The sequence below is a fragment of the Lycorma delicatula genome, chromosome 1 (assembly GCF_047948215.1).
Source record: "Lycorma delicatula isolate Av1 chromosome 1, ASM4794821v1, whole genome shotgun sequence".
NCBI classification, from domain to species: Eukaryota; Metazoa; Arthropoda; class Insecta; order Hemiptera; family Fulgoridae; genus Lycorma; species Lycorma delicatula.
The window spans coordinates 109,488,056-109,560,144 of record NC_134455.1 but is presented as its reverse complement, the minus strand read 5'-3'; the positions used below and the strand labels follow the sequence as shown (position 1 = coordinate 109,560,144).

The 72,089-nt window shown below is 32.1% G+C and overlaps 2 non-coding genes across 2 annotated transcripts; one reads left to right on the top strand and one right to left on the bottom strand.

The window, feature by feature from the left end:
• Positions 1-40,230: 40,230 nt before the first annotated feature.
• Positions 40,231-40,302, top strand: TRNAC-GCA (transfer RNA cysteine (anticodon GCA)). The gene has a single exon. It is a non-coding gene; the product is annotated as a tRNA-Cys (tRNA).
• Positions 40,303-54,417: 14,115 nt separating this feature from the next.
• On the bottom strand, positions 54,418-54,489 carry TRNAC-GCA (transfer RNA cysteine (anticodon GCA)). The gene has a single exon. It is a non-coding gene; the product is annotated as a tRNA-Cys (tRNA).
• Positions 54,490-72,089: the final 17,600 nt, after the last annotated feature.

Genomic DNA, 72,089 nt, shown 5'->3' with positions numbered 1-72,089 from the left:
AATGGTTTTCAATGTAACAATATCACACAAACTCTCTCTCTCTCTCCCTTCCTTTTTATTTATATAAAATATGAAATTATTTGTACCATTAAATATTTTCTTAGCCTCTAATGAAAAAAAAAATATTAGCTGAACAATTTATATTTAATTAAATACTTCCAAATACCACAAAGTTCTGAAAATATTCTAGGATTTCTTTAAGGAAGCCTCAGCCGCCTCTTCTCAGGTGGCTTATCTACTGTATCTCAAGTAATTGCAGATTATATAAATATATAATTGAGTTGGTCGATTCAAAAACTTAAACATTCATGGAAAATGATAAAATTATATTCCAAGAAATTAAGGCTAGTGTCTACTCTCTGATAAGAGAAGAATTTTTTTGTGGTTTTTCTACTTGCAAACTGTTCCTTTATCACCATTTACATTTCCTGTATTTTTATATTTGATCCCTTTCTTTTGGGTGGTTTTCTAAGGATTTTTTTTCATCCAATGAATATTTACTAAGGATGTAAGGACATATTTCAATTACTGTATTTACGTGGTTTCCAGAAGGCGTATTCGTGTTAGGCTGAAAGGCGCTAGCACCAATACGATTTCAGGGGACGGACTGAAGGGGAATCAAGCCGGGAGAATGAAGCTCTTATGCGCCTGCTTTCCCACGATCAGCCCCTGTCACTGGCAATATAGGACCGTAACGCAAATAAAAATACCATCCGTAAATAAAACACGTAATCTATAACCGCCAATAAGTAAATAATGACCCACCCGGTAAAAGAAAAATACAGTAGCAAGGGACTTTCGTTCAGGTTCTGTGATTAGTAAGGAGATAAAAAACTCTCCTGCTATCCTTGCTTTCCGTTCCATAAATATATTTTATTTTACTGTACTACCATTTTCAACAGGAAAAAAATTCAGTTAAGAAGGTCCATATTATTTTTTCAATTCCAACCTTCTTCAATATATAGGTATTTCTTAACATTAACCAGTCATTGACCGGTTAAAGAAAAATTATCTCTTCGTCATTTAAAAATAAATGTATTTGTTATTGAGGAATTAACACTATCTCTTAACTATAAAGGCATTCAGAATTCTACAGCTAAATTTTTGTATTTTTCGAGTAACTTAAATCATCAAGAAGTATATATACTACTGCAGTGTTTCTCAACGTTTTCTTTTTAGCTCCTCGACCACCAAAAAATAAAAAAAAATATCTAAAAAGAATATTTCGCGACCTCCCCAATCCCAACCCGATGAAGCCTAGTTAAAACTATTTAGCTGCGTTGATAGCGATGGGTATGAACACACATGTGAAATGTACAAACATGAGCAATTCACAGGTTCCAACTTGATATATACGTACGCCTTGTAATTTAGCCTGCTCGCATAATATTCGCTGTAAGAGCGTCATGTTCGAATATGCAATATGATACGTTTGAACACGTCGTGCTCTCAGCAGTATAAAAGAGTGGTAAGGAATTGCAGAACGTCAATTTAGTTTCAAATGCAAAGCGTGCGTCTGATACCTTTATTTAAGTTTGTAAAAGGTAGTTTCATTGAAAATAATTATAACTGAGATTTTAGTTTTTAATGTGCGGTCAAACGGTGTAAATGTTTTTTATTCATTTAGATTTTTATCCAAAATGGATAAATTTGTGAAAAAACAAATCTACATCCAGTGAATCGATTGGTAAAAATACAATTGTTCAGTGACAGTTATTTAAATGATAGCTTTACCTCATTGAATGGAAGTCACAGCGCGTTCTTTGCTTTCAAGTACTCTACGATGAAAGCATGAAGTTATCAAAATAATTTTACACTTGGAAACTAAAAATCCGGATCATAAAAGCAAACTTTGGAATTTTTCGAACGAAAATTTCATACTTTGAGGGATCAACAAGCTTCTATTTGTAAATAAAGTCATACTGACAAAACTAAACTTGAAGCGTCTTATCTTGTAACAGTAAGTGAAGTTAAGATGTTAAAATACCATACAATTGCAGAAAACCTCATATTACTTGCTGCAATTAATATGACCAGTGTTTTAATAGGTATGGAAGAAGCAAAAAAATTGAAAAGAATTCCGCTTTTTAACGACACAGAGTCAAGACGAATCGACGACATGGCTACCGATGTTCGCTATCAAATAATTCAGCAAGAGATCAGGAGTTCAAGTGAATTTTGTTGTATTCAATTTGATGAATCAACAGATGTGGCAAACATTTCTCGGTTCTTATGTTTTGTAAGATATAAATGCGATACGTACAGATCACTCACAGAAAATATGTTGTTTTTCAAATCAGTATCTGGTTATGCAACAGGACAATGTCTTTTTGATGTTTTTTATGAAGCTTCTAAAAACTATAACATAGATCGGACAAAATGTATTGCAGTACGTAGTGATGGTGCAAAGGCAATAACAGGTAAGAACAGTGAATTTCTGAAAAAAATTAAAAGATCGTCTTTTACCAAGGGCGAAATAGACGCACTGCTTCCTTCACAGACATGCTCTTACCATAAAAATATATGCCGGAAAATCTCAAACAAATCTTTGTAAACCTATAAAAACGGTAAATTTTAATAAAAATCGATGATTAAAGAACAGGCTCTTTGCAAACCATGCGATGAAATGAGCGAAAAAAAATCTCTTCATTTCCACATAGAATGCTTATCGCGGGGGAAATTGTTAACCCAGTTATTGGAATTGTCAGATGGATTAATAATATGTTTCCAGGATAAAAAAATGCTATTCTCCATGTTTTTATAGAATAATGAATGTATGTTTCTGTCTGCTTACTTAGCTGATGTATTTTCGCATTTAAACTACTTAAATGTGAATTTACAAGGACATGATTATAAATATATTTTATTAACGACAGAGTAATTTCATGTTTGACTAAGAAGCTTTTGATATCTGGATTATTCGCCTTCAAAGCAAAAATGTTGATATTTCCACTCACTTTCCACTGTATTGAAAAAAAAAAATTGGATGAAGAGACACTATTATTCATCACATGTTTGATTGCTTGAAGATGCACTTACGTGAGCTGAAAATTCAGATGGCAAATTATTTTCCGGAAGATAAAAATGTTTTCTCAAAGATATGGGTATTGAATCCATTTAATGAAAACGAAGACGTTATTGCAGCTGGTAAGTTACTGGTTGAGATTCACGAACAGTTCATCGAAATATCTGCTGATAAAACGTTACAACTACAGTTCACATCTGAAGATTTAGATAAGTTTGACTTGCTCGTCGAAGTGAATATGGAAATTTAGTCACAGAAGCATTGAAAATATTAATCACTTTCGCCACGTCTTACCCCTTTTCTACGTGGGGAAAACCGCACGTGGCGTGGGGTTTTTCGTCTATGGTTGGGCTAAAAACTAAATATAGGAATCGTCTTTTATCACTTGAAAACAATTTGCTTTTGTTGGTTTCTAACATAGAAGTATGAAAAAACATTTAAATAAAAATAAAACGCAATGGTGATATCACAAATTTTCATAATCTATTTTATTTGCAAGTGGATTTATAAATGTAAATAAAAAGTTTTAATAAATTATTTTTTTCTCATAAAATGATTTCATTACTGTTTAAGCGTAAAGTTGTAGGTTAATTTTTCGACAGCTTACTTATCACCGCGACCCCCAGATTGAGAAACGCTGTCCTACAGTCGGAAATTAAAATTACTATATATGTATATGTTAACTAAATATTGATTTGATGTAAACCCCAATTCATAACAACATGTATAATGTGAAATTCAGCGTAATATGTCAGTGTGAAATTTACCCCAAAAATAGAACTGTATGTTACAAGATGATAATTTAAAATGAAAACATTATGTTCCTAATAATTTTTGTATAATGAAAGCCAAATAAGCCGTATTTTTTTTATACAGCAGCAAGTATTGATATGTCAGAAAATGTTGAAAGCTGTAACTATTTTATACAAGCAGATAGATAGTTTGAAAACACAGGTTAATATTAACAGCTAACTTCATGTTTTGTCTTCACCTTTTTATGAGTTTCAATCGTTATTCACCCAAGTAAATTTTGGAATTTGTAACTTGTCACAATCATAAAATAATATAAGTAGAGATACCATGATAAAGGAGATAAGAATCTTCCTATACTATGAAAATAAATAAATAAAAAAAACAGAGGAAAAAAAGAGAGAGACCGATGACAACGGATTGTTACAAAATTACTAACATTTTATAGGTTAGGGACTCTTGCAATCGTTCGTTATTTTAATGATATCATAAAATAAATTATCTCAAATATATTCTAAAATATGTAAATATAGAATATGAGTTGGCTTTTCTTTAATTTCATGCAGGTTTGTTTTTTTTCCGTCCGAGACATTTATTTTTACTTCCTTGTACGAAGTAAAGGAAGCATTGTGATGGCGAAATATATCTTCAGATTTCAGCTGAAATCTGACCATCACTGAATCCGTTTTGACTAGCTTCGGTGTGACGTCTGTACGTACGCATGTACGAATCTCGCATAATTAAAAAATGATTAGCCGTAGTATGTTGAAGTTTTGGATTTAGGACTGTTGCAACATCGACTTGTGCACCTCCCCTTTAGATTGCAATCGACTGGGCCAAAACTGTCCAAAAAAGCTCAAAACCGAAAATTTTAATTTTGACGTTTTGTTAATTGCAGCAATAAGTACCCATTGAGAGCTTTTCAACGATATATATAAGTGGTACTTATATACGTTGTTTTCAGAGTTATAGCCAAACAAAATTTAATTAGTGAAATATTTGGATCTTACAAGGGGAAGGCACATCAGTTCGAATCCGACTTCATCTCCTTTTTTAACTTTTTTTTTTAATTTAAATACATTGATTTATTAATAATTATTAACCTCTGATTGTAAAAAAAAAAAAAAAATACAATGAATAATATTCAATAATAACAATAAAAAAAAAAAATATATATATATATATGAAAAAATATCAGAAGTTATTAATGAAATAAAATTTTACGTACTTTCATTAAAAAAAAATGTGTATATCTAATTTAATAGGCGTACAAGGAAGTTATATGGTGTCCACATCACATTTTTGAATATAATCCTTCAATCCCACTGGACTCTATTTTTATTGATATCAAAAGCGAGCATTGTGCTTAACAACTGCCAGAGGGCCGTTAAGTTAAAAAGCTTTATATAAAATAAATATGAACCAAACTGAACAATAGCAATATAAAAGGGTTGCTCTAAATTAATAAATTTAAAGCTAAATGAATAAGAAATAATTGTAACAAAAAAATAACGACAATAAAAATGATAACAAAACGTGAAGACATGTAAAAATGATCAAAATTATACTAATAATAAAAAAACTCTAAATGTATATTAATTGAACTATCTACAGATAATAAGTATTTTAAAAATTATTTACAAAAAAAAAAAGAATAAATAAGTAAAATAAAAAGCAAATAATTTTTTCTTAAACTCCTGCTTCTTTTATTTAGCCTCCAGGACCACCATTAGGTACTGCTTCACAGGATGAGATGAAATGACAAAATGGCAATTCTGTAGCGTGTGAAAATGCCAAACCTGACCGGGATTCGAACCCAGAACCTCCAATGAAAGGCCGAGACGCTGCCATTTGCACCACAAAGGCCGGAAAATTTTTACATCTTCGCCTACCTTTCGTAGAGTGTTAGCTGATCATATCTTCTTTGAGCTGAAGAAGCAACAGGTCACTCATATCTTTTTCCTTGACTCAATCAGTCTATTTGTTAATCCAACTTTTTGATTACCTATGTAGTCACTGGTTTTGCGACTGCAAGTTTCTGTTGAAGTGGAAATAAAAATTATTAGAGTGTTTATTACTGCTACATTTTTTATTTACAGGATCACAATTTATAGGTTGTTTCAGTAATCTGCTAAAAATGATATTACGTCAAAATTTAGGCCACTTTCAATTTATGCCATCTTAGAAACATTTCTATGCGGTTAAAAGATGTTTTAACTAATTTTTTTTGTTTTCGAAAACTTATGAATTTTTAAAAATTTATTTTTTATTTTCGGAAAAGAAAAGAAGAATTGTTCTTTTGATCGGAAGAAAGGATTCTTCCGACCACTATAGGTTAGCGCATTCTTTTTTCCTCTTCTGGATCCCTTTGAATTCTAAGAATTTTTCCTAAGCAACTTCCTGTTTTTTAAATACGTCACGTTTATATTCGGTACACTTAGGTCTTCTTTAGGTGCTTCTATAGGTGGATTACTTAATGTTCGTCTTGTCACTACTAAACTTGTCAAAAATTCTCTTCGTAAGCCTGTTAGATCCATTCTTGTCAAATGTCAATAGAATGCCAGTCTTCGCTTACTCATTGCTTTCGTGATTTTATATAACTCCCGGTAAAGTCCTCATTCTTTCTTAATTTTCAATAGTCGTTAGTTTTTCTGGGCCCTAGGATATTTTCCTTAGAATGCGTCTTTCAGAAAGTTTCAGACTTTATCTATTTCCCCTTGGTTCACAACTACGCACGCATTCTGCCGCGTATAAAACTCCTGGTCGGATTACCATTGTGTCATTGTGTTTAGTTATTTTCCAATCCTTGAAATCTATTTCTTATTGTACACATCCTTTGTTAGGCCATAGAATTTTAGAATTTTATTAATACTGACGATGTTTGCTTTCTTGTTCATTCCATTTGGTTAGATAACTTCACCTATGTACCTGAATTTGCCCGTCTTCTTAGTTCTTCGAGTTCTGTAAGTGTGAACTGTGGGATTAATTATTGCTTACGAATGTTTTACGATTTCCAACATAACATTTATATTGAAAACCGTTAATATTATACATTTGAGATATATAGATTAATTACATACATTTATAATATACATTTGAGATTATCAGAAATTTACTCCAACGATGGTGCATTTGGAAAAAGTGCATTATTTCTATTTGGAAAATTATTGAAGTTACCTTCAGCATAAAACCAAAATTATTGAAAAGTATTGAAAATTTTATATTATTCAAAATTATTGAAAAGCCAGAATATATACAAGTTTCTACTAAGGAAATAAATATTTGGAAGCCTTGAGATCTATTCATTTACGGAACCTTTTTCATACTAGTATTAACGATATGCGACAGACAAGTTACAGATTTTATCAACATGTACTTTTATGAAACCTGTAGGTGTGATGATCGCCAGCGACATGAGAGTATTACTATTTTCCAACCTATTATTCAATAGCCAACTGTAAAAGTTATGCTATTTCATCAACAGTTAACGAATTGAAACGGTTTATTTCCTACTGGAAAAATTAGGAAGTACTGAAAAAAAAATGTTAGAAGGAGCACGGCTTAATTACGTTTTTTTTTGCGAAGGATTAAGGATGCTTTAGAGTAGATAATCCACGAAGCAAAAAAAAAAGTTTAAAAAACTGTAACAATTAATGATAAAGACTCTACACGCTCTTAGATCTTTCCTCAGATTATTACAAATAATCTTGGGGCAAAATTATGATAAGGAAAAACAAAAAATAAGGAAAACAGATGCTACATTAGGAAGAATAAGGTCTGAAAAATATACTGAGCATACAATAAAATTTATTCAAAATGTTTAAATGAAAATTGTAATGGTATCGTTACTTATATTATTAAAGATGACATTAAACTAAAATAAATGTATATGCGAGATCATTAGTTCCGGCTGGAAAATATTAATATTGACAATGAGTTGTACAAAATTATTGCAGTTATTTCTTTATCATGGAGTGTCTACCCAAGACGATATTTTTTAAGAAAAAGTGCATTGAATTTGTGCTAAAAGTCTAAATCTAAAAAAGAATGGTAGTTTAAAGAATGTTTCTAAAGATCCTTATATCTTTTTATTAAAGCAATGTTACAATCTCCCATCTTTCTCAGAAAATGTTACAATTATAAAATTAATCACTAGGAAGAGAGTTGGCAAAAACTCACTACAGCAATCTTTCAAGAACCATTTTGCTGTCACAAGAAGGGTCTAGAAGATTTCAAAACAAAGAAATATGTTTTGTTTATGCTTTACTGTATAGATAATTACAATGTAATATAGCGAGAAAACAAAGGATTAAAAATTAATGAACAGATTGTCCTATCTTTAAGATATTGGCATTTATTAATATGGAAAAATCGTTCTTTGAATCCATTTTTTACCAATAATTTTCCTAGTGATTTATTTTAATAATGTATAGTTTCAAACTTTTTGCTGGATCAAATGTAATACGAAGTGAGATTACATCACTTCAGAATTAAACTGTTTTTTAAGTTTTAGGTGGTTGTGTAATTAGTCGAGCAATGTTTCCAAAATTCGTAATATATATATATATATATATATATATATATATATATATATATATATATATATATATATTATCTATATTATATTTTTTATATTGTTTTTATATTATCTATACTATATAATATATATATTTAGTCATGTATAAGGTCATTTAATAATTAAAGACACAAATTGCTAAGGAGCTAAAACAGTTTATTTGAACAATGTGACACTTTTTTTAAATTTCCAGCACACATTAATAAAACACGCTTGGCTGGTATCTGAATCAGCTTATTTATGCCTTCTGCAAAAACATCTCTGTTTTAATGTCGCAGCCAATTTAGCATATTTTCTTTAAAGTCGTCGTTGTTATTAAACCTCTTACCACGTACCCCCACTTAAGTGGACCAGTCAAGTGGAAATCCGATGGGGCAAAGTAAGGTCTGTGATGGGGGATGAGTTAATTTCTCAGTGCAATATGTCGATGGTTTCTCGAATTACCTGTATGAGCCCTGGTGTTATCGTGAAACAGAATTATGTCTTTGAGCTCTTATTATAATTATCCAGGGCATTATTCAAAGCTCTTGACTTCACTTTGTTTTTATATTTGAAAACAAAAAACAGATCACTATGCTATTCGATTAATTAGCAAAATTCAAGAAGACTAGCCATTGTAAAATAAAATTTTAAGGTTATAAAAAAAATATAACTGAAATAGCCTACCTAGGTTAACACGTCGTCTAAAATTAGTAGTTTAACAGCTGATTTACGAAGTCACAGGTTCTGAAATTGCAATCTTAATAAAAGCTAGTTGCTTTTTTACGGATTCTAATACTAGACAGTAAATGTACATTGGTGGTTGGGGTTCAATTAACCATACATCTCAGGAACGGTCCGTCTGTGTCTTATACAGACACAGACGGACACAATGTAAATAACTCATTTACATGTCATACATATCGTCCTTAACCAATTTCTTTTTATTTAATCTCCGGGTTCACCGTTAGGTATTGCTTCAGAGGATGAGATGAATTATTTGTAACTTGTGTGAAAATGCCATGCCTGACCGGGATTCGAACCCGGAACCTCTTGATGAAACGCCGAGGCGCTACCACTCGCACTACGGAGGCCGGCTAAAAAAAATCCTCATCTAATTGGGTTGCTTATTGTTCACTAGTCGAAAGATTGTAACGTACACATTCCTAAAGAGAAAAAAAAATAGCTTGATCAAAAGTCTATGTGTGTCTTTAATTGTTGAATGACTCTTGTATATACATATATAAAATTAGTGATAAATTAAAATACAATTTCTGAATTATTTTATCATATAAAACCGATCAAAAAGAATATGAATATGCCACCTGTTTAATTTTTTCTGTAAAAAATATGTTAAAAACGCTTTTTAAGCTTACACAATGCAACAAACGTTACAATATTCATTAATACAAATAACATAATGTTGAAGCTGCCGGCAGAAAAAAAAATCTTGAACGCTGGCAGCGAGTCACTATCAGAAATGTTTTTATAAATCAAAATAATCAAGTTGCACCGTTATCTCAACAAAGAATAGTACAAAACTCACAAAATACAAAACGACTAAGATAATATTACATTAGTTTAAAAATCTCTAGCTCAAAAAAGGTTAAGGTTACCTTTAACCTTTAACACAAAAAATATATATTTGCAATTGCCCATAATTTTTAGTATTTTACTTTGATTAATCTCATCGAATAATATTTCCGTAAGGACACTGATTAATTTTGAACTTGTATAGTATAACAGCCTAAGACAAGTGGTAATTTTAAAATGATTAGTCTCGTCTCAATTGTGCCTGTAAGTTTATAAACCTTGTCTAAATTTAATCTTATTTCTAATTATATAAATACTTAATATTTTTATGTAAATCTGTCTAACAGTTAATACATTCAGATCTTTGAAAGTAAGGGTGATGGATACAGTTTATATTTTTTCAGTGTTGTTTTAGCAATAAATTTTTGTATCTTAAAGATATCATTCACAAAACCATCAGCAGCACCGCCCCAAATATGATACCATAATGTAAAATAACTTGCACAAAAGCAAAATATATGATTCTGAGATAATCAAATCCTATTATTCTCTTTATCTTATAAAATTTGGAGACCGTAAATCTAAGTTTGCAGCGTAAAAATTTATTTTGTTGGTTCAATTTGAAGTTTTTATCTACTGCAACCCCCAGATATTTAACATTAGTTACCTTATTTACAGACCGACACTTATAAGTAGCTGCATCACAAAAACACGATATGAACAATGGATCTTTAAAATATTGCTCAAAGTTTGACCTAGTGAATTAGGAGAGGAGGTAACATATTTTATTTTACTGTAGTTAAACGTTAAGTGGTGCTTATCCAGCCAAGATTTCACAGTAAAAATACCTTTTTCTGCAATTTGTTTTACTAAATTCCATGATATTTTATTAAACATGCAGTGTCATCCGCAAATGAAAGTACTTTATCAATTATCCATGACTAACTTCAATAAATCGGGAACAATGTAGGTGACAGGACCGTCCCTTGAGGAAGTCCGTAACTGTTTAAACAGGTGTGACATGGTTTATTATCTTTTATAATCGTTCGTATTCTATTGTCAAGATAATTTTTAAATAAAACATTTGCAACACCTCTAATATCTCATTTTTACCAAACTTACCCAAGGTAATAATATATTGTGTGGGACCGTATTAAAGGCCTTAGTAAAACCTAAAAACATATTTGCCAGAATATAAAATAAAGTTTTATTCTGACCACAGAAAATAATACTTAGATAGTGTTAGTTACTGCTATCTGACCTACAATGAAATTTGTCGGAAGCAGAAAGCTCTATCTACATGTGATGTTATCAGTATATGTGACAAATGTATTGCAGATAGTGAATCTGATGATTCAGATTGGTTAAAGAAATAATAAATAAAGGTATAATTCTGGTTATCAGCAGGCCGATTTCGGATAACCGAACATTTCGGATAAGCCGGGTTTACTAAATAATAAGGAAAAAAGATTATTTTATTGAAAAAATATTATTTTGTCTGAAAAAACTTTTATTTAAACGATCTAATTAATAAATATTTAACGTAGTTTATATTTATTTTTCCCGAGTTTGATTTTTTTCCGTTTTCTTACCGCAATGTCGCACCCTTGTTTAATTAATATTACATCAGTAGGTGTCGACTCATTGCGTTCGTTGTTCGACAAACCGTAATGATAGCGCAAAAATAACCGACGATAATGTTTAAAAACCGCGAAAATACTTTGGTCCGTTGGTGGCAATAGGTTTGTAACATTGGGTAGAAACAATTCACAAAAATATGATCGCTTACGAACGTTTTTGGATGCACTGCACCATTGTCGACAAATAAAATCGCTTTGCGAGGTAAATTTTTTATTAGATAAAAACCTTTCAACGCCGGATACAAATTTTTCATTAAACCATTTTTCAAATAAATTACACGACATTCACCAATTTTTGTAATACACTAGAAATGCATATTTTGAAATATCTTTTACTGCTCTAGGATAAATCATACACATTAATGGGATCGAAAATTTCCCGGAGTATTTCGGCATGGTAACACCATTATTCTGTCCTTGCTCGTTTTATGAGCCGAAATTAATCATTCACCTCTCAGTGCAAGTAATTTCTTGAGTAATAACTTATAATCTAGTCCGGATTCATCAGCGTTAAAAACTTGACATTTTGCATAATCCTCTGTTATTTTTTAAAATTCAGTTTTGAAAAGTTCGGCTGCGGTTTTATCAGCCGATAACTGGTCACCACGAATATTTAATTGAGGAATTCTGTATCTGATTTTCCACCTGTTGAACCATCCTGAAATGGCCGTAATGATCGCATATTCATCACCGAATCTTTCTGCTAAAATTTTAGCCTTTTCCATAGTCTTCTTCCTGAATCATAATGACAGATATCGGAAGTCCTTTTTCCCTGTTCTGCATGAACATCAAAAAGGCAAATTCACTTAGGTTTTTATATTCCTACGGTTTCACTATTTCCTAATCGATATATTAACATTATCCTGTTCGAGTTTGTCTTAGCATTCAGAAATCTAGCCAGATCTCTGGCTACATTACGCAAAATATCACCGTTTTGAACTCCTCTTACAGCCTCCAATCTTTTTCGATGGTTTTAACTACGCGTTTACGTTTACACGAAAATATTGTTAAATTCTACACCCTTTCTACCAACGAAATTTACTGCAGACAATCTGAATAAAAGTTGCGTTTTATCTTTAGTGTAGACAGTGTCACCGTGCACATTCAAGCTCAATATAGGGCTGGACTCCTTGCAACAAACATGAGTAATTCCTTAATAAGGAAGTGACTCGCGCAGTTATTACAATATCATCCTGCCTGAAGAAAATTGTTTAGACTTCTGATTATTTGAATTTCTTTGATTATTTGACTTCTTGAATTTTTTTACAGGCGGTTACTTTATTGCAATTTGAGGTTGTTTCTTTCTCAGGTTTTTAATAGGTTATTTAATTCATCTCTTTTTAAATAGAGAATACAGTAAGATTATTTAAATATATTGGCGTTTCGGATAACGGGTTTTTTCGGTGAACCCGAGTTCTGATAATCGGGATTTTAATGTATCTCCGTATTATTTATTATACTGTTATCGACTTACTGATTTATGTTTCAATATATTTAAATACAAAAATAATAATATTAATTTTTTGTTTGAAAAATACTAATAAAATTTTTTTCCATATTTTCAAGATATTGTTTCATATTTTATTGTACAGAAAAAACATAAAATTTATTGAAGATTAATATTATATATATTTTTTACCCATCATCTTATAAATACCTCACAAAAATTTTCTGATTACGTTGGTTGATATATATTTATGATGCATATACAAAGAATAAATAATTAAATAGCCTTATGAAATCTCAGTAAACATACCTAATTCAACATATGGATTAATAGTTAAATAATATAGGTCACTGTATTTATAAATAGATTATAGTATAACAAATATGAGAGGAGTTTACTATATTAAGGAATAATTATTCTCAGATCGTGCTTTGTTTACACTTACGATAATAAAAATGAAGTAAGATAAGCAGGATGTGTCAAGAAAAAAGTATGTAATAAACGGTAGGCTAAATTTACAAATTTATCATAAGCAGATTATGTTAATAGTACTACGAAATATACTGCAGACTATTAATACTAAATAAACATGATTTGTAACTCGACTCCAATTGTTTACATAGATTAACTTTCCTTATTATTCAACGGTTTACTCATTTAATTCTATTAGTGATCTTTATAATTTTAAAAGTTTTATGTTAACAAAAGTACACAATTTATTACTGAATCTTTACAGAAAAACTTCTATATAAACAAAAAAATCTGACGTGGACACCACATGACTTCCTTGTACTCCTACTAAATTACATATACTCATTTTTAAAAGGACATATACTGTTATTTCACTAATAACTTCTGATTTTTTTCATAATTTTTTTTATTGTTATTACTGAATTATTATTTATTGTAAACATTTTTTTTCACAATCAGAGGTTAATAATAATTAATAAATCAATATATTTAAATTAAAAAAAAGTTAAAAAAAGGAAAATGAAATAAGGAAGAGAATGTTGCAAACAAAGAAAGAATAAAAAGATTAAGAGAGGACGATGAATATAAACTGAGAGAAAATTTGAAATTACGTGTAAAATTGAAACGTGTACACAAATTAAGAGAAGAAGAATTATATCAAACCAAACAGGGATTAAATGATTGGCAACAAAAAACAAATAAATGAAATGATGATCAACTCCGACTGAAGAGAATATTGTCCGACAATGTCAGAGGAGTAATGAACTAAAGATAAGAATTTTTTGCAATTTATAAAGAACAGGCATGTATGCGTCAGAATATATGTTGTTCTTGTGAGGGCCTATTTTTCATTCTGTAGTTAACTTTAATGTAGATAAAATTATACAGAAATTCCATAATAATTGAATAAAATTGAACAGAAATTAAACTAGAAAATCCAAAAATAACACAATCCTAAATTAAAATTTTCAATTAATATTAAATAATCAGATGTTTCACCAAATTTATTAATATACACACATGTAATAATTCCTATTAAATTACACATACACATTTTTAAAAGTACATAAAATTTTATTTCGCTAATAACTTCTGAATATTTCTTTTTTTTTATTGTTATTATTGAATAATTATTTATTGTAAATTTTTTTTTTACAATCACGGATTAGTAATTAATTATTAATAAATCAATATATTTAAATTTAAAAAAAAGTTAAAAATAAAATAAAAAAAAGAAGATATAGTCTGATTCGAAACGATGTGCCTTCCCTGAGATCCAAATATTTCGTTAATTAAACTTTTGTCTGGGTATTACTCTGGACCAATGAAAATAAGTACTATTTACGATATATCATTGAAAAGCTCTCAATAAGGGCTTATTACTGCAGTTAAGAAAAAGTCCAAAATCCAATTTTTTGGATTTTGGGATAAAATTATGTAATAACTCCATTATTACATAATTAAAAAGATTAACGAAATATATAACTCAAGTTGGTGTTCATTCCTATCTGTTTAATTTTAAATTTTAAATTAATATAAGTTAAGAAAAAGTTAAGCTAAATATTAAAGTTTAACATTAAATATAATTTATGTAAATTAACTTAAATTTAAGTTTAAATCAGACATAGAGAACTTCTGGACAGCTACTTATGAAAATTCTTTGGTAGAAAAAAGTGAAAACCGATGATACAATGTGTTTAAGCACTTCTGGAGCTTATTGCTGCTTTCTGGACCATGCACTTAACATTTGTGTTGTTGATATGTGAGTATTCAATGTTTCAAATATTGTTTTCATCATCTTGGTTTCATCTTCCATTAATTTCTATTTAATCATTTCAATTTGCAATTTTTTTACCGACCTTTCAAAGAAAAGTACGGTATTACTTTCGTCTGCTTGGTAATAATGAGTGTGAAAATGAATTTCTTTTATTTTGAGGGATACTGTTTACGAAAATCCCATTCACTTAATTTGGGGCTTCCTTATATATATATATATATATATATATATATATATATATATATATAAAATTGGCTTATGTATAACACTTTGTGGGTCAAAAATCTCCAAAACTACTTGATCAATTCCTTGAAATTTATGTATGCCTATCTGAAGTTGTACATGTGAAAATTTTATGAAGATTGGTTGCATCCTTCTTGAATTACGCCCAATTAAGAATGAAAAACGTTTAGCGGGGCAAGTAAGAAGAGTGGTTCATTATGATGGGGTAAGTTTGAACGTTGACGTTTCTTTTTATAAATGTTTTAAGTATTTTCCAAAGTAGATAGAGGTAGTAAGACAATATTGTTAATTTACTAAAACAAAGTTTCATGTGAATAAATCATTAAAAACATTTTATTATTTATTTTATATAACAAAATAACTTAAAAAAAAGCTACTTAATTATATTAGGGATATAATAATTTAATTTTCTTTTAAACATAAGATATATTTAAATATTATTAAAACAATAATTGTACCTCTTCTGATATTCATATTTTTTGTTAATATTTTAGATTAAAATTACTTGATATCTTCTCAAACAAAATAAAACAACGAAAGATCGGTCTTCTTGCTCAGAACTGCGCAAACGTTTTTTAATATAAAAAAAAGGTTTTTGGATATTTTTTGCACATTTTTAAATTATTTTTTTTTAAATGCAAAGTAACGATCTAAATATTTTTATCTAAACGCTAGAAATTTTTCTAGAAATATTTGAAGTTTATTTCTGCCAAATATAAAAACAAAATAAATGGGGAAAGGACAAACTAAATTTGAGCTAGTTAATCCCGTTTCATCATTATTGTGTGCTTCTATCCTAGGTAAATGGGCCTTGATGCCTCACAATGATTTAAAGACGAGATGAGCTCTAACAACATGTAGCTGCAGCTTCTTCGTGATTTGTTTTTCTAGATCTACAGTTAATCCAAAAACAGAACTTTCTTTTCATTTTTCTTGATCCTTCTTCGTTATTTACGGTATATTTATACCTCTAACTATGTTAGGTTCATACTGAATGTACTGACAATCGTGAAGTAATCTTTGGTATGATGTAATAAGGGAGTTGCATTAGGATCGATCGATTTTTATTTGGTGGCAATATAATAAGTCTAATAACTGATGTATCTAGTTAAGCCAAGCCAAACCTCCTAAATAATATAAAATTCAAATGGAAAATATTTCCATTAAAAATTCCCTTTGTTGAAATCAAATTAACAAATAAATTTGTAGAACAAATGAAAATTAAAATTTTTAAATATATCTAGTAATTTTTTTGAACAAAAATGACATTCTTAATAAAAAATTCAGTTCAAAACCTCAAGTTAGAACCTGAATGAGTGGTTTGTATAATGCTCTTGGATATTTTCAGACACTTTTTTCTTAAAGATGCCTTAGGTTCACTAACTCTCTAGTATCTCCAGCAAATGGAATTTTTAATGTTGCAATATATATTTGGATTGGTTAACATAAAATCATCTATCATTAACGAGTTGTTCCCATTCTTGATAAAACTATTGCGACCTTCCGAAGGATTTGTGTAGTTTGGGTTTGTTTATTTTGGTTTGGGGACCCATTTTATAAAATGTGTTCCTTTCTCACTATCTACTTCCTCCGCTTCCACCGCTTCCCTCACCGTGGTTTTATTTTGATTTTAGTTTAACTAAAACATCCGTAGGATGTAAAGACTTTTTTGAATTATTTTATCCTTTCATTTATGAATTGTATTGGGAGGGGCATAAAATTGAATCTTTTTTCAACCTTTTATTATTTTTTCTTATTGCAGTTATGCAATTGCAATTTAGTAAAGTTCGGCTGCAATATGCAGTTTTTCCATTCACGAATATTTTTTGTTTTAGAATTTTACTTATTAAGTATAAATAAATCCGCTGGGTTAGTCTAGTGACTAGTGGTTATACTCGTCATCACAAAATCAATTGATTTTCGAAGTCGGGAGTTCTAAGGTTCGAAAATCTAGGCAATTGCTTTTATATGGATTTGAATTCTAGACTGTGGATACCGGTGTTTTTTGGTGGTTGTATTTCAATTAAACACATGTCTCAGGAGTGGTCGCCCTGAGTCTGTTCCAGACTACTTGTTTACTAATATATTTACACTTACATTGTACTGCATCTGCAGCTAGGTCAAGCCTGGCAAGCCGGTAGCGGTATTGAATTTGCCTATATATACACACACACCCAGACCCGGCAGTAGCTGGAAAACTGGAGAAATATATATATATATATATATATATATATATATATATATATGTATAAATAAATAAATAAATTTTTTATTCTGATTGCCACATACTACTGGTAATAAATTGTATAAATAACGTCAGGTTTGGGTAGATAAGCTACTTTATTTAGGAATAGATAAAAAAAGGAACTGGTTCCCCCATAATTTGCTTTGATGGATCAAGGAAAACTATAATAAATCCTTGATTAGAGCAGCATCACAAAATACAATTAATTTAAAAATAAAAAACAGATTTGATTAAAATCCATATTAATTATTTTAAATATAAACATACGAAAAAAAATATTTACAGTATTTAATTAAAAATCTGTTTTTTCAGTTATACTGAAAGATGCCAATTTTTTTTTCATTAATGTCTAAATAAATAGAGATATCACGAGACCATCATAAATTTGAAACTGAGCCAGGATTGATAGCTTCAACAACTGGGTTTCCAGCTAAATGAACGACTTGTAGATATATTTCAATAGAGCATATTCAGACGCAAAACAGTTCTGGAATAAATGAAAATTTTTCTTAAGAAATAAGAACATTTATTTTATTTTATACTTTAATTCTGTATCCCCGAACGCACTTGAACATGTACATGTGCTTTAATGAGGAGGAATAAATGGATAAAATGGTGAGTGAAAAATCACCAAATCTTTACCGGTAATGGAACCGGAAATCAGCAATCTAGAAATCAACATGTTAACCACTATACTAATTAGCTGGCTAAATTATAATAATAATAATATCGCTAACTTGGATGATGCAGCAGGCAATATGTTCTTTTACACCGATCTTCGAAAAAAATTGTAAAATTTTCTACATATTTATTTAATGACGGTGTTGGATATGTATTATTTACACAATTAATATTTTGCACTTATTACTTTTACCAACGGTATTGGTACTTGACCGAGATCTCTTCATTAGATGGTTTTTTTTATCATTTATTTGAAAACATAATCTAAAATATCAAAAATATTTAGAATTATGTTTACTATCAGTGATATTAAAAAAGTCCTGATAAGCAGAAATCTCCTAGAAAGTATTAAATATTAAAGAAAAACAGTAAATGAAACAAATAAATTTTATAAATTATTTTCTGTTATCAGGATGCAATTTTCTGAACAATTTATTAAGATTGAATACATATTTTCGATCATAACGATAGAGATTAGATGAAGATTGATAGAAAAATAATATTAATAACTTTCTATAAGGAGAAAATGCTTTTTTTAACAATATTTATAAAACTAAAGGTTGAAAAAGTAGTAAAAATAACTCTTCGAAAACATTTTAAGCTTCATTAAAAAAAAAAGTGATCCAAATTGCGCCAAAACAAAACAATATATAGAATTTTATTTTCGTTGATGATATGAAAGATTACAGTTCTTGAACTCTTTTAACCTAGGTCATACTGTCACCGATCTTCAGAAAATTTTGCTGTCAATCCCTTCTTAGACAGCAAAATAGTACGAGCAAAAGCAATTTATTGTATAATATATTTGAGCTGGTCGAAAAACGTTGGTGGTCAGTATGCTGCTCCAAAAACTTGTAAAAAAACTATACTCTTTCACAACTTACCATTATCTTGATGGCTAGTTGTGAAACAAGATGCCCACTCTGGAGAGAGCTCATTTGTGGAACGGTCTTTATCTCACTTAGAGGATATTCTGTGGCTGGATCCTCCGTTACCGATCAATTAATCCTTTCCTTTTAAAGTTAGCATTCTTCCTGTACTAGACATTCCTATTTCGCTAAAAGGCTGCTTGATCCATTTTAAAAGTGTACAGCTCTATGGAATTAACATTTTTTTGGTTGTAGTTTGACTCGTAAATAATACCTATAAATCAACCTGGGCCTTATTTTTTTCCAAAGTGGTGGATTTTAAAAAGGGTTTTAAATATAAGGTGGAGGTGCTTATCCGGTATGATGGATTCCTTGAACAGTATAGTGTAATAAGTATTAAATGGTAGTTCGCATAGATTAATTTATTTATTCCATATTGCTTCTCTAGATATCAGCACTTATCACTTTCTGAGATGAAAGATTTTATAAGAATTACTTTTCCTTTGAAAGTTTTTTTTCAGATTTTACTTGCTTTAATATTTAAATGTGTAAAATGTTTTTTCCATAAATTCATCTCAAGCGAATAAATCACAGAAATGTTTACCGCTACAGAGATGTACAATGGATTTTCATTGTTATTATGGGTGAGACGTAATCTTTTGTAAAGAACTGAAGAAGTGTTGCATGTTACTTACAAAAATCTACCAATTAAAACCCCCTATAACTTTAAATTTTTACTAATCATTAAAATTCAAAAACAATTTTGCAAATAATTCATTCAGTAGAAAGAATAACATCGTCTTTTCCTCGCTTATTCCCACAGTAATGAATTCCGATATAAATTGAAAACTTAAAGATAATTAATATGTTATTTTTTCACAATAAAATTATTAAGAATTTCTCTAATGAAACAAAATTAAAAAAAAAGAAATACAAACAAAAAATTACCGAAATATAACAAATTTAACATACCCGTTTTAAATAGAATAATATTTTTTACATTTCAGATATAAATGTCGAAAGAAAAAAGATAAAAAGGGCAAAGGAATATGATTATAATTATGTAAATCTTTTCTATTTATTTTTATGCAAGGAATTTAATGATGAAGCTTTTCTGCTTACTTCAGAAAAACTATACAAACTATAACAGCAAGAAAAGTTGCATTTATTCCAATCTGAAATATAATAAATCATCTCTTGGGCTCTCTTAAAAAGTCAGAACGAGTTAGAAAGATAAAAAATGAGCTGCAGAACATTGTTTCGTTGACATAAATATGAGTTATGTAGACGGTATTTAAAAATAAATTAAAATAAAACGTTTTTTCTTATCAATATGTTTAGATTTACGGTTGTTAAAATAACCACATTAAAAACCATAATTTCCATATCCTTCAAATTCAGACAGTAACTGCTTTAATGTAACTCAGCTCATTACTTCGGAGTACGAGAAAACTTTTTATTACGCTTCTGTTGCAGTTTCCCACAATTTAATGGGAAAGAGCTTCCCACAATTTAATGAAAATAAAATAATTTTTTCCCTTCAGAACTTTTAGTGGTAAATTTATTTGTTTGATATTTTCACATATCAAAAATTATAATTACCACCGGGTTGGTGTAGTGGTGAAATCGAGAGGGTTCTTAGGTTCAAATCATAGTAAAGTTTGTTAGGTTAACTCCTTTACTACGGTTAATTTTATAATGATTTTCTTTTATTCTAATTTGAATACTAGATCTTGGTCACCGATGTTTTTTGGTGGTTGGGGTTCAATTAACCACACGTCTGAGAAATGGTGGATCTGAGTCTGTTAAAGATTACAGATATATTTGTACATTACAATTACAATCCAGTCACTAATGTCTTTAATTGTTGATGCGACTACAAATAAAGATATGAAAAAAATACGTTATTATTACCATTATATTATTATAATGAACATTTTTAATTATTTTATCCAAACGATTTTAACAATATAAACCATCTTGGGTGTAGAAGAAAGTTGGCATTGGTTTTAAGTTGTGAAGAAAGATACAGTTAGAAAGACTTAGAAACATTCAAAAGCCGTTTTGAAGAAACATATCTACTACAGCGCCCCCTAGCGGGCTTACACCGTAAAACTAATTTAAAAACCTGCCCTGCGGGCCTCCGTGGTGCGAGTGATAACGTCTCGGCCTTTCATCCGGAGATCCCGGATTCGAATACCGGTCAGGCGTCGCATTTTCACACGCTACATTGTCAACCATCTCATCCTCTGAAGCAATACCTAACGGTGGTTCCAAAGGTTAAACAAACCAAAAAAACCTGTTCTGAGGTGATATCTATGTAATGCAAAAAATCGCATCCAAATCGTCCCAGCTGTGTTAGAGAAACATATCTACTGCAGTACCCCCTGGTAAACTATAACCGTAAAACATATCTAAGAACCTGCTCTGGAGTGATATCTATGTGATGCAAAAAACCGCATCGAAATTGGTCCAGTAATTTTTGAGGAAAATGGTAATACATACACGCACAAAACGTCTTACCTCAAACGCATATAACTTCTCCGTTCCGTCGTGGGTAAAAAATATACAATCAACAAAAAGTTACCTAAGATTACTTCTTTGGGGGTGAGGGTGAATTATGACGAAATTTTATTATAATATTATTAAAGTTTAAATAAAGTAAATAAATTCAAAAAATTGAATTATTAAACTCGATCGGCTCCTCCATTCCCAATATTGGCGCCTAAAATATTTTTTTGGGCCACTTGCACTCCTACTATTCTTAGGAAACGTAAACAAAATTCGGTTAAAATTATGCATTAAATAAAAAGAGAGCTTTTTCAAATTTTTGGGGAGGGAAAGAATTTCAGAGGAAAATTTAAAAAAGCTAAACTAATCATGCAGGTATGTACTGAGTAAGCTTAATATAAAGTTAAGCTGTTTGCAAATCTTTGAGAAAATTTTACCCTAAAGAAACTACCTACCTCACCCCTTGAAGAAATTGACTCGCAACTTTTACCAAGAAATACACGAGCTTCTATGCCGAATTTCATCAAAATCGGTTTATCCAGTCAAAAGTTATTAAGCTTTAAGCACTACAACATACATATGTATTTACGAAAATTATCCCCCTCTTTATTAAGTTTTTAGGGATCCCTGGGTCATGAAACGTCGAGAGATGCAAAAAAACCATTACCCATTTTTTGACTGATATCCCGTTTTTCTTCTTGCAGAAAACTGCCATGAAAGTTAAAAAAATTTATGTTAAATATTCTGTGACGCTGATCAAAGCTTGACCACAGCTTTCCTTATACCACATAGACAAACCTTTCGTTATCCATAGTTTCTTTCTGATATGATCAAGATAATGAGGATTATCTTCACACACACACACACACACACGCGCACACACACACACACACACACGCGCACACACACACACACACACACACACACACACACACACACACACACACACACACACACACACACACATACATACATACATACATACATACATACATATATACATACATACATACACACACACACACACACACACATATATATATATATATATATATATTAAATTAACACATAAAACAATTTTGATAAAACATAAAAAACTGAACATTACGGAACATCACAAATTTAACTTTTCCCTTTTCCCTTTTCCCTCTTCATCTCTTCGAGGGGAATGTGTGAAGATTCACACATTCCCCTCTTCACTACTTTTCGTGTTTCCATTCCTTTCTTTTTCGCAAAAAATATTTCTTTTCACATAACTAACATATATTCTGAATAAGAGCCAAATCGGACCAAAAATACAATTTTTTTAAATATCTAGATTTAGGTTTAGAATTAGATTCTTTCTAGGTTTAGAATTTTCCTAGATTTAGAATTTTAAATATCCAGCGTCACCTAGCAGGTCCATTTTTTCAAAATTACTTCTTTTCATGAAACTAATGTATAAATACTGAATATGAGCCAAATCGGACCATAAATACAATTTATCGAAATATCTCGCGCCACCTAGCGAGTCCATTTTTTGCAAAAATATTTATTTTCACGTAACTAATATATTTTATGAATATGCGCCAAATCGAACCATAAATACAATTTATCGAATTATGTCGACCGCAGCGCCAACTAGCGGGTCCAAACTAATTCAGATACCTTCGCGGGCTTGCGCAAAACCCATCAAAGTTTCATCGCAATCGGATGAATGGTATTTCTTCCGGAGGTTCCGGTTTCGAATTCCGGTCAGGCATGGCATTTTCATACGCTACAAATCATTCATCTCATCCTCTGAATCAACACCTAACGGTGGTCCCGAAGGTAAAAAAATAACAAAAACACGGATGAATGTTGTAGTAACGCATAAGGAACAAAAAACAAACAAAGAAAAATTAAATTATATATATAAGATTATGATATTATTACGTATTACTTAATATGAATAGTTAATTATTTATTCTTTCCGGCAACTGCAAGCTGTTGACAATTATCTCCCTCTTTTGTCTTCTATGAGAATTGATTTTTACTACGTATGAAACATGTTAAGTATGACCGGCATTTGAACTGAGAACTTAACTGATTTGGGACTTTACCCAGATGATTGACAGAGACCCTACTATCACGCTTCGGAGTTCGGCAGACTGTTATCAAATAGAGAAAATTTTATCAATATAAACAATTGCTTTTGCAATTTTTTATAGAATTTAATGAAAATAAAATGTAAAAGTAAAACAGTTTAATTTATCGAAGAGATAACATAACATTTATTTCATTAATAAATGAAAATTTAATCCCATAATATTGATTTATAATTTTATAGGCGTAAAATGTAATTTCACTTATCAATTTTATCATAGTTTTTTTTAATTCTTATCTATTGATAAAAAAGTAATTTTCTTGTCTATATCGGATGAATAATATTTGCATGTCATAGTTTAAACAAATAAAGGCCATATGGCAATTAATTCAGTTATTATACTCATGGCTGTTAATAATACTGTGACTATAAACTATGTATTTATTATTTTATGTTAACATTATGAAATCTAAAATTCGTTTTTGATACAATAATGGCGTTAGATTATGAATTAACTGATATGATTATTAAAACTAGAAATAACTTTTTCAATAATTTTTTATTTTATGTAATAATTCGTTATATAGCTAGGATATAAAAATAGCATTGCGTCGATAGTTTCATGTTTATTTTTTTAAGCTTAATTTATTAAATAACAATTATTACAGAATAATAATTGCAATCTATGAATATCCTAAAAATAAAAGGCAATTTATTTTATTAAAGTTATAAAACATTAGCAGCACGATTCATATGAAATAATTATTAATTTCTAATGAACATAATTAAGTAAAAAATGCCATATTTGCTAAAGATACGGTATATTTCTGGAAGATAATATTATCTGCCAATGAAACTTCTAATAACAATTAATTTCAAAGGGTTTACAAAACAAACTTAGTCATCCAGTCAAACGTTATTAAGCTTCAAACTTGCCAACACAAGTACATACGTATGTACGAACATTACACCCATGCTTTTTTTTATTTTTTGGGTCTCGGGTCATGAAACATTGAGAAATGTAAAAAAATGCATACCACAATATTTGACTGATTTACTTTCTATACTAATACACTTTCTATACTTTTTGGAAAAAAAAAAAATTAATGAATATTCTTTGACGCTGATCAAGGTATGACCACAGCTTCCCATATATTTACATACCATACAATCGTTTTTTATCTATGGTGTAGCCAGACCCTCATTTCTTGGGGTGATCAAGATAATGTGCATTACAGACACGTGTATATATTACTCCTATAAAAAATCTGATGTGGTTACCAAATGACTTCCTTGTACGCCAATTAAATTACGTATACACATTTTTGCTGCACTTAATTTAAATTTATTTCATTTGAAAGTGAGATACCATCCTCCAATTCTTTAATAAAGTGTACAGTTACACAATTACTGAAATTAGAGAACGTGTACACAAATTAAAATCAAAAGAATTGTATCAAACCAAAGAGCGATTAAATGATCTGCAACAAAAAACAAATAAACGTAATGATGATCAACTCCGGCTTAGGGAGAATATTGTCCGACAATATCAAAGGAGTAATGCGCTAAAATATAAGAATTATTTGCAATTTATTAAAGATCGGGAATGTATGCCTAAGTGTATATGTTGTTAGTGTGAAGTTTTTTTCAGTCACTCTGTAGTTAACTTTAAGGTAGATAAAATTATACAAAAATTCCACAATAATTAAATAAAATTAAACAGACATTAAACTAGGAAATCCAAAAACAATACGATTCTAAATTATAATTTTTAATTAATGTTAAATAATCTGTTTCACCAAATTTATTACGTATACACAAATGTAATAATGCCTATTAAATTACATATACACATTTTAAAAGTACATAAAATTTTATTTCACTCATAACTTTTTTCATATTACTTTTTTTATTGTTATTATTGAATAATTATTTATTGTAATTTTTTTATACAATTACGGATTAATAATTATAAATATATCAATATATTTAAATTAAAACAAATTAAAAAAAAAAAATGGAGATGAAGTCTGATTCGAACTGATGTGCCTTCCCTTGTAAGATCCAAATATTTCATTAATTAAAATTTCATTTGGCTACAACTCTGGAACCAATTAAAATAAGTACAACTTAATATTAACACTTATGAAAAGCGCTCATTGAGGGCTTATTATTAGAGTAAGAAAAAGAAACATAGACAAGAAAAAGCCCAAAATCCAATTTGTTTTTGGATTTTGGGCTTTTTTGAACACTTTTGGTTTAGTCGATTGCAGTCAAAACAGGAGGTGCACAACTAGATGTTACAACAGCCCTAAATTCAAAATTTCAACATACTATGGCTAATCCTTTTTGAGTTACGCGAAATACGTACGTGCATACGTACAGACGTCACGCCGAAACTTGTCAAAATGGATTCGGGGATGGTCAAAATGAATATTTCCGTTGAAATCTGAAAACCGTAATTTTTCGTGATCACAATACTTCCATTAATTCGTACAAGGAAGTAAAAAGGATGGTGTTGGGTTTGTTTGTTTGTCGTATGTGCTCACATTAATACTTCCTTGTAGGAAGTAAAGGAAATATTGTGATCACGAAATATTTCGGTTTTCAGATTTTAACGGAAATATTCTTTTTGATCATGCCTGAATCCATTTTGACTAGTTTCGGCGTGATGTCTGTACGTACTTCTGTTTGTATCTCGCATAATTCAGAAACGATTAGCCGTAGATTGTTGAAATTTTGGATTTAAGACTGCTGTAACATCTAGTGTTTCACCTCCCCTTTTGATTGCAATCGAATGAACTAAAAGTGTCCAAAAAGCCCAAAATCCAAAAAAATCAGTTTTTGATTTTTTTCTTAACTGCAGTAATAAGCACTCATTGAGAACGATATATCATAAGTGGTACTTATTTCAATTGGTTCCAGAGTTATAGCCAAATGAAATTTTAATTAATGAAATATTTGGATCTTATAAGGGGACGGCACAATCATGTACCTTCCCCTTAAACATGGTTCGAATCAGACTTCATCTCTCTTTTTATTTTATTTAAACATATTGATTTAATAATAATTATTAACCTCTTATTGTAAAAACGTTTTACGATAAATAATAGTTCAATAATAACAATAAAAAAAAATTATGCAAAATATCAGAAGTTATTAATGAAATAAAATTTTATGTACTTTTCATTTAAAAAAAAAAGTGTATATATAATTTAATAGGTGTAAAGGAAATCATGTGGTGTCCACATCAGATTTTTTACTTTGATTTTAATCCGATTTGTAGCAAGAAGAGGTTAATTTGAAAGTTCATCTATTAGTTAACTAATTTTCTACATTGCACTGTTTATACTTCTGTTAATTATGTCTGTCTGATTCTGAGGATAAATATCTATAACACCGATCGATATTATAAAAAAGGCAGAATTTATGGCTAATAGCCTATTACCATGAAAATGTATTGTTTAATGTATTTTTTTGGAAATTAAATAGTTATACCATAAACAATGCATTCTATCACTGATTTAAATCACTAATCCCAATATTTTCTGAGTCGTAGCAGAAATACTGTATGCAACTCTCTAAAATGGCCATTACAGCATTTTTGCTAAGTTTACGATACGAGCCTTGACGAATGCCGTAACTTACTTCACACTCCTGCATCAATGGCTGTTATTATAACCTAGTTGCATAATGTACTATTATTTGAAGCAATGAAAAGGGAAAAAATATTTAATATAACAAATATTAGTTTACAGGACCAATTTTTATTATTTTCACCTTCAGTGAAAATTATATTTTCAAAGTTATTTGTGGTAAAGATTTTGAAACTTATTATTTGTTTTACTAAATTTAATGTCATTTTCTAATCTAGTAGCAACCCGCAAGTAAAGTAGCACTCTATAGATTTTTATATAATGAATTAAGAAGTTCTATCATGATAAGCCGTACACATAATTGGCATAGATTCAACTTTCAATTTGATATTACTACTTTCATAACCCCCAGGCAGCAAGATGGATAGGAAGAACTTCTAGGGTTACTAGAATTTATGATCGTAGACAAAATGGATGACAAAAATGGAGAACACCAGAGCGTTCTCACGGATCTGAACAGCCAAGTATACATTCGGTTCAAAATTGATTTAAACCGAAAAATATGTTAAATCTCAAATTAGCTTTTAATTATCACCCTGAAATTGACTATCTGAAATTGAAATGTAATCAAATAGGTAACATGATTAATGTATGTAACTATTGCACGAACAAAAAATGGAATGATGAAACTTCTGGACTTTGCTGTGCTTGGTGCAAAGTAATTCTTGAACAAGTTCAACATCCTCCAGATTCCATTATAAATTTGATTTTGGGAAAACATCTTTCATCTAAACAATTTATTTTATCAGGTAAGTTGTGAAGAGCGGTAACTATAAGAGCAACAGCCCATTCAAAATTACTAAAACGTTATTCCCAATTTTTGAGGTTAGTACGCATTTAGCCCGGGTGAAGCCGGAACGGAAGATGTTAGTACGTATATATATATATATATATATATATATAAACCAACCAAATTTATCTACCTAAGTACAGAAATATACATTAAATAAGATGACTTATTTTTTCATATCTTTACAAAAACGTTTTCGTGTAAACCCACATCTTCAGTTATAATTTTTCTTAAACTGTTTATATCAAATTACATACTAAATTCAAATTTATCATGGTAAATATAATTTTTTTTATTTTAAAAATTAAAAGTATAATTTTTTATTTCTATAATTTATATTTAAAAAAAAAGTTTTAATTTATTTTTAATTTTTAAAATAAAAAAAATTTATTTATCTTGATAAATTTGAATGTATTTGAGTGTAGTATGTAACTTAATATAAACAGTTTAAAATAAATTAAAACTGAAGATGTGGGTTTCCACGAAAATGTTTTTGTAATAAAAAAATAGGGTAAGTGTCATCTTTGTTAATGTATATTTCTGTACTTAGGTAGATCAATTTGGTTTATATTGTATATTAGTACAGAGGAATATGGGTCTTGAAAAGATTGACTTAGTATACAAAGCAAATTGTCCTGTGATTGACTGACTAACAGATTTATCTACGCCCAGCAAAAACTACTGAGGATAAAATGATGAAAATTTGAATCCATCTTCTTCTTACCGTGTAACTGCACAATAAGAAATGATTTTTTTTTGAAATTCCGAATTTTAAGGGTTAAATGAAATAATAATGACAATTACGATTTTTTTTTTTTTAATTTCTCGGTAACAAATGAAGATATCAACTTGATTTTTGGTGAATGTACTCTTCATGTAAATATTAAAACACCAATTTCTAGATTTTTCGAAATTCGATCTTGAAAAGGATGAAGGAAGATAGAAAAAAAAATAAGAATAATGATTACAAATTTTCCCTATCTCCGACTATACTAAACATGATATTCACTAGATTAGGGCTTACAAATACTCTTCAGATAATATCTAAAAACCATTTTCGGTTTTTTTTTAATTTCGATATTTTCAGGAGTGCGATGGTGTACTGGTCAACGGCTCAAGCAATACAGCCACTGTTACTCTACGTGCGACGCGACTTGCTGCACCTACCTTCGGTCACTTTACTATAAAACATAAAATATAAATAATTAAAAAAATGAGAAACGAAGAACGGTCACTACTAGTGGCGTTTGTCGGTTAGTGCTAAGAACTCGGCAAAATACATTTTTACCCGTAATTCATACGGGTATTCAGTTAAAACTAATACTTTTAAGATGGAGGCCGACTGTGTTGAAACCCTCATTCTTAGATCACTAAACATTTCGGGTCCTGTACTGACCAAACTGTTGCTTTGAAGAAATTACAATAATCTGATATTTATTTATAAATTGGACAGGCTTTAATTTTTATTTTTCATTATTATTCCCACAAGCATGAGTTAATAATCTGATCTATAGGATTCGTATTTCTATTCACCATTGGAGGATTAACAGGAGTAATTCTAGCCAACTCAATGGGTCCAAGGGGCAGAGCTCACTGGCAAGACGGGAAGGATGAGCGAAGCCATGACCGCGACGGGAAACGCAAGTAACCATTTAGTGCGGGCGAAACCGCGACTGGGATACTCTCTTTTTTGTCTTACAAATATTCTTGAGAAATATATTTAAAAACCATTTTCGAGTTTTTTGAAATTCGAGTTTTTAAGGGGTGTGGCATCTCAACCAACACAGCCATTGTCAGCGTTACTATCCGTGCGACGCGAACCTGCCTTCGGTTACTTGACTAAAAAACATAAAATAAAATAAAAAAATGACCGCGACGGGACAAGTAACCATATAACGCGGACCAAGGCGTGAATGGGTATGCTAGTATATATATATATATATATATATATATTATATATATATACACATTAAGTTACAAGTAACTTATCTTTTTACCTGGATTCTGAATAAGTAACCTCACAGATAATTTTACCTGCAAAGTATAAGGTACATAAGACTGTCTCAAGCAGGCCAATTTGAGGATCATATAGAAATAAGAATTTGTAATCTAATCCAGATTACGAACAGAATTTGAATATATACTTCTAGTAATATGCAACAGAACATGTGCTTTTTGTAGTGTTTAAATGATATACACGCTACTCTAATTTTAACTAGTTCTGCAAATATTTTCAATTTTATTTTTTAAGGTGATTGTTCTCTATATCTATTGTAGTTGAAACAATGGTAGTCTAATTTTAAAAGAAAGAGAATGTTTGTCAACATATGATGAATGTTTATATGATTTTGTATCGTCAGAGCCTAATTGATCTATAATAAATTTAAACAATTATTGTAATATGTATGAAAACTTAATTCTGCTTTTCATCCTAAACATTCCATATCTGTTCAAGCATGCGAATTTATCATCACTCGCTACTAATTTCGTAAATAATGTTACTACTCTTATGACTAATTAATAATTGAAAATAGATAGCGTTCCTAATTTTATTTAACGTATGAATTTTTAACACCTTATTTATTACTTATTATTAATAAAGCCGAAAAAAATTATAATTTTATCGAAAGTTTCGAAGTAAATATTGAAATAAATGTAAATTCATAATATTGTCGTGAAGCCAACCGCCTGCAGTTGTGGATCATGTTCTTACAGTCTGCTATAATACAAAATCAAACGTTTCGGTGCTGGAAAATTTACGAGTGCGCTCGTGGTTTTCATGCGCCATATCCTTAAAGAATTAATGGAGCATACGGTATAAAACAAAAATTAACTGAACGGAAGTATAATCGTATTCCTAAAATATTTTTTAATATTTTAAGAAATTCAGAGCGACTTGCGTCTTTACTATAGTAAAGATTGCATTCTAAATAGAGGAAGTAATCCCAGTAGATGTAACAATGATCTTTTTTCAAATCTCCCTGATAAATAACTAAGGAGCTGAGAGACATACTAGATAACATGTGGTGTAGGAATGCCTGTGGCGAGGCTACAAAGGTCCATGACTTTATGATGGCGTCATCCAAGTCAATTTGCTTACGTTAACAACGTATGTGCGATTAATTAATTGTATAAGTAATTTATTGTGATGATTGTACGGTATAAATGCTGTTTATTTATTTTAATTTTCGTATTCTGTCATACGCTAAATAATAAATTTGGTGTAAATAAATTAAAAACTTTAAAAAAATTATCACTAAAATATCTAATTAAAAGAAAAATAACTTACAGTAGACGTTAAACGTACTAATTTATAAAATCAACCAAATCGACCTTTACGGTAAAAATAGTCGGTAAAAATAATATAACTGAAGAAATGGTTGTAGGTCGTACATGTGTGTTGAATAAAATTACACTTTTACTGCACTATTTCATATCGATCAATAAATACGTAATAAAAATAATAAATAAAATGAAATAATACACAAATTGCTATAAAAAACACAAAAAAAGATTACGTAATCAAATCACTACACTAATAATTTAATAAAAACACTTAATTACACTAAACCATTACACTATGCACTTTTTCACGTATAAAATTATTAAAAAAAAACTAGCAAATTTACAAAAAAAATTATATATTTTTAAGAATGAAATAATATATACCGCACTAAAATTCTACAACTGGCCACAAACCGGACGTGAATGCGAGATAATCAAGCTGTTATCAGCTTGTGCTCTGGTAGAAAAAAAAGAGTAGGGATACATGTTTGGAGGAGTAAAGGGGGAAGAAGGGGAACGAAACGGGGGGAAAGAGAGTAACTGATACGTCACTTAATAGCCATTGTGAACTGCATAACACCCGCTAGATCATCTCTCTCTCTACATTTAGGATATAAAGTAATCTTTTAACATAATATATTAACAAGTAAAGACAAAAATAGAACTTGCCTTTTCACTTATCAACTAACTAAATGTTAGGCTTATTATAATAGTAAGCTATTGGTCAATTCTATGTACATTTTCTTCATCATAACAGAATTTAATTAATAACACATTATTAATATTTATTATTATAACTAAAAAAATTATAAATAACTAATGATATATTTGATAATTTTACTTAACTCGATTAATATGTTAGAAAAAGTTAAGTGTTTTTGGTTTTTTTTTTACATTTTGACACAAGAAAAAATTTTAATTAATAAAAAAATATTAGGGTGGTTAATCAAACTGTTTATAATCGCTGCTGAAATGAAGATTCCTAACCCATATGTACTAGTCGGTCAAGGCGAGCGAAGACAGTTCTTCACGTCTAGCCACGCTGTGTTCATTATCCTCATGGTTGTGTGACTAATACTGATAAATAACAATTAAAGCCTGAAAAACTCTTTTTCCTTCAACGTTTCCCTCGTTTTTGACGTAGAAGTTCTGATACATTCCTGTTGTGTACAAACATATCCCTTTTGGTTCCCTTTCCATTTCCGAGCATAACGATACGAACACTTTCCTATCGTGGCGTCAATATGTCCATGATCTTGCGTACTTATCAGTACTTTATCCTGTGTACTTAATTTGTACGTTATAGCTAAAGCTACTTCTATCCTTATGTGTTTATGGTAGCTCTACAATGAAATCATTATGAACTCGTGAGAAATTTAATTGCAAGTCGCGTTGTAAATTTATTGCTCGAGTCTAGGAGTAGTACTCGGTCAACAGCTAACCGAGAATCCAAAATCCAAAAAAAATTGGATTTTGGACTTTTCCTTAACTGCATTAATTAGCCCTCACTGATAGCTTTTCAAGGATATATCATAAGTTGTACTTACTTTCATTGGTTCCAGAGTTATAGCCAAATAAAATATTAATTAATGAAATATTTGGATCTTACAAGGGAAACCACGTCGGTTCGAATCTCCTTTTTTAATTTTATCTTTTAAATTTCATCTCCTTTTTTTAACTTTTTTTTTTAATTTAAATATATTGATTTATTAATAATTATTAATCTGTGATTGTAAAAAAATTTTACAGTAAATAATAATTCAATAATAACAATAAAAAAAAATCAGAAATTATTAGTGAAATAAAATTTTATATACTTTTAAAAATGTGTATATGTAATTTAATAGGCGTAAAAAGAAGTCATGTGGTGTTCACATCTAGGTTCTAGGAACTATATTTAAGATCATTTGTCAGACTTATACTTTTTGAAACCTTCAATAATAATGATTTTTTATCGCTTGACTCATTATTCTTATTTATTAATAGTAATGGAATTTTTTGCAGTTACGCAATGGTTACAGTTGTGGGAAGAATTTAAATATATTGTAATTTCTCTTGTATAATTTTTTTTCAAGGGTAATTCTAAAAGCCGTGTATATAGTGTTAGCTACGTCACTCAGTTATGCACTGTTTGCGGTAAGGTAATTCTACCTTCCTACCAACTAAATTTTGTTTTACGTGTCTGCTAGAGTATTACTCATGTCATCAATTTGTAATACAATGAAACCTTTACTTCTCTCTGAAATACCGGGAATTCCTCTGAATTTCAATTATTATTAAAATGCCAGAAAATTTTATCGATGGATTTTAAAAGTGGTTTCTATTTTGCTTACTTTAGTTCAAGACATTTGAAAAACTTTAGGGAAGCTTTTTCAGGGGGTAAATTAAGATGTTTAAAAGTCTTTTGTAAAGATTTTCCTTAAATTTCACTCTCTTTAATAGTGTTTTCTACAAAAATTATTGCAAAAGTAATTTATTTAATTTTAATCTATTATTATTTGTTGTACATCCTGAGGATAAAAATTATATACTACACTATTGGTAAGAGTAATACTTTTAACCTGAAGGAGGGGTGATCTTTCATAAATATGTAAAAAAGGCTATTTTTATTTTATTATTATACGATTGCCCAAAAAGGAGTGTACTGCATTTAAGGTGTATGCACGCATGTTTGTTCCACCTTATTAGCTCAATGACTGAACCGATTAAGTTGTATGACCCACCGTTGGAATTCTTGTTACCGGGAGTGTCATAAATATGTATACCGGGAGTATATACATATGCCTCACCCAAGGTGCTCGTATGGAGTTTGTTTGAAGTAAATAAGTTTTGTAAACAAAACTGTTTGAAACAGAGATGTTGATTACTTTCACTGCCCACACCATGTCTTTGACAAACCCCAAAAGAAAAAAATCGAGTGGTGTAACCGTCAGGTGATCGAAGTGGCCAGGGAAATGGTCCATCACGGCCGATCCAACGTTGGGTAAATTTTTCAAGTAGGTAGTCCCTAACATATAAAGTGGGACACAGTTCGAACTTTTGTGGGGTTATTTATCCTTGTTATCGGGAGTGTGATATAGATATGTATATGTACATATACACATATAGCAGTGGAGGTTTGCCGGTTTAAGCATAAATTTTAATGAATTGCATTAATTAATGAACTGTGAACTGTGAGCCTTTATCACTGTGAGATCTGGGTTTGAACTGAATGATTTCAATCAATCAAATAAATAATCTTACAAAAATAATAGAATTCAATCTACGTTAAAAAAAATAATATCAAGTAAATTAAAAAAAATTCTGTTTAATAATAATGGGCTTCTCTTAAGGACTGAGTATGAGGCTAGACTGTATGAGATGATGCGAGCACCTCGTACGAGGCATTTGTTACTTATAAGTTGGAGTCATTTATTAATGTGATTTGTATATTTTAATTTATGTTAATGACATTAATAAAACTGCATGTATTCTTGAATTCTCTTTTCCCCAAAAAAGAATGTAATGTACTTAGGGTGTAAATACGATTGTTCCACCGTAGAAGTTCAACGGCTGAGTCGATTTAGATGCATGACCCTGCGTTGGAGTCCTTATTTAAATTAACTGTTGTACATAACAGAATGAGTCCAATTACAGCGACCAATTCTATAAGACAAGAAAGAAAATTGTTACCATAAAACAAAAACATAACCAGAATGTAATATAAAACAATAAAAATATAAATAACATAATTCTTTTTATATCTATATAAAGTAGAAATTATATATACTCGAAAATAAAATAAGGAGAAATTTTATTTAATAAGCTCCACATAGATTTTTATTTTAACTCGATAATATTTAAACAGTGAAACATTTAATTTTCTTTTAAATATATCTTACCTACCGTTTGTTTTACCGTTTACCATAATATGTGTTTATCATATTTGTCATAATATGTGCAGTAAACAGCCCACTAAGTTTAATCCATTTGAAGCTGAATTTAATTGCCTTGCCTTAACACTACCTCAAAATAAATCGATATCTTTATCACGCGCCAGCTGTTTAAAAACAGCATATTGGTTTCTATACAGTGTCATCAACACCGTAATATGTTACTTAAATATACAGAGTGATCATAAATTATTCAGCGGATTTTAGGAGTTAATAAAAAATAATAAAGCAATGTACATACATGTATGTTTTATTGTTGAACAGGAAATTTTAAACAGTCTTGTTTATAATACTTGTTAACTTCAAACAAGTTCCACATGAGAATCTTTTGTGAGAGTAAAATGTCTTGACAATATTTAATTTCACGCCATAGATTACGAAGAATGTCTGCAATTATTCCATTAATTACACCTTCGATTCTTGTTTTTAGTTCATTAGTGTTGAGAACATTCACTGCATACAACCTATCTTTAACAAACCTCCAAAGAAAGAAATCGAGTAGCGTAATGTCAGGGGATCAAGTTGGCCAGGGAATTTGTCCATGAAGGTCAATCCAACGTTGAGGGAAATATTCATGTAGGTAATCCCTAATATGTAAACCCCAGAGATGATGGTGTCCCATCTTGTTGGAAGTAAACGTTAGGTTGACGACTTTCAGTTTATGATTACCTTTTATTAACTAACGATACCCTTATAAAGATTATCCTTGTTTGAAGTTAAGGATATGAAGATCAGTTACGGTAAGAGACTTTTGGAGAGGGGTCACTGCGGTTTGGAGGTCGTCACGACAGAATAAATTAAAGCGGAGGCAGCTAGTGGTCGAAAAACGGTACAGAGGTTTTGCTGGGTGATGTGGAAGAAAGGCGCTGGGGATCGTGTTATACGATCGTGGTAGACTCGTCCACAAATGAAAAAACAGTAGTTGAGGACATATGTCGGGTGCTGAAGAAGTTAGCAGAGATACGGTGTCGGCTGTATATGGGGCGACAGCTGATCGGAAGGGCTGGTCGTTGAGAAAAAAAAGTGGTAGAGTATCTAAACAGGAGGATGAATAATAGGCGTGTGATATATATTGAGGATGATAGGACACAGAGGAAGATTGGAGTGGTGGCCAGTAACGAGTTGAAGGAGGTTCGGGGAAGATTGTCCTCTAATCTGAAGGTGCTATATATGCAGAGCTGCTTGGGAAGGTTAAGCAGGAGGTGCGCAAAGATGATGTGGGATTTATAATTAGAACCGTAATGATACTAGTTAAATTATAATTAAATCACTTGATTAACGTACATAAATTTTAGAAGGTAAATTTTCATTAGTTATACTAAAATCCGCTTCAACAGCCATCTGATCTACACATACTGAATCGATGGTCAAAATTATTTGGATCGATAGCTACATCTTATCAATTCATCTCCCTTCCTCAAGATGATTCCATTCTAACATATATAAAACTAGTTTCCCGTCGTAACTTCGCCCGCCTTCTATGATTACTTGCGTTTCCCGTAGCGGTCAATCTTTTTATTTTATGTTTTTTAATCTAGTAACCGGAGGCAGGTGCAGCCAGTAATGTTGATAATACAGTAACAGTGGCAGTGGCTGTTTTGGTTGAGCCAAAGCGCCGTATACCTTCACATCCCTTAAGAATATCGGTATTCAAAAAAAAATCTGAAAGTGATTTTTAAATATTTATCTGAAGCGTATTTGCAGACCCAAGTCTACTGAATATTTCGTTTAGTATAGTCAGGATTGGGAAAATGTAGACATAGTTCAAACATTTTTTTGAACCCACACACTATATATATATATATTGTTACTACATATATGCCTAATTTAATATCGGCGGGCGATAACGGTGTAATAACAATGATGTGAGCGGGGCGCACAGTATACAGACGCGCCGATACAAGCATCACTCCCACCGCGCAGTTCTCCCACCATAGCGGCGATGCAGTCTCACCACTCTCAGGCTCCAATAAAGATCGTGCACGAGAGTGAATTTGCAATTCATCGTCGACCACCACCCGGAGAAGACCAAGAAGAAGAAGAATTTCCCTGGCCGGCTCAACGTGGAACCTCCCGGTGGATTCCAGCATCCTCGCCGGAGCAGCAGGCCTGGCCGGCCCGCCGAGGGAGTCGCTGGACGCGGACGCTACCTTCCTGCTCCAGCTACAACTCGGGCTTCAATCGCCCTGGCCGGCGGACTCAGCAGCAGTAGCCGGCCCAGCGTGGGATCGCTCGGGGAGAACCGTCTCGGCCGCGCCGGTGAAGGATGACCGACGCCGACCCGACACTGCGGGGCTCTGGGGCCCGCCACTGCCACGCTGTAGTGGGGACCCAACTACCGATGAGGGAAAGCCCGGTCGGACTTCAATGGACGAGACGCAACTCCCCGACTTCGCCGGAGACCAGCTTCCGGACCCAACAGTTCTTCTTAACGCAAAAAACGGCCCTTTTCAGGGGCACCATAAGATTATTAAGTGCCACGTGCCGTCGAAGCCATTTGGGGACAATATACACGTAACTTAATTTAAAATATTTATCATTTTATTTAAGTATAATATTTCTTCATTTATTTAATTCAATTATTCAAATTAAAGCGCGCGCGCATACCGAATTTAATTCGCCCGGGTGTGGCGGTACTTGAGGCCACAATCGGCACTAAACTATTAATTTCACAACTTACACAGGACGAATTTCACTTGCACAGTCGGCTGACTTGTGTAGCCGCGCGGCTTAACGCAACAGATACCGAGTCAACCGGGCGATCGAGAACGAGACCCAGCCAGACCGACTTACTTTTATACACTTTAAATATTATTCATTTATTTAATTCTACCGCTCACCTATGACGTCACAACATATCAGAAGACTACAACAGTTTTTTTGGGGTGCGATTTTGCCAAAACATTTTTGTAAATAGTGTTATATTTTAAATGTTAACAAATGTGCTTAAGAAAAACATGATCTTAATTAGGCGAAATCTCGAGATACTGAGGGTGACCTTGTTCTACAGCCTCACCTCTTGATCTTTTTAGTTGAAACTTTAATGGCATTAATTCCCCATATATAGAAGTAATCTGACCAAGTTTGGTCAAAATAGGTCCCATAGTTCTGGAGATATAAGGTGATTTAGAGGCCAACACTGAGCACCCGTACATACGAACGTAATATCCGGAAAATTTCCATCCGGTTTTTTGGTATTCTGGGTTTCTTAGGTGTCAAAACGTCAACCAGTGACAACCGCTTATGTCCAAATTGGACCGATTTCTATACTTTCCCTTCTAGAGCTACAGTTCTGCTATGGCGCTATCTAGACGGGAAAGTAAAAATTCAATAATATATTATTAAAAATAACATTTATTATAAATCATAATTACTATTAGGCTACTTTTTAAACACAAAACGATATTTATATTATTAAACGATAATTGTACTACTGGTTGAAACTCATTATGTTAAAGAATCATATTGGACAAAACTTCCTCATCCTTTTATCGGTGACGTCATAGAAATTCACATAAATAAAAATCCAACAAACTCTATTAGCCATCATTAAAGATTGCATAATTGTTGTATATAATACGTATTTTAATTAATAATTATATTATAAATATTATTAAATTTATTATACATTAATTATATTATAATTATATTAATTATTAATTCGTAAACGTTAATTAGATGAGGTTAGTGAGTGAAACAAGTGTAGGTTATGTTTGGTTAGGTTATGATGATATACGTACGATCCGTCGTAAACCGTTAAAAAAATAGAAAAATTTTGGGGGGAGAAATTCCGAAAGAGCACCTAGTCATCTACCTATAAAGCAAATCTTCCACCTACGTAATGTGGAAAAAAATTGCTTTAAGACTACCAGAACAACCTATTTTATAAAATAAAAAATCTGATGTGGACACGACAAGACTTCCTTGCACGCCTATTAAATTGGATATACACATTTTTAAAATGAAAAGTACATAAAATTTTATTTCATTAATAACTTCTGACATTTTTTTCTTTTTTTTTTTGTTGTTATTGAATTATTATTTACTGTAAAACTTTTTTTACAATCATAGTTAATAATTAGTTATTAATCGATCAATATGTTTAAATGAAAAAAAGGAGATGAAGTCGAATTCGAACCGATATGCCGTCCCCTGGTAGGATCCAAATATTTCATTAATTAAAATTTTATTTTGCTATAACTCTGGAACCAATGAAAATAAGTACCACTTATGATACATCGATGAAAAGCTGTCAATGAGGGCTCATTACTGCAGTTAAGAAAAAGTCCAAAATCCAAATGTTCTTGGATTTTGGGCTATTTTGGATACTTTTGATTCAGTCGATTGCAATCAAAAGGGGAGGTGAAAAACTAGATGTTACAACGGTCCTAAATCCAAAATTTCAACATCCTACGGCTAATTGTTTTTGAGTTATGCGAGATAACTAAGTACGTAGGTATATACGTACAGACGTCATGCTGAAGTTAGTCATTTCCGTTGAAATCTGAATACCGAAATTTTTCGTGTTCACAGTACTTCCTTTACTTCGTAGAAGGAAGTAAAAAGGCTCGAACCCTTAAGAATCTTCTTTTTTATGACAAGTGAAAAAAGATTGCCAAAGAATAATTTTTTTTAAGATGGATAAAAATGTGAAATTTTTAAAAATAAACTCATAATCATAAAGATAAATAAATTTGATAAATTTCACTTTTAATGTTATGATTAAAAAGTATAATAATTGACCACACGAGAAAAGGGGGTATAGCTCAGTGGTAGAGCATTCGACTGCAGATCGAGAGGTCCTCGGTTCAATCCCGGGTGCCCCCTTAGTTTTTAATCTACTAAGGATCACTAAAATATACTCCTTTAAATTATTTTATTATCTAGACTTATATTACTTTTTTAAAGTAATATTTATCAGTAACAATAACTTTTCGTTAACCTTAAAATGATTAAATTATTTTTTCTAAACACTTTATTGAGGTGAAAAGATTGGTTAATATTTAATTCTACATACATATTTATATTAAAAGTTGGTAATTTCCTTCAATAATGCCTTCAATTACGATAATAGCATATTTTATAGGATAATATTTATCTGATGATCTAATAATGCATAATTATTTTTAAAAACTGTTTGTGATGAAATCCTATTAATGGTGTTATTGTTTTATAATAATTCAATTCTGTTACCAGAAATAATTAAGTATTTGGAGCAAATTAATTCTCTTAAAAATGGAAGTGACCAGAAAATAGGAAAAACTAATAATAAAAAGTTAATTAAATAAATACATTTTTGTGTCAGAAAATATTTAATAAAGAGTAAAAAATTTATTTCTTAAAAAAATCGGATATAGATTAATTTGTGTGAAGCCTTATCGTGTAGAAAATTTAATTATAAGAAATTGGTAAGTAAACTAATGAGTTTTGTGTAAATAAAAAAATAAATAATTAAAAAAGATGGTCAATATTATTTTTATTGTTATAGCAAGAAATCATTAATTTATTTATTTACTCCTACAACTACAGCTAATGTCCAAATATCACACCTGACTGGGATTTGAACCCAAAACCTACCAAATGAAAGGCATATTAGTAAGATGTCACTATACTAAAAACTGTTTTTAAGAGCAGAAAAACCAAACTTTTACGAAATTATCAAATAGTAAAATTAAAATTTCTTGAAAACCGGAATATGAATACAGTAGCCACCACGAACGACGAGCTTGTATGATCAGACCGCACATCACTGCTATATTATTGTTCTCTGAAGTATTGGCACACTTGATCACTTGATCTTTTACTCTTTCTTTCTTTTCTGTTTAGCCTCCGGAACCACAGTAAGAGGTATTACTTCAGAGGCTGATATATAAGAATGTAAATGAAGTGTAGTCTTGTCTGTACAAGACTACACTTCAAGACGACACATCTGAGACTGAGACTGTTCTCAGTCGACCATTTCTGAGATGTGTGGTTAATTGAAACCCAACCACCAAAGATCCACGATCTAGTATTCAAATTCGCCTTTACCAGGATTTGAACCTTAGAAATCTCGACTTCGAATCAACTGATTTGCGATGACGAGTTCACCACTAGACCAGCCCGGTGGGCTATCTCCCTACAGTTGAATATGATCATCCATTTCTCCCTGGTAAAACCACACCTAATAAGTGCAGTGTGAAGTCACCCTTAATAAGCCATCGGTTACCTCCTCCTGACGTCTCTATGAATCGCCGAACAAGATTAGGATTGTTTATTTATAGATATTCCAGCTGCAAATCAAATTCTATTTCGCATTGTCCATCCGATGGTTGTACAAATTCTTCTCCGCTATCATTAGTGTTCGACGTAGAGGAACGTTTGTTTTCATAGGTTTTCTGGAGCACATCATAGTCTTCAGGATTTGTACATCCCTAACTTTGTCTAATATAGATGTGTATTAGACAAAGTTAGGGTTACACAAGGTTCTTATTGTAGAAATAATTTACGTTGACCGATAAATTATTTAAGTCAAAATTAATATCCGTAGTTTTTCAATGACTTTTTTACATTCGCTCAGCAAAGTTGTAAATTTCATTCTGCAAACATCTAATGAATGATACAAATAATGAACGCGACTAAACCAATTATTTAAGCATGGTATCTATTTCTTTTGTTCTGATATTTATCATTATGATATATAATTTTAAAAAACAGCTTACAAAATTCTAGTTTAATTTGCCCGAGCGCTTTCGGATATTCTGCCATCTTCAAGAGGAAATTAATTATGGTTAAAATTATAAAACTACCATAACTGAATTATATATATATATATATATATATATATATATATATATATATATATATATATATAAAACAATTGATCGTCATTTTATTATTGATCAAAAGTTATAGTTTAAGTCTAAGTGACTAGATAAAAATCTAAGTGACTAAGATCAAATCATGGCTTCAGACGCAGAGGCTGTAACTGTCAGCTAACAAAACTGAAGTTGTAGTAATGACGGGGAGGTGGCGAATACCCTTTTTTACTATTCAAGTCGATGGAGAAATGATCGCCCCAAAGCAAGCGGGAAAATACTTTGGAGTGTGGCTCCATAGGTCAAGAGGTTTCACACTTCACGTGCAGCAGATGGCCATGAAGGCGGAAAAAATGTCCTCGGCATTGCTGAGGCTTATGGCCAATGCCGGGGGTCCTAGGACAATCAAGCGCAGAATGCTGGTGTCTACCGTGGTATCGATGATTTTGTATGCTGCACCGGTATAGTGGGAGGGCTTTGGAGTGGTGAGAAATGCCCGGAGGTTGAATGGCATATATAGGATGCTGGCGATAAGAGTTGCGCGGCTCTACCGGACGGTATCATTGGATGCCTCACTGGTGGTGGCTGGTATGCCGCCGTTGCACCCGTTGGCCAAAGAAAGAAGAGATAGAGCCACAGATGGTAGAGAGGCGGTGAGGGGCCGCTTGCTGGCTGACTGGCAGGTGAGGTGGCGGAGTGCGAAGGAGGGGCACTGGACCTACATCTTGATCCCAGAGGTGGTTGCCTGGGTCTGGACGGCTCAGTGGTTGTCGGGTTATGAATCGTTAATAGAATCCTGCAGAGGTCTACCTCTGCAGGATTGGAAAAAGGCGCACAAAACTGTGCCAGTATTGTGATGAAGTGGATACGGCGGAGCACATCTTCTTTGTGTGCCCCAGATGGAGACAGGAGATACCACGTGACGATTTTAACTTGCCGGGGGAAGTCATGCAGTTGATGCTCTCTTCCGGTGAGGGATGGACTGCGTGTGCCCGGTAGTTTAAAAGGGTGCTACAAAAGAAACTGATAGAGGAGGACTGCGAGGCGAACAACAGAGATGTCGGTTGAGGGACGCGATGGGCGCCAACCTTCGTGGGCGGGTTGCGGGGTGCCTCTGCATTGTCAATGGGTCCCTAGGGACGCCTTCCTGTTATCTGGGCCGGCATAGCTGTGGTGTAGGTATTTTGAGCTGTATATATTATTGATTGTAAATGTTGTCTGAATGTATTATGTAGTATATATATATATATGTTGGGTAAAGTTAAAAAATAAAAAAACACACAGCTAGTATTTGCCAAAAGAAATTGGACTTTAATGAGAACAACTTGATATAAGTTAATTATTATAACCTTAAAAACTACTTAATACATCAGCTGAAATCAGCGTCTGAACAATGATAGTTAACTGAAAAAATACATGAGTACACGCTTCTAAATACAGATTTTTACAATATACGTTTTTGACAAAGCCTGAAGGATAACATGAAACACCTTAGTTTTAATTATAACTTTAAAAAAATATGACATCAATAAACATAGTATATCTGAAAACTATTGCATTACTGACAAATGCTGTAATATTGAAAAATTAGCAATGAACAAATGTCATAACCTTAGAAAAATAAATTAAAGTAAGTCTTGATTGGCATTGGCCTTTCCTGATTTATGAACCACAAACTTAACGTTAAATAATGTAAAAATGTAATTTTAGTTTGACGTAGAAAAATACACAATAATATTACAGTACAAAAGAGTTAATTACAATATAATCACACTGAACTTAATTGAGCACATGAAATGGGTTGCAGCTGAAATGACAGCCTTCTGTAAGTGACCTGTCGTGACTGTACTAAAGTGAAATTGAAACTTGAACGGCATAGGTAGGATGAACTGAATGTTCCACAAATTTGAATGATAACATAAAGGTTTAACGTAATGAGTAAAGAAAAACTGAACTTGCCTGTAGCACACAAATATTTGCCAGAGATGACCTCGTAACAGCAAGTACGGAAGAATACCTATGTAGTCCTGGGCGTAGTCCGCACGGTGAATCAGGAATACAGCGGCGTGATGTGGTTTAGTGGTAGAATGAGGCGTGGAATTTCAAATGTGTAGTGATGAGTTTGAAATTCTGCTTGAGCGTGGATGTTACCACAGAGTTTGCAGGAGAGTATTGCCCGAGGCGACTGCAGTGGTGAGATGTTGGAGGTACTCTGCCGAAAAGATGGCGAAAAAAGGCGGGGGTAACCAGATCCAGGTACTGGACAGGAGAGTGTGTGTGTGTATATTAGTAAGAGGACGAAAAAATAACGGGTGTTTGAAAAGGGTAGTCAGAAATAACTCGATAGAATAAGGGGCGCGGTCGCTAAGGATGACGGGGGGAGGTTCGAACAAGAACAATAATAGAGACAGGTGGACTTTACAGACCCAGCAATACGAAACCAAGTGGAATTCAAACATTCCTTGTAACAAAACAACGGGACCTACCCTAGCTGGGAATTCGTAGAAATAACGGAAAAACTTTATGCCAGAATGGCGTAAACAATATATATATATATATATATATATATATATATATTTGTATGAGTGTGAAGTATGCCCGTGGTGCTGAGGTTATGCCATTGATGGCAATTCCAGCATCACGTTGCGAGAGAGAGTGGTTTTTTACGGGGTCCCCCTGCAGTAGGCGGTGAACTCCACACACCCAGTATGTACGGGCTACTAGGCGTTTGGTTGAAGCAAATTTTCCCACTTCCGACGTAAAAGAAAAAAAAGAAAAAAGTGACTACGTCCGTATTGTAATAGTTTCTCAATTGTTATGAGCTCTGTAAATTGTGGAATCATTTTTGTCAACTTAATTATTATTATTATTCACTATATGCTTATACATAATATCATCATCGAACTTAACTTGTTTATTTATTAATTTGTTAATATCATTGTTATTATTGTTATATGGAATCTTTCGAGAGTATATGTGTTACAATAATTATTAGATTAATCAATACGTCCATAAATTTATTTGGATCATAATTATGTTTATTTACCAGTATATATTTAGCGAAATTTGAACGATTTATAAATTTTTTTTATATAAATAATGTGTTCCTTAGATCTAATTAAAAATGATCGACTGGTCATACCAATACATATCGTAATTCGTAATCTTCACATTTTAGGCTGTACACTCCCTGTCCGATCAAATTACATTTATTACCATTTATTTGAGTTGTAACTAAAAAGTTACAAATAATTATATTTTTATTTATTAACTAAATTAAAAGTATTTACTACAAATGTCTATTTTTAAAGTCGGTGCCAGGCAATACACAAGTTAAACATAACGATAGGGAAAGTTAGTACCTCAACCGACCGCTAGGCGGCTAAACGGGATTCCCAGATGTAAAATGGGACCTCAAGAGCATATGAGAGTGTGAGAGAGAATCTTACGATCATACGTCATCTTGAGTTCGCTAAGGTATATATACTTGGTGATGATGTACTCGTATGTACGTAAGCATCTATAAAGTATTCTTATATCATGTTTTTGTAAACCACATCGGCATTTTATATCGCTCCTGCTTCGTCCATCTTTAGTAATTCTACTTTCGAAATAACAAAATTCTTCTACTTCCATAATCTTTTCTCCTCCTATTTTCACATTCAGTGGTCCATCTTTGTTATTTCTACTACATTTCATTACTTTTGTTTTGTTCTTGTTTATTTTCATGCGATAGTTCTTGCGTAGGACTTCATCTATGCCGTTCATTGTTTCTTCTAAATCCTTTTTACTCTCGGCTAGAATTACTATATCATCAGCAAATCGTAGCATCTTTATCTTTTCACCTTGTACTGTTACTCCGAATCTAAATTGTTCATTAACATCATTAACTGCTAGTTCCATTTAAAGATTAAAAAGTAACGGAGATAGGGAACATCCTTGTCGGACTCCCTTTCTTATTACGGCTTCTTTCTTATGTTCTTCAATTTTTACTGTTGCTGTTTAGTTCCTGTACATGTTAGCAATTGTTCTACCTCTGTATTTGAACCCTAATTTTTTTAAAATGCTGAACATTTTATTCCAGTCTACGTTATCGAATGCCTTTTCTAGGTCTATAAACGCCAAGCATGTTGGTTTGTTTTTCTTTAATCTTCCTTCTACTATTAATCTGAGGCCTAAAATTGCTTCCCTTGTCCCTATACTTTTCCTGAAACCAAATTGGTCTTCTCCTAACACTTCTTCCACTCTCCTCTCAATTCTTCTGTATAGAATTCTAGTTAAGATTTTTGATGCATGACTAGTTAAACTAATTGTTTTGTGTTCTTCACATTTATCTGTCCCTGCTTTCTTTGGTATCATGACTATAACACTTTTTTTGAAGTCTGACGGAAATTTCCCTTTTTCATAAATATTACACACCAGTTTGTATAATCTATCAATCCCACACCTGAACCTCGATTCCTCACCTGCACTGCGCAGTAATTCTACAGGTATTCCGTCTATTCCAGGAGCCTTTCTGCCATTTAAATCTTTTAATGCTCTCTTAAATTCAGATCTCAGTATTGTTTCTCCCATTTCATCCTCCTCAACTTCCTCTTCTTCCTCTATAACACCATTTTCTAATTCATTTCCTCCGTATAACTCTTCAATATATTCCACCCATCTATCGACTTTACCTTTCGTATTATATATTGGTGTACCATCTTTGTTTAACACATTATTAGATTTTAATTTATGTACCCCAAAATTTTCCTTAACTTTCCTGTATGCTCCGTCTATTTTACCAATGTTCATTTCTCTTTCGACTTCTGAACACTTTTCTTTAATCCACTCTTCTTTCGCCAGTTTGCAATTCCTGTTTATAGCATTTCTTAATTACCAATAGTTCCTTTTACTTTCTTCATCACTAGCATTCTTATATTTTCTACGTTCATCCATCAGCTGCAATATATCGTCTGAAACCCAAGGTTTTCTACCAGTTCTCTTTATTCCGCCTAAGTTTGCTTCTGCTGATTTAAGAATTTCCTTTTTAACATTCTCCCATCCTTCTTCTAGATTTTCTACCTTATCTTTTTTACTCAGACCTCTTGCGATGTCCTTTTCTTCAGGTTTTTAAATCCCAATTTACATTTTATTATCACCAAATGATGGTCGCTATCAATGTCTGCTCCAGGGTAAGTTTTGCAGTCAACGAGTTGATTTCTAAATCTTTGCTTAACCATGATATAGTCTGTCTGATACCTTGCAGTATCGCCTGGCTTTTTCCAAGTGTATATTCTTTTATTATGATTTTTAAATTGGGTGTTGGCAATTACTAAATTATACTTCGTGCAGAACTCTATAAGTCGGTCCCCTCTTTCATTCCTTTTGCCCAGCCCGTATTCACCCACTATATTTCCTTCCTTGCCTTTTCCAATGTTTTTCATTCCAATCTACAACTATTATTAAATTTTCATCTCCTTTTACTTGTTTAATTGCTTCATCAATCTCTTCGTATACACACTCTACCTCATCATCATCATGGGCGCTTGTAGGCATATAGACGTTAACAATCGTTGTCGGTTTAGGTTTTTATTTTATCCTTATTACAATGATTCTATCGCTATGCGTCTTGAAATATTCTACTCTCTTCCCTATCTTCTTGTTCATTATGAAACCTACTCCTGCCTGCCCATTATTTGAAGCTGAGTTAATTATTCTATAATCATCTGACCAAAAGTCGCCTTCCTCTTCTCATCGAACCTCACTAATTCCTAGTATATCCACATTTACCCTAACCATTTCCCTTTTTAAATTTTCTACCCTACCAACCTTTTTTAAGCTTCTAACATTCCACGCTCCGACTCGTAGAATGTTATTTTTTAGTTTTCTGGTGACCCCTTCCTTAGTAGTCCCCACCCGGAGATCCGAATGGGGGACTATTTTACCTCCGGAATGTGCGGAGGTATATAAAAACTCACAAACATAAGTGAAAATTAAAATATAAAGGGAAAGTTTTATTTCCCTCACAATCACATTTTTCCTACACTGATTGTTTTGATATAGTTATAATCTCATATCATCTGTTACTTTGTACAACTGCCCATAGAAAATGAGTGAGCACTGATCATTTTTCTCAAATCAGAAGAGGTGAAACCAGAAGAAATTATATACAGAATGCAGAAGCAAGATGAAGAGAGTTGTTTAAATGGAAATTGAATCCACTAATAGACTGATCTCTTTAAAATATATACGATTTCTGTTTGTAGTAGGATTTTACAGATGAAACAATGTATAGTGCTACTATGAGCAATTCCTATCAATGAAGGCAAAAGTCAAATCTAAAAGGCATGGTAAACCTTTAAAAAGTGAAATTTTTCTAGGATAACACAAGACTTACATACAAAAATATCCTATGTCTTTAAGATCTCAATTCTGGGCTCCTGGACCGCACAGGCTGATCTGGTAGTTTTCTTCGTTTTGGCTACAAATAGAATAGGCAACTAGTTACCTCACCGAAAAGTTTCTTTCAGAAAGGAATTCAAAGCTTATTAAAAGATGGACTAAATATTCACTCAGTCAAATAGAAGGGGATTATGTTGAAATTTAGCATATTTCATTTATGTAATTGCAAACAGAAATTAAAGCTTTTTTAATTTATCCTTGATAAATTAATTTATCCAGATATATATATACATACATACATATATATATATATATATATATATATATATATATATATATATATATATATATATATACATATATAGTTTATTTAAAATTATAGTTAATTTAAAATAAATAACAACATTTAGAAAAATAGTAAACATGATAAAAAATAATAATCTTATCATTAAGTTAAAAACATTAGAAGGGGGCACCCAGGTTTGAAACAGGAACCTCTTGATCTATAGTCAAATGCTCTACAACTGAGCTTTACTCTCTTGATGCTATACCAAACAATTACATGTACAGTTATTGTAGAAGATTTTCTAAGTTATTAAATATCCAGTTAATAATTTCATAGTATTTTATTATCAGTTAAGATTCTTGAGAGCAAAAAATTCTAACAAGAAACTTTAAATGCTGAAAAAAGAACATGTTTTAAAAAGTTCTATAATTAATGAGACTTTTATTATTAATTTTTTGTAATGTAATGCTACAAGTTTAATAATTTACCCAAACAGTATTATGGATAAATTTTCTTGTATTCCTTTTTGTCATAAAATACGATTATCTGGTTTTTTTTTTTTGGTGCAAGTTCTTAAGTGTAATCTAAAATTTAGCTCCCATATAACATTCTGTAAAAAAATTTATGTTGTAAAATTTTTTCATTCTTTACTCTTTTGTTTAATACTTTTTCTACAGACTTCTTTTTTAAAAATGTATTATCAGTTATAAAACTAAAACATTTTCTTCTAAATGGTAGTCAGAACTCAAAATCGAATAATTAAAATTTTCTCTTAAAAAATTTAATTTTAATTTTTTTTTATACATTTTTTTATAAATTTACTTAATTGAGTAATTAATAAAAATTATCTTGAGGTTGGCTAGAATCAAAAGTACAAAAGATTTTTGCTCATGTTATAGAATTTGAATATGTACACAGTGTATGTTGTTAGAGTCTGGTTCCCCCAAAGAACCACCTATGGTTGCACAGGTACTGCTTGCTACTGATAGGATACAGTAATCCTGGTTAGTTTGACATGGACAGCTGCTCCCAATATTTACACAAATACCAGGGGAGTTGCCCTTATCTTTATCTTTAATCCATTGGGTGTCTGAAACGTTCACAGAATTCCTGTGATATCTAGATAAAAGAAAGGTGTGATAGTGAGATGAAAAAAATGAAAGAAACAAGAACAAAAAAGCACACAAGAAGTATTTGAAAACTCTTTCAAATATCTGAACTGCTAATAATTCCTTGAAAGATGGGGTATTTTTAACCAGGTTACCAGCAGCATATTACTGAACAATAATATTGCATTGCCTGCCTTTAAATATACTTCTACCATGAATTGCTTCTACTTCAGATATTAAAGAACAACCTGAGAATAGGCTCAGGCTTCCTTAAGGAAACCTTTGCCAATCTCCAGATTTATATGCATGTGAAATTATCCAGCTATATTATAACTTGTTCAGTTAAACCCTTACTGAACGGATTTACAGATTTAAAGTTTTTGTCTGCTTATTATGTACTTGGGTATGTATATAAGGTGAAGTAATCACAAAATTTGCAAGTGATATGAAACAACTTTTATCCCTTTTTAAGTGTGATAACCAAAAAAACAAATATAAAATGCCAAGCTTACTAAGGTGTGTTCTTTGCTCTCTTCACTGAACAAATTATATTATTACACAGAATAAAAAATAAAAAATTTCTGACAACACAGTTGTAGAAATTTCCTGCGGCTATTTATAGACAAAATATAATTAATATATTAATAAATCCCGTGTTATAATTATAAGATAAAAATATTAGCTTGAAATTATAACCGCAAATTTCAAATTTGGTATTACTAAAAAAAAAAAACGTCTATTTTAACAACTTTAAATATTAAAATCGTTTTCAGCAACCTTGAAAATATAAAATTGATATCTCCCATGACCATGTTTGTTACTTTTTGTATGAACTCGAAAGTGAGAGTCAAGGTTCAATTTTATAATTTTTTTTTTTAAAGCAGTCTGGATTACACTAAAAGAGAGAAAAAATAAAAAATGTTAAAAAATGCATGACTGGTTGGGTCTACCTGCTTTATGGGGTTTGGTGCTCCCAATTCAGTAAAGATTAATTTATATGCTAATTAAATGACAACCATATGAAAAACAACCATCATAGTGATCACAACAAGGTTCAAAGTTTAGAGCATTTTTTGTTGTGGAGGTGCGATTTTTCAAAAATTGTTTTTGTAAATATTGCTATTTTTTAATTGTTAGCAAACGTGCCTAAGAATAGTAACCTTAATTAGGCGAAATTTTTAGATACTGAGATTAATTTTGCTGTACAGCCTCACTCCCTTCACCTTTTAAGTTGAAAATTTAATGGCATCATCAATGCCTCATATATAGAAGTAATCTGACCAAGTTTGGTCAAAATCGGTGTGGTGGTTCTGGAGATATAAGGTGATTTAGAAGCCAACACCGAACACATGTATCTATGAACATTAATATCCAGAAAATTTCCATCTGGTTTTGGATTGCTTAGGTATCAAAATGTTAAGATCTAGTGAAAATTGCATATGGCCAAATTGTACTAGTTACAATACTTCCTCTCTAGAGCTATAACTCTGCTATAGTGCTATCTAGATGAGAAAGTAAAAGGGATAAAAAAATCAGTGGTCATTTAAGTTTTTTTTTGCATTATAGTCAATAACATTAGGATTTTTGAAAAAATTGTTGTTTAGATTTGGATTATAGTTTTGCATTTTTCTGATCATGCAATATAGAGAAAAATGAGAAGATAGATAGAAGTGAAAATGTACTACATTTTTTGATTGGAAAAAACAATAAAAACCCTAACTAGAGTTAGGATTTGTAAACAGAATATTAATAAAATACCTTGCAATTTGAGAATTTGGATGAAATTCAAGAAAAGTGATCTTTGATGGTAAGTGTAGCTTTTAATATCCTTAATTTAATATCTATTCACAGGATAACTAGCTTGTATTACTAGATGAGAAAGCAAGAAAAACAAAGGAGTAACCCAAGGAAGTGAAGAGATCAGGTGAGAGTGATGGCAGTGGTGTAGTATAGTAAAGTGGGCTAAAAACAGTAACTGTGTGTAACCCACCGGGTTGGTCTAGTAGTGAATACGTCTTCCCAAATTAGCTGCTTTGGAAGTCGAGAGTTCCAGTGTTCAAGTCATAGTAAAGGCAGTTACTTTTACACGGATTTGAATACTAGATCGTGGATACCGGTGTTCTTTGGTGGTTGGGTTTCAATTAACCACACATCTCAGGAATGGTCGAACAGAGACTACTTCATTTACACTTACACATATTATCCTCACTCATCCTCTGAAGTAATACCTGAACAGTAATTTCCGGAGACTAAAAAGGAAAAAAAAGGAAAGAGAAAGTAACTGAGTGTAAACAATGACGGAAATCTTTAACAGCCTGTGTACTCCTGCTCGTAGAAAAGAAGCATTTAAAGTGAACTTATATTGATGGATAAATGATATACTGTATTAAACAAACATTATTAATTTATGAATTCATTTTCAACAATTATAATTTTAATTTGAAATTTTGGGTAAAGGAGATTGTTTCAAATGTATTATTAATCAACCGAAGTTTTTAATTCCTATAAAATGATCATGTGATACAATGAAATGTATAAGGTATTAAGAACAAAATTATGATTTTCAACATTTTTATTCTTTATTAGAGTATTTCAACAAATCTTGTCTCTTAGACTCTATACAGACCCTTGCCACTTAATTTCAAGTCTCTATTCCAAACTGTTTTTTTTTTTTTTTTTTCGTTTTTAAGTTCAAAGGTTTTGGGAAAAACGTCTATCCTTATTTAAATTTGTTTGAAGTTAGAAATTATAGAAGCCTCTAAAATTCCATTTAAATGAAGAATCTACATTACAAAAGAAATTGTTTTATCAATTTTTAAGTTTCTATACTTGGGCTTATTAAATTGTGCATGATGAAGTACAAGATGAAGATAATTGAGTGAGTTGTTAAATGTAACTAAGTATTTTTTATATGAAGGTTTCTTTATATGCAGTAAGATTCAGAAATCAGTGGTAATATGTATGATAAATGGGATTAGTCTTAAGGGATACCCTCTCCCATTTCTGGAATTTTATGGGATGAAGCATTCAAGTATTCAACTGAGTATGCATCATCCAAACCTTCACTCAAGGTCATCAATTCAGTAAATTGGCATGGAGTGTATTAGATCTTTAATAATATACTTTTCTAAAACATTTTTCCCCTATAGGAATGGCATTATTAATATCAGATGGTAGATGAAGAATTTGAATTTCCATTTCTAAATATAAAAGTTTATACTCTTATGAGCAAAGTTAATATAAATCAACTTCCTTAAGATATGAATAAAATTAGGATACAATGATGCTCAATCTTGGTAATGGCAAACAAAGGGAAGGATAATGAGAATATTCTTTGCTTGAAATAAAAACAAGCTTTACAACAACAAATCAGTTCTTTGGAATAATATTTGAGGTCTTGGAATTAGATTATAGAAAATATTTCTAGATCTCATTTCTGAAATATTTGTAAAAAAATTTCTGAAGAAGATTCCCAGCTGTCTACATGTTTTGAATTCTATAAAAGATTCAAAATATGTTCTCTTGACTCAGATTTGTTTTTTGTAAAACTATTTGCAGACAGAGCCTCCACAAAACCTTAAATACCAAGAATTCAGTATAAAATGAAGGTTTCCTTATCTCAGTTACTGTGGACGTCCAAGTGAAACATATGTGACATTATTATGTATAAAACTATCACGAATAGAAAGCTAGAATGGAGAAACAACAATCAATCCACTGACAATAAAATGAGACTTGCAACACCACTCAAGAGTACTTCAAGGTCTTCTCAAGGTAATGGACATTGCCTTGAGAAGACTCAAGGCAAGGCGATACAGTGCCTTGTATTTTCTAATTTATAATCATATTAATAAATTTATACAATTTATATAATCATCTGAAAACAGGCTTAGGTCTTCTAATTTAAATTTTTGACTATGAACTGAGTTCTGTAAAGTGTGGAAGTAATAAAACTAAACTATAAAAATGTTCAGTTCCAGTGTTGGGATTGTTGAATCTTAGATTAGCTTAAAATTTTTGTCGTTACTGAGATTTCTGGAAAATTTTCATTAACTAAATATGAAATAAATAAATATACAGTCCACATTATTGCTTGTTCAGTAAATCATTTAATTTATTTAAGCAAAATTGATGTGTGTAATAATTAACCTAATATGTTAACTATTTATTTTCTGCATGGAAATAATTTACATAGTAATTTAAGTATGATTAACGATTGGGTTTGTTTAAAGGTAAATTAATATCAAACTACAATATTAATACAGATAATTTAGTATTTAACAGAAGTATAAAATGAATTAGTAAAATATTCATAAAATTTCATTTCATAATCATAAAACAATTATTTAAATAAATAAAAAAATTAAGGGGGCACCCGGGTTTGAACCGGGGACCTCTCGATCTGCAGTCGAATGCTCTACCACTGAGCTATACCCCCTTGGCGATCGGTTCTTGTTTGTATAGTATTATAATTTAAAATGCATCCTATAGTACATTTCAAGTTTCTGTTTAAGAATTGGTTAACACTATACTAAATTATTACATTTGTTTATTTGTGTACTTTTGCGATTTTTTTTTAAATGTTGTAGTTCAGAATTAAAATTATTTTAATTTTTTTTTCTTTTTTTTAAAAACGTTTTAAGGAAAGATTCACAGAACTGTATTGTACATTAATAGACTTTTATTATTAAAAAAAAAAAAAATATGTTCTTTAATCTCTCCCTCCTTATTTTTCTCCATTCTGTGTTTTTTTTTTTACTCACCACTAAATTTATAGATTTTGAGCAGAGATTCATGATACATAATGAAGCTTAAATTAGAAATGTAAAAAGAGAGAAGTACTTTCTGGTAACTTTGCTTATGGACAGTATAGTTAACAGTATTATTTTCTAGGAATTTAGATGTTAACAAGCTAGTTATTAATAAGTATGGCATACTTGAAAAACTTTTCATTAGGTGTGTAATAAAACTGCAGACATAATAATTAAGTGTTACCATGAATCAGAAAAAGAAATTAAAAACATTTAAGTTATTAATCATTGGGCTAATATTTTAATATGCTGGTTTGTCTTCAGGGTAATCTACAGTTGTTTTACCCAAGTAATCATTGTTGTACCTGTCCCTAGGTTAGGAAACAAGTTGTTTGATAAATAAATCAATTTAAAAATAAATTCCTTTTATTATTATACACAAGGAATGGAATCCCTGGTCAAAATTTAGAGAAAAAAACCTTAATAATTTTTTGGCTATCAGTCATCTTGATTAATCTAATCTATTATCCATTCCTTTCTGTTCTTTGATATTATTAAATTTATAATCATTACATTCTAAATTCTCAGTTAAATGTTTTATGTATCTTTGTGTTCCTGTTCACATCCATCTACTACCAAATTAATTAAATCTTAAAGTAATACCAACTGACTTAGCTGATAAAAAAATTCTCCATTTTTCCTTCCCATTCATCTAAAACTTATTTTCCTGTATTTTACCACTCTACATTCTAGTCAGCATCCTCCTATAATGTCTTACTTCAAAGGCCTGTTTCACATCTTCCTGTATTTTTAATTTTACTTCTTCTTATGTGACACTTCACACAAATGTTTTTAAGAATATATTTGTATTTTTTACATTTCATGCAAACATTTTTCTTTCTGCATGAAAGTTCTACAGATTTTTGTTTTTTATGTCTACCTTACACTTCATCTTTTGTGATTTTATTATCTAAATAATAAAGTTCTGTTATATTAAATCCCCCTACCTTAACATTAAATTTTTTAATATTCTCCTTTTTGTTGCATTTCCTCTACACTCACAAATTCATCTATTTCCTGAATTACTTCTATATATATATATATATATATAAACTGAAAAATGATGGGGATGGACTTCATCCTTGTATCACTCTTCCCTTTATCAAAAATTTCCTTTCTTCTTCTTTTTTTCTTATTGTTGCTATTTATTATACAGATTTTTTGAATGACTTTTTTCCATAAATTTCGTTTAAAATTTCAAAAACTGTATCCATACTAGATTGTTCTCAAATCCATATTTTAAATTTAGAAATGGCCATGTTTCCATTGTTATTTTTAAAACTATCTTCTAAAATTATTCTGAGGGCCAGAATGCTATGCAATAAATTTCTTTGGAAACCTGAACTACTCATCATCCAGTGAACTTTCCTTTAAACATTCTATTTACCTGTTAAATACCCTAGTGAACATTTTCAGTATATGTGATATTAACCTGATAGTAGCAGTAGTGTAAATCTTACACTTATCTGTTTCTGTTTTCTTTCATGCTACACTTTTTCTCAAGTCTATGGATTCTTCTCTGGATACTAATTTGTGTAGTTTGTTTAATCCTATTATCTTAAGCAAGATAATAATTTGGGTTTACATTTTTCCCTACTGCCAAATTTTTTTTAAATCTTAAGGTATAATATCAAACTGATAGAAAAATTGAGTATACCTTGATATCATCATCAATTTTTTTCTCCAAATTTTTGTAATAAATCCTATCCTGTGATTATATTAATGTCTCCGTTTAGTTCTGTTTTATCAATGATTTTCCATTCACATTTCTTATATTAACACATTTTGAATTCATTTTTTCAAAATTCTATTTCATTGCTACACTACATCTCGGCATCAACTGATTTTCATTGCTATTTAAAATTTTCTTTTAAATTGTTTCCAATGTTCCTAAAGAACCTCTGGCTTTCATAATTTTTACAACTTTAATTTCTCGAAGGTGGCACTGCTATGTTAATTAATTAAATAAATCAATTAATTTATTAAATTAGATTATTTAATTTTACAACTTTCATACTTTTTATGTTTATTCATCAATTCTAATATAACTTTTATTATTCATGGTTTACTGTTTGACCAACTACTAGCAACTTGGTTGCTATCTATAAATCTAGGTAGAAAGCAGAAAGTTTCCTCTCCTGCAGAGTTATTTTTAAATGTATTAATTAGTTTTCAAATGAAAACTAATAATCCTGCATTTAGGAAAATTGTTTGGCCATATTTATCATTATTTAAATTTTTTATTTCAAATTATATTACTTTAGTCCCATTTCATTGTTCTTACTTTTTTCTTTAGTTAATCTAAAACGTACATTTCAACATAACTATATTATAATCTGAATCAGTGTCTCCTCTTGGAATGTTTTAAAATCCGTAATTTCGTTTTGAAATTTCTGTCTAATCATTTTATCTCCTACTCTCATTCTTATGTATGTTATATTACAACTTTTAAAAAGTATGCTTGGATACTAGATCATACTTAATATTAAATTCCAAAAAAACCTGTTTTCTCTTTCATTTCTCTAACCTGTTTATTTATAATATTCTGTTTTTCTATCATATTGCTTTCCTGCTATGATATTCCAGTACCTTCTTACTGTTAAATATTATTCTTTTACATAATATATTAAATCATCATCTCATATTTCTTATGTTTCCTTTCTTAAGAATTAAATTTAATTTTGTTTAGAATTAAATTTAATTCTATAACATTTTGTGATTTAATGTTTTATACAATCAAATATCTGTATTTTATGTTAAGAAATATTATAAATTTGAAAGAGTTCTCTTTTATTATGTAAGTTTTGCTAAAATGTTTGATGCATGAACAGAAAGTCACAAGTTGAGGTGATGTCTTAATAAATTTCAGGTTTTTTTTAGAAATCACATAAATATTATGAAAAAAAAAATTATATTAATGGACACAGTAAAATTGGAATTTCTTAAATATTTCAGATATGTTTCGATGAAAATTAGTTTTTCCTGTGTACAGATGTAAATTCTTTAGTAATCTTTAAAATATGGAAAATTTTGATTTTGCATTTGGTTTTGATAATAATTAGATAATATAAGTGATATAATGTGTTGCTCAATTCATTGTCATATCTCAATTGAGAATAGTGTAATTTAAGCGCACAAAACAAGAATGAGTTTTTATGACTCAGTGTTGGTGAAAAACAATTAGAATTCAGCTGCTATTCAATAAGAATTGCTAGTTTTTCATTATTAACCTTTATCACTTGCATTAGCTGAACATAAAATTTGAAAATACTCAAGGCAGTAGAGATGGATAATGATCAGGTATGCCTAGAACTAGTTACACTTTAGAAAAAGATGAATACCATTAGTAGCTCTCAATTGTCAACTTAACACTGGAAATATTTGAATTAGATTGCAAATTTCTAAAACAAGTTTATGAATTGAACTTATGTTCATATTCAACTGATCTCATTTTAAGCAGCTGAATTTTAAATATTATTAACTAAGATTACTTAATGCACTTTGTGAAATGATTTTGACAGAAGACAGGAATTTTGTGAGGTACTTATGTATGTTGAGAAGCCAATCTTTATTTCTCTAGCTCAGTGATATACTTTGATGAAGCATGCTTAAAATCAAATTGCCTAACAATCCATTATTTGTGGTGTTCAATAGTTTGATAAAAATCCTCATGTAGTTATAGAGAAGAAATCTAATGTACCTGAAGTTCAAATCGGTGATGGAACGAAACCAAAATGAGAGGTGGGAGCTTAGTTCCTTAACAGAAGTGTAACAGGTAATTCATGTATTGATACATTGTAAGATGTTATTATTTACATGCTATTAAACAACTCTATACTTGATCATTAGTCATCCCTATATTTTTCCAAAAGATCTCACCATGCACTTCAATAGAGAGACCACCTCACTTAAATTTTTCCTGAATCAAAGGACACAAAAAAACAGTTGAATGGCCATGATGTTCTTATATTCCATGTTTTTTGACTTTTTGTTTTGGTAATGATCAAATACATGGTTATTTCTTCAAACCAAATGACCTTTTTTTGCCTCCGGGACACCGATTAGGCATTGCTTGAGAGGATGAGATGAAATGACAATTTTTGTAGCATGAAAAATGCTGTGCCTGACCAGGATTTGAACTTGGGACCACTGGATAAAAGGCCGAGATGCCCTCACGTGGGCTATGGAGGCTGGCAAAAATCAAATGATCTGAAACACCTCAAACTGTGAAATGAAAACTCAGTTGTTTTCATGAATCAGGACAACACATTATTGGAAAAAAATGTATAATTCATGATTAAATGCTTGCATAAAAGAAGCAGGATAGCTCTTTAAACATTTTTCTGATGTGTATTAAATATGCAATAAAGTATTTTGTTCATAGAAATACTAATTTAAAATTATTTACTACAATCAATCATCTTAATAAACAAGCTACAACAAAAAAAGATTAAGATTTAAGGTTAAATCGTTCTTCAAAAATATAAAGCCAAAAAAAGATAAAGATCAACAAACACATAGGCACATGAATACAAAAACAAAAAAAAAAATTATTCTATATTTTAGCATTATTAGACTCAAGGATTTCAAAACCAAATGGAGTGTATAATCTGGAAGGGGTAACATTTTTACCCATAACAATGATTTCAGTCTTTTAAAAATATGCTTTGATAAAAAAATAAAATGCCTTAAACTAAAAATAATAAAAAATTAAAAACATTTTATCAAATCAGTATAATATTAGTTAATACTTAAAATAGTTATAAATAATTTAGTTTTTGAATTATTGACGTTTTTGGAAAAAAAATCCTAAGTTTTATGTTCTACCCTATATATTTTTGTTTCTTTTTTAAAAGAGGTGGGGAATCCCATTTACGGACGCTTAAGCAGTGTCGGGCTCGCTAACAGGTGCCACACGATGTTATTAATATGCGTATGTAAACCTGCGTACTACCGACTAAACCGCTAACCCTGTAACCGCAAACGAAGCATTCCTTCTGGAAGGGGGTTACACGCCCACTCACACATCCATACGTTATAGTGCAATATCAACAGAAACACATCAGTTACAGCAAAACAACAGCAAACAAGAAACATCACCATACATCAAGTAACTATGTAACTACATACTACACACAAAGAAGAAAGTCACACATTATCTGTGGATGCCAAAAGATACGGGAGCGGAGTGTCCGCGACCTCTTCACGTCAAGGCGACCCCCACATGTATGAGGGACACCCTAGTCGCTCACTCATGAACCTGTCCGCCCCGCACTCTCCGACGCCGGCCATTGTTTCATGCCTCCTCCACTGCTTGGAGGTCCCTCATCATGATTTTCACATACGTAGTGATTGCCTTCCAGTTTTCTTTCTTTTCTATCATTATGTCCATCAGCTGCTCAGGCTGGAACATCACTTCCCTACCTAGTACGTCAAGTAACTCTGTCCTAGATCCTTCGTATTTCGGACAGTGAACGAATACGTGGTATGGCATTTCCTCCTTCTCGCACACAAGGCAGCCATTGTCGAGGCCGTACTTATGAAGCTATGCGGTGTATCCCCCATGGCCCGCCATAAACTGGGTAAGGCTGTAATCCAGCAAGCCTGAGCTCTCTCTCGCCAGCGCCTTACATCTCTCACCAGGCGGTGTGTCCATCTGCCTTTTGTGCTGCCGTCCCACCGTTCTTGCCACTTGTTCTCCATCTCCTCCGTCAGTGTACGTGTCCATCTTCTTCTGTCTGCGGAGGAGAGAACCCTAAGCTCACGTAATCTTATCCGTATTTCGATTACCAAATCTATCAGAAGGATTCCCGCAAGTACTACTATCGCATCTTTCGACGTGGTCCTGTATGCTGCGGTGATTCTTAGGCAGCACCTCCTGTGTAAGGACTCCATCATGCCTTTGTACTTTTGGTACTTCATTACTCTCTCCCATACCTCTGCACCATAGAGTAGCGTTGAATAAACTACGCTTACAAGTAGTTTCCTCCTTTGTTGCTTCGGGCCATGACAGTTCGGGAGAAGGGCAGCAACTAACTTCCTTGTTCTTTCAGCTTTTTCACATGCCTCCTTTACGTGTGTGCCGAAACGAAGCCGGGCCTCTGTCCAGACGCCTAGGTACTTAACCGCCGGTCGTGACACTATTCTTTGTTCTTCTAGTGGTATCGCTATGGTGGGTCTTCGTTTGGCCTTAGTGATCACGCCAGCTTCTGTCTTTTTGGGCACCATCTGCAGCCCAACTTTGTTCATCCATCCGCTTATTGTGTTGTAAGCATTGGTTATCTTCTCGACTGCCTCTCTCCTGTTCTTGGCTTCGGCCACGAGGGCCAGATCGTCAGCATAGCCCAGTAAGGAAACTTTTGGGGGGAGCGGGAGCCAGAATACCCCGTCATATGCAATATTCCATAAAGTCGTTTCAAGTACCGACCCCTGCGGAACTTCCCTTTCGATGATTCACTCCCCCACGCTCCCCAGGGATTTCCCCCACGCGTCATTCGATACTTCGGCCAGAAGTTTCCTCCAACATTCTTTTTTCGACTCTCTTATTAGGTTATTTAGTTCTTTCTTGCAAATTTTATACTGTGCCGTATATAGGGCTCTGACGGCGCAATGATATGCCCTCGTTGTCAGTCTCCTGAGGTGATGACATTCCTTCCTTTTTGCGCCTATCTCCGCGTTCCACCAATACGCCGGAGGGTGAGCTTTTACAGTATGAATGTGCATTGTTTTGAAAAGGCCTGAGGTTCTCCACTGTTTGAGATTATTGACTTATCACATGGTTATTTGTGGTGAGATCATCCCTTTTTCAGTTTTCACATCCTTGATTCCTTGTTCCACAAATAAAATTAAAATTTTAATTAATGATGTCAGACATCATGTGATGTCTGTATGTATGTATGTATCTCACATAACTGAAAAAAAATTAGCCCTAGGTTGTTGAAATTTTGGATTTAGAACTGTTGTAACATCTACTTGTGCACCTTCCCTTTTGATTGTAATCAACTTGACCAAAAATATCCAAAAAAGGCCAAAATCCAAAAAAAAAATTGAATTTGGACTTTTTCTTAACTGCAGTAATAATCCGTCATTGAGAGCTTTTCATCGATATATCATAAGTGGTACTTATTTTCATTAGTTCCAGAGTTATAGCCAAATAAAATTTTAATTAATGAAATATCTGGATCTTACAAGGGGAAGGCACATAGGTTCCAATCCGACTTCATACCTTTTCTGTTTTAATTTTTTTTTTTGTATTTAAATACATTGATTTATTAATAATTATTAACCTTTGGTTGTAACAATTTTTTACAATAAATAATATTCAATAACAATAAAAAAAAATAAATAAGAAAAAGTTAGAAGTTATTAGTGAAATAAAATGTCATACACTTTTCATTTTATAAAAATGTGTACACAATTTAATAGGTGTACAAGGAAGTCATGTCACATCAGATTTTTTTTTTAATGTGGTGATGTCTTTAGTATTTGCATTATTTTGTATTTTTTTTAGTATTTTTGTGGTTTAGTGTTGGAAGTCATGCCTGTTGAACAGTCTAGGGCTGTACAAAATCTGTTTCCAATCTTTCCTGTACAGTGGTTGTACAAAAATCCCAGTTTAAGACTGATATACTTAAAGGGTAAATTCGGCCCTCCTTATCTGTTCTAATATAATACAATGAAGCCAGTCAATGAAAGAATTAATTTTATTTACTAAATTAAAAATGTATGATTAAATAAAATACTATTAAAAATAGCAGTTTAAAAATTATTATAGAGTTAAAACAAAGTAAAAAGATTTAGTAAGAAGTTAAAAGGTTGAAAGATATTGTAAATTAGGTTTATTTTTATCTATGATCATAAATAAATTACGATTGAGAGAGATCACTTTAGGTTATTAAATGTCTCCTCATTTCATTACACAACTTTGAAACTCCTAACTAAGAGATGAGGCTAAATATGACAGAGATTAATCAGAGAAGCAGATTAAATTTACATTTCATGAAATTCAGAATTAACTGTTTTAATTCATTAATAAAACTTATCACATAATGATATTATACTTTTGCTATATAGATTATAACCACAGTAATAGACCACATTTGGAAGACATAAAAAAAATAGCACAAATTTACATGTAGAAAAGTAACTATTGCTATTGATGAATCATCATATTTTAATTAAATTCATTTAAAAGTTTCTTGCATAGTTCTGTGCAACAAGACCAACTTTTAGTTATTTTATGTGAAAAGATATCAAGTTATTGTAATTTAAAATTTTACAAAAAATGAAAAAACTATGACACAACTAAGAGAAAACTTGCTTTTTCTTTTAGTTAAAATATATTTTCTGTTTATAATAACATTAAATTATTATAACTGTAATTTAATAAAATGATTTAAAAAGATGTTTAAATACCAAAAGAAAGAAAAAAAGAATTATATACAAAGTTTAAAATGATTTAATCAAATATTTATGTTTATTGCTATTAGGTTCCGAGGTCTATTACATGTATCCTCTTTAACCATCATGAGATGTTGCACGTGGTTATTAAGTTTCTATTAAGGTGGTGGTCATTAAGGTTTCTATTGAGGTGTGAATTATTTAAGTATTTGTATTAATGTTTATGACTGATCATATTTCTTGTGTCATTTGTTCTTACATTACTTTTTCTTTTACCTTGTGATTTTATTCATATTACTGGATATTTTATGGATTCTAGTGCCTAGTTGTCTAGACTTTATCATTACATATGTTATCTTTGATTTACTATTGACATTTTTAGAATGTATTTAATTAAGGTGTTTTAAGGAACTTCTTTACAGTTGCTTATTGTGCTGAAATTTACTTATGGTTTCTACCTACAAAACTGATTGTAAATATGAATTGAGAACAAAAATAATTTGGTTTAGTAAATTGACAACCTTGTGCTACTCTTTATTGGAAAATACTTAAAAACATTTATAAAAAGAAATGTCAATGTTCAAACTTGCAGCATCATAACGAAACTTGCTTAGCTCAAATTGTTTTTTCAACCTTAAATTAACCATAACTCAAGAGTAACTCAGCCAATCCTCATAACATCCACTTCAAATACGCTACTAGAGTATATCTAAATTTCAATGAAACTGATCTGGTATTTTTGAAGATTTTTGAGCCACAAAACTTTATTTTGACCAGCGGCTATCTAATGAGGATGTTAAATCCTCATCAGATAGCTGCTGGTCAATGTCATAGAAAATGACCCAGGGCTACGCTTACATTTCTTTTTACCTCAAGCTTTTTCACTGCAGGAGACTCCGGAATGTCTCGGACAGTCTCGTTATCGCTGGAAACCACTACCAGACCCTTGCTGGTCTCTTTAATTTCCCTAATTTTCAAATTCTTCCTGTTGCCACGAGAAGCAACCTGGAAGTTCTCTTTGAATTGCCTACTAGTTTTAGTAGACCCTTCAGCCTTATTTAAGAAGATCACTTCAGGTTGCTTCAAGGCTTGGCTAGCTCTCGCTTGCGCCACACAACTTCAGCATAACACCTCGGTTGTATGGGAGGTGGAGTCGGAACTTATACTACTTTGCCCTCCTTGAGCTGGGAGGCCAACTTTTCAAAACCTTCTGTCAAAGCAGAAAGAACTCCCCTAACTTGTTTAAGCCTGGACAAAATTCTACTTCTTGCCCTTGCACAGACGCTGCGGGTGCCTTCTACGAAATTCAACAAATTGTCGATACACTGTTGGGCTGCAGCAAGAAGCAGGACAGAACTACTAGGTCTGCCCTGCACTTCTCAAAACTCTTCGACCAATGGGTCGCCTCTTACTTCCCAGGCGGATGTCCCTACACCCATCTCAGAGCCTTCACTATCTGAACCTGAGCTGGACGAAAAAATTTCCGTCCGGACTTTACTATCATATCGTCGTCTATTATGGCCAGAGTTACCCTAGCCTCACTACCCTAAATTTTAGTCATTGCTCGCTGTCTTCCTCCTGCTTTAGAATTTGGGCAAGACCACAAATGCAACAACTACCCACAGCGAGCTACGGGCAGCTGGAGACATTCTATATTTTCCTGTTGCTCTTTGTACTTCTTAGCCGCTTCTGGATCGGTTCCTACGAACCACAGACCACGGGTCTCATTCTGAAAAGAACGCAAGCAGGACAGGAAGTATTTCCTTTCTTGGAAAGGGACTTACGATCAGAAGTCGTTGCCACCTCTTTGCTGCAGTGAGGCGGGTTCACGTTGCAGCAATCTGTCCCGCAAACCTCCGTGTCTCAGGAGCTCAATAGAGTCTATATATGATGCTACAGTTGTAGCTGCAGTCTGCAATCAAGAAACACTTGAAACTAACGGAAGGTACACACCTGACCGACTAGTTCAAAAATCACCGATAACAAACTCAAAAGCCACATCACCTCTGGACGCATCAGAGGGACCACAGGTTGCCGTTACTGAATATTCCAACCTCCGTAGGGGAAGACACCAGCCTTGTGACGATTCCAGTCGCTACACTACCCATCCCGTTCCTAGCCCTGATGGACTTTAACGGAGGTCGTCTTTTGACTCTCTAACTAATTTCAGCTCAAAGTGATTACCCAGTCTTCATTGGGATGCCACCGATGTAAATTCCTCGGTAGCCATTTACATCAGTGAATTTTGACTCAGCCTACGCCTTCGCTGTAGGCCTCTTTCGGACATCTTGACTGTCCTACATCGTTGCCCTCTGAACTAGCTAACCGAGTTCACGGAAACACAACCCCGAGCCTAGTTATGCATTTTAAATAAGCTACTAGTGAGTAAACGTCTCATAATACGAGGCAATTTCAGTAATTATAAAACATACCACAAGAAAATGTTGTTCGCAACAACGAAATTTGTACTTAGTTCCCTTATGCCGTTTTCGAACATCCCATCCCGGTAGGGGAAGATACCCGCCTTGTAACGCTTCCCGTCGCCACACCATCCCCCCCCCGTTCCTTGCTCTGTTAGGCTTTAGCGGGAGTCGTCTACCGCCTCTGACTTTTTACATCTCATAGTAATAAGCGTAGCCTCGTTGGGATGCCACCGATGTAAATGCCTCGGTAGACATATGCATCGGTGATTTTATAACTCAGCTTATTGCCTTCATCCGGACATCTTGAATGTCCTACATCTTTTCCCTCTGAACTAGCTAACCGAGCTCGCGGAAGCGCGAACCCCGCGCCTAGTTCTACTTATTATGAGCCAATTTCATGAATGTCTCGTAATTCGAGGCAAAATAATACAACATACCACCAAACATGTTTATAGGAACAATAAAAATTTAGTCCTAGTTCCCTTAGTAAACTCAACTTACTTTAATAAATCAGACTTAGGTTATATTATGAACTCTGGTCTCGTCCACAAGGGAGAGGAGGACAGACCTCCTACTCACACTCGGCTTCATCGCAGAGTCCCGCGTAACATTCACCACTTAAACCATCGTCGAGATTCCGCTACACCTCACGGCTGCATGGTGTCCCATGTCTTTGGCAGTGCAACCGCATCCCGCCGACAATGTCGTTTGCTCATTCTAATCTGCCCTCGTCAAAACAAAATCCATTATCGAACAGCCAGTTCAACGGGCAGTAGTCGGGCTACTACCGTGATATATCCAGGAGGAGGCAGCACACACATTCATCGACAGGCTACGGGACGCCGAGATTAAGAAGGACCTTTTTCTGGGTTCGGCGGAGTCTGTCAACGACACCCAAACTCAAGCTCTGCGACTCGAGGCAGCCGGCGCGCCGTCTCCCCCTACTACTCATCTTCGAAGAACGGAAGTCGATTATAACGAGGAGTTAGAGGACAGCATCGAGACTTGCATGAAGGTGACAGTTACCGGAACGACTATAACTGGAGACCGAAGTTTGATGCTGCCTGCTGATGCAAACCATGCCACCGAAAAGTACATTGCAAGAAGAGGTCTACTATTTCCGTTCAACCTCGGACCTACTGAGAGAACTGTTTCAAGAAGAACCGATCCGGGAAGGAGTAAGGCTGCAGTCTGGGCAGCTCCTTTAAGTTTGAAAGAGGATGTGCCGAAAAGGAAAAAACAAACAGTTCGCTGCGTAGAACACCGTCAAAACGATGACATCAAAACAAGTGCAAGGTACGACCTCCGGGAAAATTCATCCAGGTCTCGGGTCAGGAAGACAACGGGAAGATCTCAGAAACGCCAGACCATTTGGGAGGGAACTTACGCCTTATTAAAAAGAGTAAATGACGTCTACTGGAATCAGCGGAGTTCAAGAAAGAAGAAGATGATGGTTTATCTGGATCGCCTGGCGCCTTATCAGGGAGCTGTTTGGGACGAACAGCTTTAAGGAGGGGGCAGTGTAATAAAACCGGTGTAACGGACCTGAGTAACGGATTTCTGCCAATTAAGAAGAAAGTAGTATAAATATAATAATGGGAGGAATCCAGAAGGGGCTAAAAGAAATCCTTTTAGTAAAAGGAAAAGTTTTACTATCACTTTTGTAATATTGCCCATTGACACACTAAACAGATGTTGTTGTGAGAAGAGTTACGGGACCAAGGTTTGGAATTTCATGGGAAAATATGAGGGCGGTCGATCATTCTCACGCTTCCAGTTGGGTCCGTTCCGACAGGTAGAGAGGATAGGAGTATAAATACTCCGGGGAAGACCAGTTAATGATGAGTTCTGCGAATCAGCCTAAGCGAGATATTATGATATCAGTTACGCGAGGAGACTCTGCAATGTGAGTTCTGCGAATCAGTCTAAGTGAGACATTATGTGTCAGTCTGTAAGATGACAGTGTGTGGGATGTGGGTTCTGCGAGATGTCAGTCTGCGAGGAGGTCAGTGAAGAAGCGAATTTCTAGTTTAAGTTCGGCGCGATTAGGGTGACATTAATTCTAGTAAACGAAAACAAGAAATGATTCCGTGAGTTACGGTGAGTTTATAAGTAAGTGAAAGAGATAATCTACTAATTTTTTTTAATATTAACAGTTTAAACATAAACTGTTAGGGTAGTTTCATTTGTGAACAGAAAAAGTATTTTAGTGAAATAACTTATAATCGTCTTATCTATTGTATTATTGCTGTTAAAAGTATTAAGACTAGCGGTCATGCTAATATCTTTTGTCAATGGGACTGAATTCTGGTTTTTATGATTATTATTGTTTTGGTTGTGATTAGTATGATTATTTGTTTGTTATTTACAGTTAATAATATTATTATTGTTTAATGTTGCCATTATTACCATTATTCTAATTATTATTGTGAGATGTTTTTTTATTTTATTGCCTGTTATTATTAATATTTTCTGTTAGTATTGTGGTTGTGATTACTATACTTTATTTTATTTATTGTGGTTTAGTATTATTATTACCATTGTCATTATTATTATTGATGATTTGCCTTGTTTTACTTTTGTTTTTAAACTAATAAATTGTAATTATATAAACATTTTCATTTGTCAATCTCTCAATATCCTAATCTAGCCGCGAACACGACACTATATATATATATATTACTTTCCCGAGCAAGATAGAATAGTTATATTAAAAGGGAAAGTATGGTATCAAAAATAGGGTATCGGTTTTAGAAATCAACTTTTTTATCTAGACCAAATGACATAATTTATGTATGTGTGTGGGTAAGTATGTACGTATGTGTGCCGCATAACTTTTGGCCTTATATCTCAGGATTGGCCACACTGACTTTCTTCCAGGGGCTGATCTAACAAATGAATTTGGGGGAGCCATTGGTGGCAAGGGATCACATTTTCCTACTCCCTTCTAATTGGGTTGGGTAAATATAGCCAGAAATCTTCTGGAATTCAATCTGAAAAAATGAAAAATCTTTGCAAGGCACTAAGGCGATCAAGTCATGCAATACTTAGCCAAAAAAAAAAAAAAAAAAAAAAAAAAATATATATATATACAGGATCTAATTTAATTTTGGTAAAAAAGAGTAGTGCGATGCCATACGAATCCCAGTTTATAAAATGTGGCTTTTACCAGATGATAAACAGATCGGAATTTCCAGATATTTCACTTGTAAATGTTTTTCTTTTTTCCCAAAAGAAAAACAACTACTTTTCTCTGTGTATAGATAAAAGAAAATGAGAAATTTAAAGGAGATTTGTTTCCAAACGTAACTGTTAAAATTTACTTGTTAAGATAATAATAGAAAATTTTTTCATTATTATAATTTTATTAGCCGATTATATTTTTATTGGGCATTACTTTCTCTTGGATTTTACTTTCATGCGCTAATTTATTATTAGTCAAACGTAATTAAAATTGTTATTACATTATTAACCGACTTCAAAAAAGGAGATTATCAATTCGACAATTTTTTTTTAAGTACTCGTACGTTACGCAATAACTCATTGCGTAACTATCGCAATGCGTAACTATATCGGTTTACTAACCGATTTTGATAATAGGTTTTTGATAATTTTTTAATCGAAAGATTATACTTTTGGAATGGTCTCATATAAATTCTAACAAAATCCGATGATAATCTTAGAATGAACAGCAAAAAAAACCGAAGAAATACCAAAAAAAGGTTGACGTAAGAATATTCTGATAAAGGTCCTAATCATGCACATCGGCCATGTTGGAATATTCCGTCAAAACCTGGTATGGCGTTAAATGTAATATATATATATATAAGTACTAGATACCACTAAAAATTGTGAAATTATTTTTTTGATTTCAGTCATTTGATTGGTTTGTTGCAGCAAACAGATAGATAGCACTAGATAGATTCCCTATCTAGTGCTAGTCGTTTCATTTCAGTATACCTCCTACATCCCTAACAATTTGTTTTACATATTCCAAACGTTGCCTGGCTGCACAATCTTTTCCTTCTACCTGTCCCTCCAGTATTAAAGCGACTATTCCAGGATGCCTTAATATGTGGTCTATAAGTCTCTCTCTTCTTTTAACTATATTTTTCCAAATGCTTCTTTCTTCATCTATTTGCCGCAACACCTCTTCATTTGTCACTCTATCACTAATTATAGATAAAAGCTTCTATCTTTTATCTATATTACAAAGTAATTATTATATTACTTTGTAATATAGATAGTAAATACTTAAAAGTAAGTAAAAGCAAATACTTTTACTTTTGTTAATAAATAAAAATATAATTATTTGTAACATTTTAGTACTATTGTTTTTTGAAGTCGTTTTTTTTTAAAATTATTTTTTCACAACTTTTCGTTTATAAATTTACTAATTATATTTTTTCATCAATTTAATCAGTTACATTAGTAATTAGTTAATTATTAACGCTTTTTGTAAGATGACATTTTAGATAAAAAATGTAAAGAAAAAATGAAATTTACTTATACAGGGTCATTCACGGGAACCGGATGTTTTTGAAATGGGTTGTACTCGGGGGTTCGTGGTGGGAGGGGCACGTAGCTGGTGTCTGACGTTTCCTTTGTTCATAGCATTTACATTTTAGTCGTTGAGATGGAGCCGTGGACGCTAGACCAACGTCTATACGCGTATGACAGTTTTGTGCGAAATGACGAATCCTAATTGCTGTTCAGCGAGATTTCCGCCGTCAGTTTAATATCCATCGTAATGCTGTGGGTATTGAGGTGTCCCTTCTCGTAACACAATATTGCGATGGGTAAACAACCTTCGAACAAGCGGTTCAATATTGAAGAAAAAACCACCGGGTCCCCGACGAACTGCTAGCACTCCGGAGAACATCGAACGAGTAAGGGAAGCCCACGCTGCTCTATTCAGAGGCATTCAGCAGCGCTTCAAATGAGCACAAGTACGGTAAGACGAATTCTCCATACAGACTGCATTTCCATCCTTACAAGATAGCTGTCGTGCAGCAGTTAAACGAGCAATATTTCACGCAGCGATTACAATTTTGTCGACAAATGCTTACCATTTTTGAAGAAAATGAAAATTTGTTATTGTTAATGAGTGACGAAGCCTATTTTCATCTGAATGTCTTCGTCAACAAACAGAATTGCCGGTATTGGGCAGAAAGAAACCCACATCAGCTTCACGAGAGACCACTTCATAGCCCAAAGGTGACTGTCTGGTGTGCAATAGGAAAGGTCAGTGTTATTGGACCATATTTTTTTGAAGAAAATGACGCTGCCGTAACTGTAACAGCTGATCGTTACATTGCGATGTTGAATATGTTTTTATCCCTGAGTTACGAAACCGGGGAATCGATTTTCAAAATGTGTTATTCCAGCAGGATGGAGCTACAGCGCACAAAGCGAGGGCAACGATGGCTGTTCTCCGTAACTTGTTTCCGGGACGGATCGTTTCCAGATTCGACGACATTCCTTGGCCCCCTCGGTCCCCCGACTTGAGCAGTTGTGAATTTTTCTGTGGGGGTCTCTGAAATCGCGTGCGTACGGCAATAAATCGCGTACATTGGAGGACCTAAAGATCGCAATTCGTCATCACGTCACCCAGATTGATGTAGACATGCTGCAAAGAATTGAGGCCAGTTACCGTGAAAGGCTACAACAATGTATTGCCCAAAATGGACATCACTTGCCAGACATAATTTTTCGTTCATGAGTAAGTAACAAATGCTTTGATTTAACAAATGTTTCATTATCAATAAAACTTTTTTAAAGTAAATATTCAATTTTTTATGATTATTTTAAAAACATCCGGTTCCCGTGAATGACCCTGTATTTAGGTTTTAATTCTTTAAATTAAAACCGTGATATATGTTTTGTTGACTGACAACCTAATCCCCCACAGAAACTTACATAAAAGCTTGTGAATATGGAAATATGAGAATGGACATTTTTAGCGAATGAAAAATGACATTTCTGACCGGGATTCGAACCCGGGACCTTTCGATAAAGGCCGAAAACCTATTCACTTCTGCATGGAGATCGGCAAATATTTATATATCTTTATTTTGCTGCATGTGAGTTATTTCGTACACAACTTGAGGCTTGAAGGCTTATTATGAAGTTGCGTGTTTATGCTGGTTAACATTTTTATTTGTATTTCTGTCAATCCATCGTTGTAGCAAGAATTATTACTTATCAAATTCAGGCAATTCATTTCTCAATTTTTGCAACATATCCTGACTCCAGTAGAAAAGCTGACTAATAATTTCCTAATTGGTTAATTGGCTAATAATTTCCTGGCACTGGTTATTTATTCTTATATATTGAATAAATAATCATACATGAAACACATTACCTACGATTCCTTTTTTGGTGTGGTGGTATTTTTTGATGAA